Here is a 68,914-nt window from a genome sequence, read left to right as displayed (position 1 = left end):
AGTGCGCAGTAAACGCACGTCTAAGACGAGCGAAGAAGAGTGATGACAGGCAAATCCAAAACCTAAAGGAGAAAAGAGAGCTTGGCGTGTTGAGCAGCAGCACTGGATGCTGCCCATTAGGGACTGGGATCTTTCAGGACTAGTGGAGACCTGCGCGTGTTACTCTAACTGCGTTTGGCCTCCGCCGACAGCTTTCAAAACGCTCCAAGTCCGTGGAGCCTTCTCTCTCGCTCGTCTAGCACCCGCCGCGCAGCTGCAGCACCATGTGGATGGTGCCGCCGGCAGCCACGTTGTAGTCCTGCAGCGTCTTGTCATCGGCTCTGCATTGCAGCAACAGTCAGTCAGTCCGTGCGTGTCAAGGCCCTGGGTGACGGGAGGAAGGTCGACGTACAGCTGCTTGCCGCTGTAGATGAGGCGGATCTGGTCCACCTGGATGCCCTCCTTCTCCTGCAGCGCCTGCTTCACGTGCAGGATCTGCACACACACACAGGGGGGACACGCAGCGTCAGCCCCGAGGATATCCCACTCAATCCATCCTCGCGCTGTACCGTGTTGTCCGGCTCAAAGTTGAACGTCTGCTTCCGGCCCGTGAGCGTCTACGCCAACAGCATTGGAGTTAGTGGTTACAATGGGGCCTGGGGCTCTGCTCTGCTCCTCGGCGCGTGTGCGCACCTTGATCTGGATCTGCATGGCGCTATATCGTCTGAGGCTTCCGACTCGAGTGTTTCGCTGCAAAAGTGGCAGTGAGGTCCTGGTCTTCTTTTCGCTAGTGGTCATAAGTCTATGAACGTTAATGTTGTGAAAAACAACTACGTAAATGTAAATATACTTTCTGGAAGCATAATATGGACTGTTCTGGAGCGTGTATTTACAAAAATGGCACTGGATTATGCCAAGTACGGTATTTATCGCTGCCACACAATCTTTACACAAACGCCTAAAGTCGCTTTTTCGTTTATCTCCACTTTAGCGCCGTCGTGACCGCTGCGCCGCCATGTTCTCGCTCTTCTGGGGGCTGTGGAACTATTTATTCTCCAAGGCGGAGCTGCACCTGCTGATCGTGGGGCTGGACGACGCGGGCAAAACGGTAGGTAAGTTGCGGCGCGTGCGGGTGCGGGCAGGCGGCGCGGAGCCAGCGGGCCTGAGTTCGGGATACTTACCGCCCTATCGCTGCGCAGACGCTGCTGGAGCAGCTTAAAGGCATCTTCGGCAAGAAGCCAGGCATCCCGCTGGACAAGATCCCGCCCACTGTGGGGCTCAACAGTACGTGGATCGAGCGCAGAAGGTGGGGGAGGGGATATTGCACCTCACGTCGTGCTGCTGATCAGTCGCTCGCGTGGACATCAAGCGGTCGAAGGTCATTTTCTGGGACCTCGGAGGGCAGGTGGGGGCTGCTGGATCCGGTGGATATCGGGCGGCAAAGGATCTGACGGAGCTGCTGTCTCTGGGTGCAGGAGCGTCTGCGAGCTATCTGGAACAAATACTACAGCGAGAGCCATGGCATCGTGTTCGTGATCGACTCGGCCAATGAAGGACGGTTCCAGGAAGCCAAGGAAACGCTGCGTACGTGTTGGCATTGTTTTTTATAATTATTTTTTCTGCTGCATTGTTGGGGTTGCAATTGGTTGACTCTGTGGCGGTGGGTTGTTTGCTTCTGCAGACGCTATGCTGTCGAACTCGGAGCTCTCCGGGGTGCCATTGCTGGTGTTGTCTAACAAGATGGACTTGGAGAACGCGCGGACGGTGAACCACATTTCTGGGATGCTAGAGTTGGAGGGTCATCAAGGCGCAGTGGCGAGCTACCCGATCTGTGCACTGACAAGGTGCGTCGAGGTCTCTCGGATCTTCAGCTCATGCAGGCCGAACGCTGCTAACATGAGTATTGTTCGTTCAGGGAGGGCATTGAAGGCGCGATGAACTGGCTGGTGGACGCTGTAAAAGCAAGCGACCGATATTACGAGAAGACAGCCACCGGCACGACGTGAGCACGATGGCCTGGATGACCTTCAACTGCGCTGTTTGCTGAAGCCTCAGTCGGCACGCAGAACGCAGCTTAATAGATGAAGCACCGCACGCGGACCCACACGAGCTTTAACTCTGGAAGCAATGCGCGTTCGTTCTAACCAAAGCACACAACACAACCCACAACGCCCACCGCTCGCTTTGTATCGTATCGTTTGCCTCGTTCATCCACCGCCTAACAACCACAAACGTTTGGCCTCAGCCACTCTCTATGCAACGGGCAATGCCCACCCTTTCGTTCCCTTAAATCCAGCATTCTCCTGTAGCGCTATGCAGCTTTCGGCGCCTACAGGTTGCGCTTGCGCGCCAGGGTGCTGAGCTCCACGAGCGAGTGGCCGGTTCGGAGAGCCATCTCCTCGGCCGTCTCGTGCTTGGCCAGCGCGTCGAACGTGGCCTTGACGACGGTGAAAGGGTTGCGCTGGCCGTGGGTCTTGGACACGATGTCCGTGATGCCGAAGCAGTCCAGTACACAGGCCACGGTGTCGCTGACCGTGAGGCCCTTGTCCTTGGGCGCCGGGCGCAGGAACAGCGTGCAGCTGTTCCACTTGCCGCGCACCTCGTGGTACAGCGTGCGGTCGTCGAAGCGGTCGATGTACGTGAAGCGCTTCATGGCGAGCTTGGTGCCGCGCTGGATGGCGATGGGCGGGGACGAGCCCTTGCCCACGGCGTAGCCGGCCACGCCGCGCATGTTGCCCACCACCACGAGCGCGCGGAAGTTGACGATCCGCTCCTGGGTCGTGACCTTCTGCACTTGGTCCACGTGCACGATCTGGCGCAGCAGACCCATGCGGCCGAGGTTGAGCTCGCCCTCGTCGTCGTCGTCGGCGAACTCCATCTCCTCGCCCTCCTTGTTCATGGCGCGCATGTCGCGCAGCACGCCGGCGTCGGGCGTCAGGTACTGGCCGGGCTGGTCCGGGTCCGCCAGCGTGAGCCCGTCCTTCTTGAACTCGTCCAGCAGGCGGCGGCGTAGCTTGCCGCGGTTCTCGGGCGCCACGGCCATGAAGCGGCTCTTCCTGGCGGCCTCGGGCATGATCTGGCGGCGCGGCTGCGAGTCCCTGCGGTCCTTGTCGATGATCTTGTCCACGCCCTCGTCGAAGTCCTCGTCCGAGAGGCGCCAGTCGTCCTCGGACGAGAAGCAGCGCGCCGCCTGTAGCTTGGCGGCGGCCTGGCGGCCCTGCTGGCGGGCGGCGGCGGCGCCCGAGCGGGCGGCGAAGCGCTGCAGCATCCTAGTCACGTCCACGAAGCTGCGCGCGCGTCAGTCGTCAGCGAGCGGGTGGGCTGCCTAGCCAGCACCAGGAGCATCACGAGCACCAGGAGCCTTACCTGGAAGAAACCCCGACGAATGAGTGGCCGAACCTGCGGCTCCCAGCTATTGCTCTTCAAGTGTAAGCTGCGCCCCCCGCAGCGGCACTAAGCTGTCCTGCTGTCAGGTGAAATCGTACTTCAAGAGGTGTATCGTAAAGATAGCGCCATATTTGAGGTACGAGTTTTCCAGGAGGGTACCGTTGTACTGGTACATCTCCTATTCCGATTCCTTTAGATTGCATGCAATACACATGTATCGACAGTCCCCAACTTGAGCAAGGCTCAACACCGTACCAAATACCAGTACCATGGTATATCAAATATATACCGAATATATGGTAATAGACATCCCAGCAGCCCCAGCTGGAAGTTGATCTGACAAGTACACATCAGAAGCATACAAAATCTAACACCAGACAGAAAACTCTATGTAATATCACAAACTTGCTTCCGTTTAGCGGACAAAACTTGAATTACCGAACTGCTATCAGACATTTTACGAGTCCAAAAATCCCTTCCAAACCAAATCGACTGGACCACATAGGAAAAATGTTCTCTGTAGGAGGCGACGCCTTTTAAAAGTCCTTCCGTAAAAAGGTGCTACTACCTATGCAGTCCATGACGGAGCCGATTCCGGAATACTGATATTGCCAGTATTTGTTGCAAGACGAATGCAACGCGAATTGCTACTGTATTGATTCACAGAAGTGTATCTATTGGTCGAACTAAGAGCGACTACCTTGTTGGTAGTGAAGGCTGTTGTCCTGCGCTGTTTCTCTTGAGGAACACGTTGTAGTGATTCATAACCAGTTTAACCTCAGGGTTAGCTTTGGCATAGTCGTCCACACCAAACAGATTGCGGAGTATCTGGGGCGGCTGTGGGTGTTCTCTCTTCGACCAGTTCGTGAACAACTCCTTCTGGTACTTTCTGGCGTTTTCAAACATAATATTTGACGTGGGAATTGACTTGGCGCCCGCAAGCACAATAGCAAAAGCCGTCTCGCCGAAACCGTCCCTTAATACCGTGAACGAGTCCTTTGCCGCACGACGAAAGCGGACATTGAATTGCTCGAGATACTCGTTCAGCGTCACCAACGCTCGGCTGTCCATAGATTTGATCCCCATGCCACCGATTTTCAGAAGCTCGAAAACGTCGTCGCCGGATTTTCTGTTGTTCAGCCAACCATCAAATTGTTGCCTCTGTAACGACGTCGCGATATGCGCAGTGCTACCTGACTCCCTCGCCATTGCGAGAGCTTTCGCCACCACGTCTTCTCCGTAGTGCGCCGCGAGCGTCCTGACCAATGACACTTCGATGTTTGGGTACTTCTTGCTGAACATGTCCAAATACCTGACCAGAGTGTCCCAGTGTTTATTAACAAGAGCGTCGCCCACTCCCCCGTTGAGCCCGAGTTTAACCAAGACGGCACTCGGAAATTCGCCCTTGCCAAGCCAACGATTCAATTTCCAAGTCAATATCAGATCGGAGAGCACTCCTCTCTCCTCGTTTCTCTCGTCTGGTACTTCCCTCAGCATCCTCTTGACACCAGGGATATCTTTGTCGTTGTCAGCATTCGACAAGGTGGTAGCTTGAAAGTCGTTCGCGATAGTCTTAGAGACTGTAGACGTCGAGGCGCTATTGGCGCATGTCAAGAAAGCAACAGCAACCAAGACTGCAATACAGTTGAGTCCCATCGTTGGCAGGGACTTGCTGGGGCTTGGACGCGCTGGGGACCAGCAAGCAAATTGCGAAATTACGATTCTTCGGGATACAGTGCCACCAGCCGCCCCCCTCCCCCCCATGTGGTTGTTGTAGTAATGCAGTACAGCACCTGTGCGACACACTTCAACAGAAGGTTAGCACAAGTTGTGTAATACAGTATTAATAGGTGTATATACAATATGAGCTGTACGGTGTACGCTCACACTGTGACATGTACAGTACTGGTACATGTACTCAATTGCAGTATTGTAGGTACACTGTACAGTTCGATGATGCAACTTTTGGCGCAATCGAGATCGATTTTGTGATGTGCTGAACTACATACATGTACAGTTCACCCTCGGTGAATAGTACATGTATTCACTACTAGCCGATCGCCGCCGCTTCGCGGCGGTGTGTGTGTGGTTAGTCATAGGCGGTTACGCTCGCTGTTCCAGCTCGCTCCACAATTTGTCATAGCCCCCTCCGCTTCGCTCCAGCGGGTGTACAGTTCGGCTTAACCCGTTACGCTCGCTGTGCCAGCTCGCTCCACTACTCGTCATACCGTTCGTTGCAACCCGTGACGCTCGCTGTTCCAGCTCGCTCCACTATTTGGCCCCAACCCGTTACGCTCGCTGTGCCAGCTCGCTCCACTATTGAATATACCCTTCGACCTAACCCGTTCCGCTCGCTGTGCCAGCTCGCTTCACTACTGAGCACATCGTTCGTTGCAACCCGTTACGCTCGCCGTTCCAGCTCGCTTCACTACTTGCCATACCATTCATCGTAATCCGTTACGCTCGCTGTGCCAGCTCGCTCCACTACTCGCCATACCGTTCGTCACAACCCGTTACGCTCGCTGTGCCAGCTCGCTCCTCTACTTGCGATACCGTTCGTCCCAACCCGTTACGCTCGCTGTTCCAGCTCGCTTCACTACTTGCCATACCGTTCGTCCCAACTCCGTTACTCTCGCTGTACCAGCTCGCTCCACTACTTGGTCTACTGGTCGTCTTAACCTGTTCCGCTCGCTGTTCCAGCTCGCTCCACTACTTGGCATACCGTTTGTCACAGCCCGTTACGCTCGCTGTGCCAGCTCGCTCCACTACTTCACTTCCTGTTGGTCACAACCCGTTACACTCGTTGTTCCAGCTCGCTCCACTTCTTGACCTACCGTTCGTCGTACCCCGTTACTCTCGCTGTGCCAGCTCGCTCCACTACTGAATATACCGTTCATCCCAACCCGTTCCGCTCACTGTTCCAGCTCGCTTCACTACTTAGCCTACTGTTTGCCTCAACTCGTTACGCTCGCTGTGCCAGCTCCCTCCACTACTCAACATACAGTTCGTTGCAACCCGTTACGCTCGCTGTTCCAGTTCGCTCCATTACTTGCCATACCGTTGCTCGCAACCCGTTACGCACTCTGTGACCGCTCGCTCCTCTGCTGAACATACCGTTCGTTGCAACCCGTTGCCTACTGTTCGTCCCAACCCGTTACGCTCGCTGTGCCAGCTCGCTCCACTACTTGATTTCCTGTTGGTCACAACCCGTTACGCTCGCTGTGCCAGCTCGCATCACCACGTTGCCTACTTTTCGTCCCAGCCCGTTCCGCTCGCTGTGCCAGCTCACTTCACTACTTGCCATACCGTTCGTCCTAACCCGTCACGTTCGCTTTGACAGCTCGCTCTACTACTGAACATACCGTTCGTCTCAACCCGTTCCGCTCGCTGTGCCAGCTCGCTCCACTACTTGACTTCCTGTTCGTCCCAACCCGTTACGCTCGCTGTGCCAGCTCACTCCACTTCTTGGCCTACTTTTCGTCACAACCCGTTACGCTCGCTGTTCCAGCTCGCTCCACTACTACGCGGTCGCGCTCGGTGCTTGAAGGTCCGGTGTACTTGAAGGTTCGGCGTGCTTGAAGGTCCTGCAAGTCGCGTTTGAAGGTCCTGACTCACCCCTGTCCAGCGCACGTCTTGTATTTCGCGCGCTGTATCGCGAAATGTGTGTGGCACCCCGAATAGAAATATATTCTAACAGAGAGGGTTTCGGCCAATCACAGAGCAGTAATAATATATTATGTATTTAGCTCACGCCCAGAAGGTCGTCCTCTATTTACTTTATAGCGCTATCGCGCACATGTACAGGTTGCTATGTCGCGCACGCAGCGCACCGTCGTCGCTGTGCGGCGCTCGCGTCCTGTGGGGCTTGCTGTAGCGCCCGACGTCCGAGCGCTTCCTCGCTCCGCCGCGCGCGGAATTCAAAAAAGGAAATGTGAGCGCTGAGGCAAAATCGGCCAATCACAGCGCGTTATAATTATCACGCATGGCTATGCGTTGTAATTTCGGGCAAAGATAAGCCAGTCGGGATGATGGTGAGATGCCATAGGGCAGGCTACTAATGCGCTAATGCAGGGCGGTAGGACGATGCTCTATGGCAGGCTGATGCCCCAAGGGCGGAATACGACGGACACCAGACAAACACACCGGAGACTCGGTTAGTTGTAGTAGATTAATACCTGTACTGCACAAAAATATGGCAAAGATAGATCCTTTGAGAAGGCGACATGCTGGACGCGATGATGAACACTGTATTAACAGGCGATCCAGTTAAGAAGAGGGAAGAAGGGCCCAAAATGGGGAAAATCGTCGAGCCAAGTAATTGCGGTCTTTATTTTCAGGTCGTGAAACTAGCATCATCAGATAGATCGATATTTCAAACCTATAAGTATGCTGTCTTTATTCACGTGAACGCAGCCCACATCCTAGCATGAGCGCTCGAAAACAGCGCCTCCACCTGGTTGCCCTTGGTTCGGAAAACGAGGAGGTAGAGTGGTCTGCATTGCCCCATCTCTCCACAATGTGTCCCCATCTCTCCACAATGTGTAGCTTCGTCTCCACAAGGACGGCAAGACGGCGGTGGGTTCGTGGCAGGGTGAGAACAATTTGTCCATCGCGCAGTACCACTATCAAATGTCTCATACCTCCAAATCCCTACAAATGCTTCAAACAGCGCTAGTATCGGCATGCTGTTTGCATGCCTTGCCATGGCACAAGCAGCTACGAAAGCCGGGCTTGATTCATTCGTCATTAGAAACTCTAGTTATGTTCCGACTAAAATTTCATTGAAATAGGACAATTTCCGCATTTAATGTTTTGTTTAGTTTCCCCCAATAAAGTCCCCCTCTTAACTGGATCGCCTGTTAATAATACTCTACAGTAGCTGAACCTCGGAGTGAAGTGCAATGGCAGAGCCAGAGCAGCGCGAGTGAACCGTGCACGAGAAAATATCGTAAACACCATATGATCTCTAATAAACACAATATGTATCAGATATGGCTACTGTACCAGTTTAGTGGTACAACTACTTAGCAAGGGTATTGATAAATAAAGGGGCTCCCTCAGCCACTTGTTGGGGTGCAGGACAGTTGGTCGGGGAATGACCAGCACTTCGTGATTTCCCCGCCAGCCCCAAGCATCTCCTCCTCTCCCTCCGCCCACCGCAGGGTCAGTTTTGTAACACTGGTAGCACTTGTTGGTCAAGAACCGACGACCATGGCCCCTGCGACGCGCAAGAACGACCACGACGCACCAGCCGTGGAAGGGGAAAGACAAGCGGAACTAGAGGCACAGCTCGCACTGCTGCGAGCCGAAATTGTGACCCTACAGGCCAAGAAGCACGGGCCGCGCCCGCCGATGACCGAGTCGAAGCCTCGAGTCCCAAGCGGTCTGCCCAAGTTCAAGGGGAAGCGCGACGAGGACGTACGCCAGTGGCTCTTCCAAGTGGAGACGCTGTACCGCATCACGGCCACGACCCGACGGACAGCAACGACACGCTGCGGGCAATCGCTGGTACCGCGATGGAAGAACCTGCATTGGGATGGTTCCTGTTTTGGGCCTCTCGAACGCCAGCGGAGGAGCAGACATGGGGACGGTTTACCCACGATGCCCTCGCGCACTTTGAAGTGTCAACCTACCAAGCAGTGCTCCGGCAGAAGCTTCGTCAACTCCGTTAGACCGGCGACATTGAAGAGTACAACAGGAAGTACTCGGCGCTGATCTTCAGCGTTGAGAATATGAGCGAAGTGTGTGGCGAAGCGGGTGAGCGCCTTTTGCCGCCCAGGTGTATAGCACGATGCCACGGGGCCGCCCGTCCGGAGAATTACTCCTCCTTCCGGATTTCCCAATGGGGTCAGACTCCGAAAGCAGCACTAGGTGCTCCAAACGGAGGTGGTGTGTGACCTTGTGAATCCCTGTAGGTGTCGTTTATCTTCGATAGAACGAACTTCACCTGGTGAGTTGTCTTCACAATGATAAGGTTTTGGGTGTAGAGCGCTTACGTTACTTCAAACGTAGGTCTCCACGACTGGGGTTGAGATCACAAGCAGATCCTTCCAGCCAAACCTTCAAAATCAGAGAGTTAATATGCAAATATACTAATATACAGCCGCTACTTATTCTTTGGGGAGCCCTTGAGCGGGGGGCCCGTACACCGGTCTACTGGAGTTTCTTCCGGACCACCGGTCGAGTCCGAAAGCACCCTTCACTCACGCGCACTAGCTCCCGCAAGGAGATATGTCGTGTAGGAACACGCGCTAAATTATATATGGCACACTTTCCCCACCACCAACACCCACCGAGTCACCGAAGACTCAATGGGCTTGTTAGGGTTAGAACCTGAAGGCCCAGGAACTTTCCCTTGCACCGGGTTGATGTTTCCCCTGTGTACCGAGCTTCCGCTAGTCGATCGACGGAAGACTCAGCGTCACTAGCCACGAGCAAAGGCTAGCACGCTCTCACACACAAAATATACCTCGCAGGCCCTCAGAAGGAAGGGTCCCGGCCTGTTACGGCGTGATACGAGGGTGCCGGAGCTATACTCCGGCGGGAAGAAATCAATGGAGTGCGCTCTCGCTCCTCCAGTTCCTGGCGACGACTCGTCGCTACCAATACACCGGCCACTACTCTCTTGGCCCTGCCAGGGATGAACACACGCTACACTAGTAGATGTGCCCACCGACAGTCATAATCCTACCTACCAGGTTTACCTTGAGCTGCAGGTCGTTCACTGCAGGCACCGGTGTCGCCCTTGCGTGGTTGGGAGGAAAAACTGTTCTGTTATTGTTGCCCGAAGGCTTATCTGGTCTTCTCTTAAGTTTCCTATCGATCAATACAAATATCAAGTGTAAACGCGTCCGTTTTTGGATCGCCAGCTGTAACTCACGACTCTTCGGCGCTTTCTCTGCGACGTGGCGGCGTTACCGACGACTCAAACGGCCGTTGAAACGCCACCGACGACTCGGGACAGGCGCCGATGACTCATAGGTTCGGGTCTTGCCAGTAGGTTCGCACCGTACTTAGCGGGCTGCAACCGCACGCGCTTGACTTGGGACCGTCGACGAGTCATCGTCACCGGCCTATTTAGGCCAATCAGCGATCAGGGCGTTTGGTCCAATGACTGGCGATGGGTTATGACTTGCCAGTTGGCGCTGACGCCTCGAGTCTTCTTCGCCCCTTGTCTCGGCTTTGGGTTTTGGCTTCGGCTTCATTTCCCAATACCACAACTGCCCCCACCGCGACTCGAGCCGCGTGCTGGTGAGCGTCGGGGTGCTCCTGTGCCATGGTTGGTTCTTCGCGCGCTGCCCAGTCCGCCGTGAACTCGGCCCTCAGGGCTCTCGGTGTATCTCGGTCTTCGCTCCAGGTAAGCCGTCTTCTTCTTGTTCTCTTGCCGTCTTCACTCCTAACCCGGATCTTGGTATCTTGGTCAGTCTTCGCCAGGTCGAGGAAGCTCGCTTGGTGCTGGTAGTTCGCCTGCTGCTCCTGCTCCCTCGCAGTCGGCGGTGTCTAAGGATGAGAGCGCTGCTGAGTCGACGGCCAGTTCGGCCACGGTGAGTTTCCTGCCGTCTTCTCGCTTTCTGTCAATTTCACGCGAGGTGCTGATGCTTGGCGGCTTTGTGCGTCTGCTTCCCAGATTGTCCTGTCATCACCGGAGTTGGGCGCACTCGCTGTTGGCGATGCGCCGAGCCAAGCTTCGCTGGACGCTTCCGCTGAGTCGTCCGCGTCTCTGGCCACCTCTCCGGCTGCTCCTTCGGTACGTCTCGTTGACTGGCACCTTGATCTTGAGCTGCTCTCGCTTACCTTCACGGTTACTGCCTTCGTTTCTTGTCATTCAAGATATTTCCCTGGTTGATGTGCCTGTTGGTAGTGCTGCCGGCGACTCAGTTGCGATCCAGTCGTCGGAGCTAGCTGCTCGGTGCTCTACTTCGAGCGCTGAGGCCAGTCGTTCCACCACCGACGCCTCGCTGATCACGGTGTCGCGTGAGGCCCTTGAGCAAATCGTCATGGAAGCCAGTGCTGAGGCGTCGGAGCGCGTGATCGTGGTGTTGGGTCCTCGGCTGGATCTCATCGGTCGTCTCAATGTCACTCTGCACCAGGGTCCCAACATTCGTGGGGACCGCCACGTGGGCTCTCGCTTGACCGCTGCTCGCTCGCTAGAAGACGTGGTGGCGGCGGCTCAGCCCAACTTGGGAGTCCACGATGACATCAATCTGGATTTGGCCGTGATGCGAGGCCAGTTGCACTCTGCTGAAGCTGCGCGTGCTGCCGCCGAAAACTCGGCGATGAAGGAGTCGTTCAAGCACGAGAACACCATGGTGTTCCTCAAGCAAGCGCGCGCGGAACTCGAGCACTCCAGGAAAGACGTCAAGCGTCTGCGGGTCCTGGAGGCTCACTACCTCCAGGAGATGGAGGGTCTTCGTGGAGCCGTGGATGCGCACACCGAGACGGCCGCCCGCTTGGAGAACCGCGTTAGAGTTGCTGACGACGAGTGCAAGCGCATGGCTCTCCAGCTCACTCGCGAGCAGACGGTGTTCAAGGCTGCCGTGGCGTCGTCGACTGCACAGAGCAAGCGTCTTCACGATCTTCTGGCTCGCTTGGATGCCGGCGATGACTCGTCGTCGACTCGCCTCCAGCGCCGAAATGAAGACCTTCAAGAGCAGGTGAAGCGGCTCACGCGCGCCAACAGGACTCTTCGGGCGCATGTCAAGTTTGAAGACATGGATCCAGACGTCCTCGTGCTGATCTCTGAAGGTTCGTACTGGTCGTTGTGTTGCTGGATGTGCTGGCTTGTGTTCTGATTCTGGCGATGACTCATGCTTTACAGGTTTGTCGACTGGCGAGTTGAACTGGGACCTGCTGGACATTAGCCACGAGACTCGGCGGGTCCTCAAGGACATGCTGGCCAATGCGGATCCGTCTCGAACCGAGGATGCCATTGCCGTTGACTTGGCCCACGCTGCTTTCCTGGAATCGGACTCTCATGTTGAGTTGTCGTCGGAGGAGCGGTCGGCTGAGGCGAACAAGACAACGCCGGGAACTCGTGCTGCCGATATCGAAGCGGACCGGGCTGTACGCGCTGCGCAGATTGGTTGCTCACGCAAGCGTTACTCGCAAAGGGAAGCCGGTTCTCATCATGTTCGGGGTCGGGCAAGCTCTGTTTCTCGTTCGGCGTTGCAAAAGCGGGTCCGTTCCTCGTCACTCCGTCGCAGTCCGTCCGCCAGTCGCCCGGGCAAGAGACCTCGCCGCCCCGCCGAAGACTCAGCTTCCGCTGTCCGTGGCTCTCGTACGTCTTCTCCCCGTCGAGGTGGTAGCCATGAGTCTTCGGTGACAGCTCCTGGTGATTCTCGGGCTCCTTCTCAAGATGGTGAGCGCTTGGAATTGGAGGTGGAGGTTGTTGTCGAGTCTTCCGGAAGTGTTCCTCCGGCCGCAGAGTCTCCGCCCGCGTTGGCAGTGCAAGCCCCGAGTGCTTCCGGGGCTTCGTCGTCCAAGGGCAAGTCGAGGCGGAAACCCAAGGGGCGATGGGCTCGTTCTCAGCGATCTACTGGTCCGCCCGCTCGTGTCGCCTTCTCCGGGGCCGCTGCCAAGTCTTCGTCGGACAGCTCACCCGTTGTTCCTTCCCGCAAGCCATCTCGTGTGTGCTGGAGTCATCGGATGAAGATGCTGTTTCGTCGAGCACTATTTCTCCTCCTTCCGAGCAAATTAACGTTGATTCTGGCGCTTCTCTCGAGTGGTTTCCGGACACTGGTTCGGAGGCGGAGAATTTGGTCGTTGGATCAGTGATTGAGTTATCGGTGGGCGTCCCTCAATCCTCTTCTCTCTTGGAGCTCCCAGGTTCCGAGTCGTCGGGAGCTATCTCAGGTGCTGGTGTGGAGCCTAAGAAAACACTCACACGAGTCACCGTCGACAACCCCATCGTTCTTCCGTTCTACGCCAGTCTGCGTTTTCCGGAAGCAGCCGAGTCGTCGCCACTTCGTCGTCCACCCCTGGGTCAGATTCCAGCCCCCGGCGTCATCCGGTGGTACCGTCGCCGGCGCGGGGTCAGTTACCCCTCGTCTGATTTTCCAAAGCAAGTGGCCAAGTGGGCTGTGCCGTACATCGAGCCGCCTTTTACGCGTCCTGGGGCTCTCAAGTGCTGGACCCAGATGCTGAATGCTCGGTTGCCTGCACCGGTGCCCCGGGATCTCCGAATTATTTCCAGTCCTGAAGGCATCGCGGCATTCGCGGACTACAAAAACTCTTATCATCCGTGGCAGAAGCTTCGCCGGCGACTCCCGTCTCAAGCGTGTCTTTTTGACACTTCAGAGTTTGATCCCGACCCCAAGGTATCCCAGCGGGCTTCGCCGATGACTCGAGTGATGGGGTACTGGAGCAATTTTCGTGGGAGCAGCGACTCGGACAACGTCGACCTTGGTTTCTCGCTTTGGGAGCGTGATCACTGGATCCTTCCGAACGCAGTGGAGACTACGTTCTCCGCAGTTGTCGCTGACTTGGACATGATGGACTGGACTGCCGCGCGGAAGACTCGGACGAGGAAGGACTTGGATACTTTGAAAGCCGCCTGGTCGAGGTACGTGGTCGAGCGCAACAAACGCAGTGACCGTCTCCGCGCCAAGGTGGTCCCGTACATCTGGAAGTGGGGCAGCAGCCAAGATCCGGGTTTCTCGGAGGTGAAGCCCGAGTTCATGCTTGAGCCGACCATGCCCGGGTATTCTCTGGAGTATTTGCCTTGGGAGCCCAAGACTGTCGACTGGTTGAGCGAGGTCGCTGCCCTGGATGCTGCGGAGCCTTGGCGGAACGGCTGGATCGATGTGCCGGAGCAGCACCCCTACAACACCACGTTCGTCCCATGCAACCCGTCGGCTCTGTGGTGAAGCAGACCGCGAGATGAGAAGTGATGAGCAAGGCGCGCCAGAGGACCGTTGCCCAGAGTGAAAGAACGCGACCTGTACAGAATCTTCTGCGGAAAGGGTGAACGACACCTCATATGTCAAGGCTGAGTCGGAGCTGTCATTCAGGTCTTTCGGACTACATCACTTTAGTGACACCCCGCTTGAGTGACACCGTCTCAGGTCTAGGACTACCCCGTCCTAGGAATCCCTGAGACGCGGTCTGGAGGACCCCGTCTCAGAGATCAAGCGTCATAAATCAGGGCATGGGTCATCGAAGTAGGGTTAGGCATGGAACCGTAGCTTAGCAATCTTCAAGTAGTCAGTCGGTAGCATAGGATAGGTGTAAGGCTCAGTCCCGAATCTTCTTTGTGCCGCTCAAGTGGATTTCTCCCTTGCGGTCCAAGGCTTCCGAGTGCCGGTAAGCAGAGCCGCCTCGATAACGCGGCCCCCCGTCCCTCGGTCGTCGGTGTACTCACCCTCAGACCCGTGCCCAACAGGAGGGACACGTTAAACGATACCGCTCAAGCACGCCCGATAACGCGTCGCTGAAGGCGAAGACCCGTGCCGGCCCCGATAACGCCGCACAAAAACCGCGTCGGCCCCGATAATGCCACGCACCCCAAGGACGCGACACATCGATAACTGCACGCGTTCAAGGGCAAGAAAGGAGAAAAGACGGATCAAGGACAAGACCGTCCCAGTAAGGGAGACTTCACGCTCCAAGCTCGAGCTACTCGTTACCCTATCCTGAGATACGCTACTCAAGTCCCGGGGAAATACCCGACGCGCCCACCGACAGCGGACGCGACGGGTTTGTGCGAGGACGACTTTGCAGATTTCTGCGAGGGCGCTACTCCACAGCTCCGCTCTTTGTCCCGGCTGGTTCTTCGCGCGTCGATGTTGGTCGTCGAGTTGTTCCAAGTTCGTCGCTGCAGCCGGGTGAATTGAGCTCAGAATGGGTGCGCCGAGTTTGGTGATGCTCGCGTTCCTGCTGCGTCTGAGTCTTCGCCGACTGCTGCGTCTGTTCCGGGAGGACCAGCTCTGGATGCTGCTGGTGGCTCCGATGACTCGAGCTTGCTTGGTGTCTTGGCTCGGGCAGCTGTTGCCTCCGATCCTGATTGAGTTGAAGTCGGGTTCAAGCGAGTCGTCGGCAGCGTCTTCTATCCATTTGGTTTTCGTTTCCAATTCCGCTTCTGAGTTGCCGTTGAGTTTAGCTGTCCGTCTTGGTAGCGTTTAATTTTCAAATGCAAAAAGGTAGTACTGCAGTAGCTGTTTTCGTCTGTGGTCTTGGGCTGCGTTGCCCCAAGTACAGGTCTTCATGGCGGTGACTCATAGCCATCTAGTCTTCGTCGGCGACTTGAACCATCTGCAGGCGCTGTTCACTTCGTTTTCGCCGTAGGTAATCATAGAGGAGCCCTCCACAAGAAAGGTTAGCGGCTGGCTCCCACGTTGGTTCATCGTAGCCGACCCATTTGACTCTAAACTCGCGCACTGCTCTTTCAGTTCCCGTTGACAACGGCACACGGTCGTCGAGGATGTCTTCAACTTCATACTCTCCTGCCACGTGATCTGGCTCCCAACTATCTTCGGGGAGCAGTTCTTCGTCAAAGTCTAGTCGCGTGTCGTCGACGAGTCCGGGCGCGAGGCGAGTCTTCGGTCGATCTCCAAACTCATCAACCAGCTTTAGTCGGGAGATATGGACGACTGGGTAAAATCGGTATCCACTGCGGTCCTGCAACTCGAGTTCGAAGGCATAGTCTTCGATCTTCTTTTTTTTCCGGAAGGGTCCATGCCACTGGTGTGCCAGTTTCTTGGTAAGGCCGGGCTTGACTCTCTCCATGTACAACCAGACCCTGCTGCCGACATCGATCGGGACCGGCAGCATTGATTTTTGGCCTGCAATCGGCTCAATTCCGCCAGTCTTCGGTGGACCCACCCTGTCCCGAGAGACATGTCCCCCCTGTCCCACAAACGGGTGGTGTGGGGCACCCGCCGACGTCTCGCGAGTCGTCGGTGGCAAATGCGTACTTGGTTTGGGCGACAGGTGATTTGGGACGGGGGTGTCTTGTCCCGTAGACGGTTGGTCTTGTGCCGCCGCCGACGACTCGTGATCCCGAGTCTTCGCCAGTATTGTCTTCTCCTTCCTACTGAGTTTGGCGTTGTGTTCCCGGGCTCTGCGAGTCTTCTCGGTGGCCTGGTATTCCTTGCCATTTCCATAGCAATCTGCTGTTGTCTGTTGACTTCGCGGCGCCACGCCAGTGCGTCTGACTGCTTTGGCGTGCCGTGTCGGAGCGAGGATGACATGGCTTTCAGCGTTGACTGGGCATCCCACCCGTGCACCAAGTAGAATGGTGTTTCCTTCCGAGTCGTGTCTTGTGAGTTGTTGATGGCGAAGACTAAGCGCTCCACGATCTCGTCCCAGTCTTGTTGGAGCGGGTCTTCGGCGTATCCCTTGACGGATTGCATTACAGTCTTGACTGACCGTTCTTGCTGTCCGTTGGCTTGCGGCCGGTAGCTCAGCGTTGCTCGGGACCTTGACTGCATCATTTCTGCAAACGCTTGGAACACTTCGCTCATGAACCGTGGGTCGCGGTCATGACGGATGAGTGATGGCGCACCGAATCGTCGGTATATGCATTCTTCGAATGATTGTGCCACCTTGAGTACGCTCGTATCCGCCATGGCTTTCGCAATGATGAAACCCGTAAAGGAACATTGGAAGAGTAGCAGGGCTATGTTGCCCCTCCGAGTCTTCGGCAGTGGTATCACAAAGTCCATAGACACTATCTGGAAAGGCCGTTCCGCCAGCACGTTGCCAGGAGAGTATCCCTTCAGTTGGGGGCGGCTCTTGCTGGTGCTGCAATCGGGGCACGATCTCGCGTGCTTCTCCACGTCGGTGTAGAGTCCCAACCAATAGTAATCTCGCTTGAATCGCGGGTAGGTTCTCACCACACCCTGATGGCCGCCTTCCAGCGAGTCATGGCAATTCTGGAGCACTTCTTGAATCATCGTGGTGGGTACCACCAGACGCAACGAGATCTCCTCTTGCGACTCAGCGTCATGCCGACGACTCGTTCCCATGTAGTGTAGCAAATTGTCCTCCGACAACACGAACTTATCTGCGATTTTCCATGCATCTCTGGCGGCTCGGTATCCAAGTTTCTCCACATCTCCGCGTAACAGGGTCTTCAGGTTAGCCCATGGCAATTCTTCGTCCTGAGCGGCAGCTATTCGTCGTCGTCTTTCTTCTTGGACTTCCACAGGATCAATGTCTTGTCGTTAGGAGCTGCTGGTGGATCTTGGGTCGTTTCCGGGGGTTGAATTTCAGGAGGTTTCCGGTTAGGTCGAGTCTTCGGCGGTGGCTTCGGCTTATCGTGTGTGAATCGGACATGTTTTTTCTTGCTCTTGGTCTGCGCCCGAGTCATCGCCAGTAGCATTCCAGGTTCTGGACGTACGAAATCAGCAAATGTCTTGCGTTTCACGGTCGAGACGCCGCTCAGAGTTTGAATAGAGCCTCCTGGAACCAGGTTTTGTGCTTCTGCTCCTTGCAGCGGCGACTCGTAGATCACTTCTTGTATCCGATTGAGTCCGGCCAACTCTGCTTTCCGGGTTTCACTCAGAATGACCTTGGAAACTTTTGACTCCAAGGCTTCTGTTGCCAACGAGTCCGCGGCAGCATTGTATTCGCGTACCACGTGCAGGTATTTGACTGACCGCAACCGTGCTGTGATCTCCTTGTGATGATTCAGCTGTGCCATCAGTGATTCCTTCCGGCAAGCTATCACCCCTAGGGATTGCTGGATCGCGAGTCTCGAGTCTCCCACGACCACTAAGTCTTCGGCGCCGTGTTCGCTCGCGGCGAGAACGCCGTTGTTCATGCCGGTGTACTCGGCGATATTGACCGTGGTTTTCTCGAGGTAAGCGTTCGCTGCAATAACTATTTTCCACTCCGGAAGGCTCCACACGATCCATGAACAACTGCCGTAACCACCGTACTTCTCAGTCTTCGCTGACACATCGAACGAGACCACAAAGCCTGTATGAGTCGTCGGTAGGCGTGCATAAAGCACATTTGGGTCCATGCGAGTCGTCGGTGAGCCCTTAGTCGGCGGGGCAACCAGTTCCAGTGAGTCATCGAGATCCACGAAGTTGGTTACCGTCGACTGGAGCAACTGGGTGAAGGCACAGTCCTTCTCCTTGACTCGTTGGACGATCAGGTGCCACAGGGAGAGCAATACCGCGAATTGTACAGCTCTCCCAAAGAGTGACTTCGACTTGGTAATCCACTCCAAGGTGGAGAAGCGAGTGTAAACTCGTATTGTCCGTCCCGCCAACTGAGTGTAGCAAGTCTTCAGCAGTAGCAACAGTGCTAGCACCTCTTTCTCCGCCGCATGATAGTTCATCTCGGCCTCCTTCAATACACGTCCGCAGAAGCGAACAGGGTGCAACTTGTCATCATGCAGCTGTAGCAGCGTGGAGCTTAATGCCCACTCGTTTGCGAACAGCATGATGTGCACGTCCTTGGTGCGGACGAAGTGGCGGAGTATCGGTGCTGCCGCAACCTTGTCTTGGAGAGCTTGGAAACTCCGGCGGGCAACTGTAAGGTCACCCTCCGGCGCGAAATCGTCTTCCTTCAGCTGGTACAGCGCCGCGCCGTAGACAGCGAAGTCTTGGATGAAGCGGTTGTAATAATTCAGCGCACCTACGAAAGACTGCATTCCCTTCTTCGTTCGTGGGAAAGACAGCTTAGTGATCGCGTCCAGCTTCTTCGGATCGGGCCGAATGCCGTCTTTTGACACTTCATGGGACAGAAAGTCAACGCGTCCTTGCACGAAAGTACTCTTGGTAAAGCTGACGCTGATCCGGCACTCTTCAAAACGACTGAGGAGCCGATCCAGCGTCGCCAAACAACTGTCGAAGTCTTCGCCACCGAAACAGATATCGTCCACGAAGGATCGCCGGTCGAACACAGGTACCAGCGACGACTCGTCGGCTTCGTTGGTCGTAAACATATCGGCTTCGGGGCTGTTAATGAGTCGAGTAATGGGTTCAGCTGTCTTCGAGTCATCGCGGGCAGCTGCAAACTTGGTTCGAGTCGTCGCTGTAGTGCCTGGTAGGCGAGGCGACGACTCGAGTCGTCGGCAGTGTTCTGCCGAGTCTTCGGCGGCCTTCATTTTTGCTGCAAAGGCGTTCCAGCCGCCCTTCGGTTGCACAAATCCCCACAATGCGTTGTCTATCATCCGTTGGTAGATCATCGGCGCGTTCTTGAGGCCGAAAGGCATTCGTAGCCACTCGAAGTGCCCCAGAGGACACACAAATGCCGAAATCTTGCGCGCACGTAGAGTCATCAGGATGGCCCAGAATTCGCTGGCCGCGTCGAGCGAGCAGAACCAAAGATAAGTCTCCAAGTCTGTGAGCAAGTCGTCGACGAGCGGCATGACGTACTCCAGGATTGCCGTTACCGCGTTGACCATCTTGTAGTCGATGCAGAGGCGGATGTCTTGGGCATTCTTCTTGAGGACAATGACGATTGGCGAGGCCCACGGGCTGTCCGAGAACGCGATGAGCCCTGCCTTGAGCAGTCCTTTGAGGGGTTCGTACAATTTCTTGAGATGCTTGAATGGGATCCGTCGGGCCCGCTGTTTGATCGGCGCGTGCCCCTGCACATCTATGTCGCAGACAACGCCATATGCCGGCGGTAGGAGTGCATTCCCGCTTGCAATCATGATACTTTCATGGCGTCGGAGTACTTCGATCAGGCTCCCTTGTTGGTCTGCTGACAACTCGGGATTCTTGACGTTCGCCGCCGAGTAGTCGAGTGTAGTCGGCTCCGGCTCCGATAAATCGGGGAGGAATGATAATTCATGCGCATAGTCCTCCAGTTCGATGTCCGCTGCCGGGTGTTCCGCCGTCTCGTCGCTTCTGTCGACGGTACCTTCCGTGGCCAGTACACGCATTACTGCTATGAACGTCTGGTCGAGAGTCGTTGAGATGTCTCCGGCTTCTCGGCTGGGTGCAATCTGAGTCATCGGTGGATGCCTCTTCGGACTGCACTCTAGTCCTTGGTCTTCGTCGCGGCACACCGTCGACTCAGCAGTCTCCAGTCCTGATCCAGCTGCTTCTGGAGTCATGGCTTCATCGTCAGTCGTCGTCACCCCCCTCAAGTCGCCGGCAGTAGCGTCGAGTCGTCGGTGATGTTCTTCCGCTATCCTTTCTGAGGCATCCGTCACCGACGAGTCGTCGGCACTGTCATGTTCACTGTTGACGGGTGGTTTCTCGGCCGAGGCTTCGTCAGGTCGCTGCAAGATACCTTTGGGTGTCGGGTAACGCACTTGTTCCACCGCTGGAGGCTGCTTGGCCAACCATTGTTGGTAGAGTTCAGCTTCCCACTTGAGTAGTGTCTTGTCTCGTGCGGCAGCGTATGCGAGTACCTGCCACTCCTTGTACTTTGCGGAATCTAGCCGCACGTAGCCTTCAGTCTTCGGCAGCGACCCAATCGGAACCCAGACTATCACCGGGAAGTGTACCGGACAACTCGCCAGCCTATCCGTGGCGTTGGTAAGTCGAATCCTGACCGGACGTCCCTTGTAGAACCTGGTGACAGTCGGGATGAACGTCTCAGTTCGGCGGATCCACGGCACGTGAGTCGTCGGCTCGGGTTGTCGCCGCTGTAGTTTGAACTCGTCCCATTCATGGCCCAGTATTTGCATTGGTTCCGTCGGACCGTACGCGACGTGGCTTCCTTCGGCCTCGTCCATCATGTTTTGAGTCTTGATCAGCGGGATCATTACCTCGTCGGGGAGCTTGGCCGTTGCGTTTAGGAGGTCCAGTCGGATACCGACCGGGATCATAAAGTCGGTGCCAAGCACCACTTCTACCCCGGCGCAGTGATCCATTATCCAGACCTCGAAGACATAAACGCGCTCCCATCCAAGGTTGACTTTCACCTTCGCTTGGCGAGTCGTTATCATCTTGCCCTTGGTGATTCCTTGTACATCCATGCAACGTCCATGCCCCACTACTTCGCGGAGTTTCAGTCGCTTGGCAAGTTTCTCCGAGATGACACTGACGTTTGCCCCGGTGTCCAGCAATATCCTCGTGCGCGAGTCGTTCACGGCTCCGTTCACCAGTGTCCGCATCCTTACGCGCTTGTCAAATTTCTGCGCCGACCACCATCCCATCCGTTCTCCAGCTAAGAGTCGCACTTCTGGAACGAGTCGTCGGCGCGAGTCTTCTTGTATTGCGCTTGTCAGCCAGTCTTCGGCGTTATCTCCCACATGTAACGGGGTTACACGTACAAGTGGCTGCAAGCCACTTGTGAATTTAACAGATAGGCTATCTGTTAAACGTTTTGGATACTTCCTCACATTGGTGTAAGACACACCGATGGATACATTGAAGTGGACCACCACAGTGAGTGGTCCACACATACCCAAAAGATCTTATTGGTAGAAAGCAGCATCTTTCTACCAATCAGAGACATGCATATTAGCGGGGCTCTGACAGCCAGCCGCTGTCAACCCTTTCATAGATGATAAACAGTTTTTAGCGGATTTTAGAGGAAGATCAATTTACAAGCAATACAGTTCTCATTTTACCTAATCAAAGTCACTTGGAATCCTTTTGTTACTTAACTTATATTTGTGTATTCAAATATAATTAACCTAAGTAATTACTAAGTACTTACGCTTCCTCATACACGTTGCGCAACGTGTAAGCTAAAGTAGTGAGTCAAGTTAGACCCACTACACCTGGTAGCACTTTGTAGTCCGTCCAACGACCGACTGCTTGACGTTCGTACGCGGTGTACGAACGCGGAGCCGAGAACCACATGAGCACGGAGGTGCCCATGGAGAGCTCCAACACGCCTGCAACGCATGTTGCACGCGCTGACTGCCCCCACCTGTCTGACCCAGAGTGGGAGGCCCTCCAACGACTGTCAACAGTCATTGGAGAAGCGGCGATAGCTACAATGCTGCGCACGCTATCGCCGACGGAGCAACATGGTGTTGCTCTGGGATTCATCATGAAGGAGCAGCGCGATGCTGCTTCCTCAACAACGGCGTCGTCGGGGACGACACCGCGTGCTCAACCATTAAAGTTGAGCGTAAGCAATTACGTGGGAAGAGAGGGCGAGCCTCTCCTCCGATGGCTTGTCGAACTCGACACAGCCATAGCGGCTCGACGCATCGTCGACCCGCTGTCGAAGGTCGCGTTCGCCATGTCCTGCCTTGGCGGACGCGCAAGGAGTTGGGCGTATGGACGCCGACTCTCCGATCCTACGTGCTTCAGCACGTACGAAGTGTTCAAAGAGGAGCTCAAACAAGCGTTTGAGCCCCCGCAAAACGAGTTCCGGTCGAGGGCGGAGTTCCTCGACCTTCAGCAGGGTAAGCATGACGTCCATGCTTACGCGCAGCGCGCACGATATTTGGTATCAAATATCGTGACTAACCCAATTGACGAGGCGACCAAGGTCGTCACGTTCATGAAGGGGCTTAGAGATGGGCCTGTGAAGACCTATCTCTTCCGAGAGTACCCGAGTACTCTCGAAGCTGCAATCACTCTTGCCATGCAAGAAGAGTTTAGCCTGCGGCAGGCTAAACTCCATGTAAACGTACCGAGGCCGCAACCGCGCCCGGTAGCGAGGACGGGAGGTCCGGAGCCAATGGACCTCTCGAGCGCAACAACTGCTGGTTACCAGCAGCAGGGAGGTAACGTGCGATGCTTCCGCTGCGGAAGGATCGGTCACTTTGCACGGGAGTGTACAGCTCCCATGCCCCCTGGAGGTAGCCGTCGTGGCGATGCTAGGCATCGCCGCGGACCAACAAAAACGCGAACATCCAGTAGGCGCGGGGCGCCCTACTGGTAATGCAGTCGCGCGTGCCGACATCGGGCACGCGACACTGAGGACTGCAGCCCCAGTGAGACCAGCTCTCACTGTAAGAAACAAGATGACAGGCCGAACCTAGTCATCTTGAGGTTTACTCAAAGAGAGCGAGTGACTCTTCGAGCTTTGGTAGACTCAGGCGCGTCGAACAACTTTGTTCGACTACGAAGCCTGTCGAGACTTGACTTCGAGGAGGTAGATACACCTCGAAGTCTTCTGGAGGTACGACTGGCAACAGGTGACCGAGAAGCGCGTCGTGAACGTGCGCTTCTCGTACAAACAACGAGTGTTTGTCGAACACTTTATCGTCCTGGACCTGGACGATAAGTTCGACGTAGTAATGGGCATGCCGTGGCTTGCACGGCATGATCCGGTGATAGACTGGAAGAAGCGCACGCTCGTGCGCTTCGGACGCAACAGCGGAACAGAGAGCGATGGCCCTGTTACCGCAGCGCGCGCACCAGCAGGTGCGCGCGGCTCACCAGTCGAGACAGCGCTTTATGCTGCTGTCCCGGAGTGCCAAGAAGTGCGCGAGGGCGCGCACAGTGAGACCCACGTCGGCAATGCTGCCGACGTCGGAAGAAAAGATGTGTTGGTTCCGGGAACCAACACCCACGTTCAAGCGTGTAGGGACAGTCCCTGACCCGAAGCGGTCAGGTCGACAACGACGCGTCGGCTCCGGGAGCCGACGCACCCTCGGTCATGAGGGGCTCCGCCAATCGAATGGCGTCGAGGTGACGAAGGCGTGTCAACTCCGGGAGTTGACGCTGCAAACAGTGCGGACGGTTGCAAACGTACCGCACTGACGCAATTTACATGCTGTCGTGCAGCCGGGCTGCACGACGAAGCGCCATGCGATCAAGCCGAGCTTGATATCGCGCGCCCGCAGACAGGGTCTGCCGGCGAAGGGACATTACCGTGCAGCCGGGCTGCACAAGGAAAATGCGGTCAAGCCGGGCTTGATACCGCGCGCCCGCGGACAGGGTCCGCCGGCGAACGACTGTCCACGGCCGGGCCTGGACAAGAAGAACAACTGTGCGGAGCCGGGCTCCGCACAACAAGAAGACGGCGCAAGCGGAAAACGCTGCGCAAGTCTCGGTCCGGGACCGAGACGCAACAAGAGCAGTCTGCTGGGCAGACTGCGGCGGTGACGCCGAATGTCAAGACGCTAGGCGTCTTGACGCGCACCGATACTGGATTCCAGTATCGTGACATGGAACTCGCTAGTCCTCCGACGACGGCGTCGGAGTTGACTTCGCTTCCAGCCATGAGCTGGAAGCGCTTTCACGCGCGACTTGCACGATGGACGCATCGAGCAAGTCTGCGTTCTTCGAACAGCGAAAGAACGGCGAGGCGAGAGCGAAGAGCTGAGGCAGCTCTTCATGGAAGTACCACTGAGAGTGAAGACACTCTCAGTGCGAAGACGAAGCGAGAGCGCTTCGAGGAATAAGGTTGGGACCTGCCGAAGTCGAGTCCCTATTACGAATTGTTGAGGGAGTACAAAGACGTACTCCCGGAAGAGATTTCTGCGGAGCTTCCGCAGGATAAGGGCATTCAGCACGAGATTGATCTCGTGCCGGGCACGAAGTACTGTGTCACGCGGCAGTGGCCACTGCCGCGAGAGCAAGTGAAAGCGATCGACGACTTCTTTGAAAGTCGTCGTAAGTAGGACAAGTGCGGGAATCAAAGTCCCCGCACAGTGCTCCGACGTTCTGTGTCAAGAAGCCACAGGGCGGATGGCGCATCGTTCATGCCTACAACAAGCTGAACGATGCGACGGTACCGGCGCAGACGCCGATACCGCGAAAAGATGTTATCATCGATTCGATGGCCGGGAGCACCGTTTACAGTGCTCTCGACTTGCGAGATGGATTTTATCAAATCCTAATGCGTGAGAGCGATATCCCTCTCACGGCAGTGAGCACGCCAAGCGGCATGCTCTGGGAATGGCTAGTAATGCCACAGGGGCTTAAGAATGCCCCTGCGACTTTCAACAGGTGCGTGACGCACTTGTTGCGCTCGGTGCGCGACTTCGCACCGAGCTACTTCGATGATGTATTCATCCACAGCCGGGCTGTGGACGGAAGACGACGTAGAGATGCACAGGGTGCATCTCCGGAAGTTACTTGAGCTTATGCGAAAGCATAAGCTCTACGCGAACCTGAAGAAGTGTATCTTCGGGGCGAGCGAGATACCCGTCCTCGGGTGTCTCGTAGGGAAGAATGGTGTCCGCCCTGACCCAGAAAAGGTCAGAGTGATTAACGAATGGCCAACGCCTTCAAGTGTCAAGGAACTGAGGCAGTTCCTTGCTTGGCCACGTACTTGTGCAAGTACGTGGAGGACTATGCGGGCAAGATCCGCCCGCTGTCACAGCTTCTTAAGAAAGAAGCTGTGTGGAAGTGGACACCCGATTGCCAAAAGGTATTGATGCAGTCAAGCGGGGCTTGACTGAGGCGCCGATCTTGGCAGTGGCTGACCAAGATCGCCCATTTCACGTAGTGTGACGCATCCGATTTCGCGATCGGATGCGCGATGCAGCACGATCACGAGGGCCGTGATCGTGTCGTTCACTACCAATCGCGTCAGCTGAAGCCAGCTGAGCGCAACTATCCGGTGCATGACAAGGAACTCCTTGCCATGAAGTATGCACTCGCAAAGTTCCGAGTGTATTTGCTTGGGAGTAGACCATTTGTGGTCTACACCGACCATGCTTCACTGCGCACCGCAGTGAAGTCGCCACATATCACAAAGAATGGCGAGATGGCTCTCATTCTTTGCGGAGTATAACTTCCGGGTCGAATACAAACCCGGAAGATTGAACGTGGTGGCCGACGCGTTATCACGTCGGCCGGACTATGCAGAAGCTGTTGACGTCAATGCCATTGACGCCATGCGATCGAGCAAAGCCACATCATCTCTGTTGGATGATGTGAAGGCCGCGTACGCGCACGACGCGGACGCGAAGTTTGCTGGCCTATGGCACAGCGCCTTCTGACAAGTCCCGTCAGAAGCTGCCCAAGCACTCGAGCGCGTGCACACCGCTTTCGTGTGCACGACGGACTGCTACTTTATTAACGTAGTCGACGACAACGCGGATCGCGTTGTCGTGCCAAATGACCATGACCTGCGACTCAGGATCATGTACGAGTATCATGATGCCCCGACTGCGGGACATCTCGGACGTGAGAAGACTTACGTCCTTCTCACGCGCGACTTCTACTGGCACCACCAGTATAGTGGGTGCGCAAGTACATCCGTGCTTGCGAGGTATGCTAACGCGTAAAGCCTGCGCCATTCGCGCAGGCTCCACTGTAATCACTACCGACTCCGTCGGAGTGTTGGAAGTCCATGTCTTTGGATCTCATCTTTGGTCTTCCCCGGATAGCGGAGGGAACACCGGTGTTGTGGTCTTTGTAGACCGTTTCAGCAAGATGGTACATCTTGCTGCGGTGCCAGCAGAGGTGACCGCGAAGCAGACGGCCCGTCTGCTCGTCGACATGGTGTTCAAACACCATGGCATGCCGTCCGACATCGTGTCGGACAGAGACCCGCGCTTCACAGCGCACCTGTGGCAAGAAGTGTTTACACTTCTTGGGAGCCAGCTTTCCATGTCGACTGCGGATCATCCGCAGACGGACGGTCAAACCGAGCGCGTGAATCGCGTGCTCGTCGATATGTTGAAGAGCTACGCTCACTCGTTCCAATACTGGAGCGAGTGCTTATCGATGGCAGAGTTTGCCATCAATAACTCAGTGCATGCCTCGACCGGGCATACACCGTTCTACGTGAATGCCATGCGGCATCCACGTCTACCGAGTTTACTCGGAGTGATGGCTCCCACTTTAAGTATGGGAGGATCTACGACTGCAATACAGCAGCCGTAGAAAACCGCTGACACTTGCACAGTGTCAGCTGCAACAATGGACAAACACATGAGTCTGCGCAGGGCGCAGACTCCCCAACAACATGGCTTAACGATCACGGTTCGCGCAGGGCGCAGACACCGCAAGAACCACGCAGAGGCCGGGCCTCTAGCGGAGAGCGAGCCGAATGACTTCAGCTCGGATGCAATCAGTTTCATCACCAAAAGACAAGCCGTGATTCGGTTTGTCCAAGACAATAGCAGCTTCTGTTGATCAACAGAAGCTGAACGCAGACAATGCGGGCAGAGGCAACACAAATGAATTTAAAGTTGGTTCATTAGTTTTGTTAGCTACACAAAACCTGCCTAGACACGCAGTTTCGGATTTCGGAGCAAGCAAGCTTGCTCCGCGCTTCATCGGGCCGTTCACTGTGTTGGCGCGGCACGGCAACGCTTACACGCTAGACATACCGTCTAGCATGCGCCTCCATCCGACCTTTTACGTCGGACGGCTGAAGCCATACCGGCAGCACGAGCCATCTAGCTCGGCTGACCCGAAGCCTCGGCAGGAGCCGAGGCAGAAGCGGAGGACTTGGCCTCGGCGACGAGCAACCTCTCCTCCAGCGCGGACGTGCTGGAGCAACCCCTTCATCTGGGTCCCCAACTAGACCTGGATATTCGAGGCGGTCTGCGAGACCGCCGCGACTTGGGCCTTCTGGTTCGCCAGCTCCTGTTTCAGGGCGGCGAACTCAGCGCCCTGCAGACGCTCCACGACGGTCACCCGGTCGTGGAGAGGCGCATACCGATCAGCCCGGGGCTGATCATACCCGGGCGTGTTCCCACCCCCGCCACCGCCGATCCGTGACGCCCGCGGCTCAACCCGCTGGATTGTTGAGCGGATTGTTGACCATAGTATCCCGAAAACGAACCCTCAAGGGCTCTTGTTTTCGTATTCGTTGGAGAGGATTTCCTCCCCATCGAGATACATAGAGCCGCGGAACGTCTTGCTGGAGGACGTTCCGGAAATGGTGAGGGCGTACGAGGAGCAGTACGCGCTGGCACAGCGGAGGCACGAGCGCTGCGATCATCGCCAGCGCCCGAACCCTCACGTGCTAAGAACTTAGCACGGAGCTCTTGAGACTCTCGGGCACACGGAACGACGTGTACCCGTTCAGGTCGCGGTCGCTCAAGCGGACCGCGCCTGGAAGCACTTCGTGCACTGAAAGCCCTCGGGCACAGCGCACGGCACATTTGCTCTCCTCAGCAGCAACATGAAGTTGCTCCAGCTTTCCACGCTTCGAGTACGTCTCGAAGCGATCACGCGCTTGCTTAATCCGATCACGGTAAGCACTCGGCCTCTTGTTGAAGTTCTCAACAAAGGCGTTCCAGCTTGACAAAGTGCCTGCCATTCGGGCACTTTGCTGCGAGAAGAGGTCTTCTTGCTTTGAAACCATCGGAGCTCATGAAAGAGTCCGATGTAGTATCGCGCCTTTGATGCGTTTCCGCATCAAAGTGCAGCTTCGGCAGCCACAGCGTCATCTTTGATGGCGCTGCATACGTACAGCGGCTCCTCATTCGGAGGTACCGAGTTCCCACATCGTTCCGTGATCTCGGACGCGGACGGCATCCAGGGATCGCGAGCGCGCTGCAGGCGCAGCGCGCGGAGAGCCTTGAGCTTTAACATCACGCGCTGCAGCAGCAGCGCGCGGAGTACTGAGAGCCCCAGCGGAAGCGAGTGGGGTATCGCTCACAGTTCGCGAACGCTTCGAGCTCGAAGCGTCCGATTCGTCCCCTTCACGCGGGCGAATGTTCTTGGCATGAGGGTCGAGCGATTCGCTCGACACTGAGTCTTTGCGCTTAGAGGGCGAGTCCTCCTCACCCTCCATGTCTTCATCGTCGTCGTCGAAGTCGACGACGTCGCCGTACTTCGCCTTCTGGCGTTCGAAGTAGTCGTCGATGGAGAGATGACTCCCCACCGACTTTGAAGTCTTCTTCTGAGGCGCGCTCATCGTTGAATGAGCGCGGATTTCTTCTCCAAACGCAGAGAATTGACAAATGGTCAATTCCGAAGATTGACGTGCGGAGCCCCGCGCGTCTAACCTGAAGGGGGGGGATGGTGTAACGGGGTTACACGTACAAGTGGCTGCAAGTCACTTGTGAATTTAACAGATAGGATATCTGTTAAAAGTTTTAGATACTTTCTCACCTTGGTGTAAGACACACCAATGGATACATTGAAGTGGACCACCACAGTAAGTGGTCCACACCTACCCAAAGATCCTATTGGTAGAAAGCAGCATCTTTCTACCAATTAGAGACGTGCATATTAGCGGAGCTCTGACAGCCAGCCACTGCCAACCCTTTCATAGATGATAAACAGTTTTTAGCAGATTTTAGAAGAAGATCAATTTACAAACAATACAGTTCTCATTTTACCTTAAACTAGCTACTTGGAGTCTTGTCTAAGTTAACTTATATTTGTGTATTCAAATATAATTAACCTAAGTAATTACTAAGTACTTACGCTTCCTCATACACGTTGCGCAACGTGTAAGCTAAAGTAGTGAGTCAAGTTAGACCCACTACAGTTCCAGTCGATCTCTGGTTGTACATCCACGAAAAATGGCATCCCGAGGACACAGTCAAACTCATCGGGAATGTCGAACACGACAGCGACACACTGGTAGTTGGGGGTGTCATGGAGGCAAACGGTTATCTTCGCTAACTCCAGGACCGCTTCTCCAATGGTGTTGTCTCCCAGTTTCACCTTGATCGTTCGGTCCGTGTACACGTGCGTCTTCAGTTCATGCTTCTTCGTAAACACTCGTGGCACGTAGACCGTCGTAGCACCACAGTCTAACAAGAATTTGGTGCCAATCTTGTTCTCGCGCTGCTCCATGTTCCCTTTAACAGCAAACAATGGTGCGCGGTTGTAGACGAGAGGGTCTTCGCAAAGTAGATTCAACGTAGCTTCGTTTACGGTTAAACCTTCTTCGCTAGCGTTCGCCACGTCAGGTCCCTCTTCTACTGGCGTGGCTGGCCGTTTCCCTGCTCGCTCTCCAGCTTGCTGCAGTCACGCTTGAAGTGTCCAGGCTTGTTGCAGTGGTAACACACAGGACCATTCTTGGTTTGCTCCGCAGGCGCGTAGTGACCAGGCTTGTACGAATGCTTGCTGAACGGCCTCATGTTTCGGAACGCGTTCGAGCTCGGCGGCCCATGCAACCGTTGCACACGCTCTGGTTTCTCGCGATCCGGCCTGCGATCGCCACCGAAGTGGGGCATTTCGTACTTGGAGGCTTGATCCATTGCTTCGCTCAACGTTGTCGCGTTCTGGAGCTTGACGTAGGCCTGTGTGGCGCGCTTGAGGCCGTCGCAGTGGTAGCTGACTTGGTCCACTTCGCTCATATTCTCAACGCGGAAGATCAGCGACGAGAACTTCCCGTTGTACTCTTCAATGTCGTCGGTCTGGCGGAGTTGACGAAGCTTCTGCCGGAGCACCGCTTGGTAGTTTGACGCTTCAAAGTGCGCAAGGGCGTCGTGGGTAAACCGTCCCCATGTCTGCTTCTCCGCTGGCGTTCGAGAGGCCCAGAACAGGAACCATCCCGATGCAGGTTCTTCCATCGCGGTACCAGCGATTGCCGGCAGCGTGTCGTGGCTGTCCGTCGTGTCGTGGCCGTTGATGCGGCACATCGTCTCCACTGGGAAGAGCCACTGGCGTACGTCCTCGTCGCGCTTCCCTTGAACTTGGGCAGACCGCTTGGGACTCGAGGCTTCGACTCGGTCATCGGCCGGCGCGGCCATTGGTTCTTGGCCTGTAGGGTCACAATTTCGGCTCGCAGCAGTGCAATCTATGCCTCTAGTTCCGATTGTCTTTCCCCTTCCGTGGCTGGCGCGTCGTGGTCGTTCTTGCGCGTCGCAGGGACCATGGTCGTCGGTTCTTGACCAACAAGTGCTACCAGTGTTACAAAACTGACCCTGCGGTGGGCGGAGGGAGAGGAGGAGATGCTTGGAGCTGGCGGGGAAATCACGAAGTGCTGGTCATTTCCCGACCAACTGTCCTGCAGCCCAACACGTGGCTGAGGGAGCCCCTTTATTTATCAATACCCTTGCTAAGTAGTGTACCACTAAACTGGTACAGTAGCCATATCTGATACACCCGGCGAGCAGAGATGCCGGAGCGTCCCCACGGACACGGACTCGTCGCAGCTCTCCACCCTCCCGCGCCCGATGAGCGGCCGGATGCGTGCACGGATGAGCCGTCGTCGTCCGCCATGGCGCAGCCCTAGGGAGCGAGAGACGCAGGGGGTGCAGAGAGAAAGTCAGACGGAGTGCGCGCTCGCCTCGCCGCAAGAAGCAACGCACGTCCTTCTCAGCAAGCGATAAGCTGACTGTTGCCCGAGCTGTAGAGGGGTTCAAAGACGTTAGAGCATTCCCACAGGTTGGGTCAAAACACCGACCAAAAGTCATTCTTAACCATCAAATAGCTTTTGGATAGTTTTTCGCGCTCGCACCGGTTCGACTAAAACCAAACCAAATTTCATCAGCGGCCATCTTCCAGCGATCCTTCTGTCAACTATTGCAAGAAGATAGCTGGGGGATGGTCACTTTTCAAGCGACGCTTCAGGTAGCGGGGCAGATTCGAAATGGCACAGGAAAAAATCCGTTGGGGGAAAAGCTGTCAGGACCTGGAGAACCTGGAGCTGGCTAAAGCGTATGTTCACGTGTCCACAGATGCATCAGTTGGAATTACTCAGTCGGCAGAAACCTTCTGGACGCACATCAAAGACGAGATGGAGAGCTCAGGCATTGCCAATGCGATCGCAAAGGGAGACCTGAAGCCACGAGCTTGGACGAGCCTTCAAGCGCGGTTCGGCGTGATGCAGAGGTCTATCGGGAAGTACATCAGCTGCGTGACCTTAGTCGACGCTCTGCGAGAGTCAGGATCATCTGAAAGAGACATGATGAAGAAGGCGCTGTCCATGTATCAGGAGCGCCACAACAAAGCTTTCACCTTCCTCGAACCCTACGAAGTGCTGGCGAAGTACCCCAAGTTTCAAGCCTCGATTAAAAATAGGAAGAAAAGCCCCCGCAACAAGAATCGGACGGCGACAGAGGGTACGCTGGAAACACGTTCATCCGATTCCATCCCGGTGGTCCCAGCGCAAATCGACACAACTGAAGAAAAGCGGCCACCAAAAGGTGTCAAAGACGCCAAACGTGCTAAGTTGGAGCTATCCATGGAACACCGCACCGTTGTCGCTCAAGAAACATTTTCAAGATTAATGACATTGAAAGTTGAGGTCCTGAAGGAGCAGATTCGCGTCAACCAAGCACAGCAGCGCTTGGCTTAAGAGGAGGCGCTTCACCGAATGCTGAACGACCTTTCAAAGTCGAACCCACTGGCCCAACACATGCCGCCTACATTGAAAAGCGTCAACAGAGTTTATTGCGCCGCCTGGATGCGCTGGTGAACGAATCCTTTCAGGGGAAGGCGGCAACGCCTCGTGTTATGCAGTCTGATCGAATGAAAATGTAGCATCAGCCTCAAATCGCTGTGATGCGACTGACTCGCAGTCCACAGCGCCAACTTCCGACATGTCGTTTTCTCCATCATTTGAACCTTTACCAGCTGCCATGCCGGTGGTGCTGGGCCCTATCACGAGCCTTACGCTTTCAGGGACGCAAGACCCATCGATAACTCCGGGCTTTCCTCCCCTAGCGCAATCATCACCTGAAAGCGCCTCGATTCCTGATGTGCAAAATGACGAAGATGCCGTCGACTTGTGATGCTGACATGCCACACCAAGACTATCGAGCACAAGCAAAAGAAAAAAGTGCAAGAAAAGCAATACATTCCAAGTCGTGGACATTTGTTCGTAGTATGCATACTTTGAGATTAACAGTTTATTCCTCTTCCCCAAAAACTCTCCAAATGTGTTCCATTACGTCGTGCTGCAGCTTGAAGTATTGCTCCTCAATTTCAATTGAATGAATAGTTACCCCAAGCTCACTAATTGATCGTGGACGAAGTCCACTTGGCCGTGAGACGCGTAGCTTGTACAAGTGTTTAGTTGTTTTGTCCTTGAACAAATAACCGTGCTCATCAACGTTCGAATATCGGTTCTCTTCACAAATCATATTATGCAAGATAATACAAGCCCGCGTCATCTTATTCACGTCCAACCGGGAAGGTAGTTTGCATGGAATGGCTAATATCCTCCATCGAGCTTGAAGAACACCAAACGTTCGCTGAACATCCTTTCGCACGCTTTCTTGTCTTTCAGCAAATTTCTTTTGCTTGTTTCCGAGAGGTTGAGGTAATGACTTAATGAATACAGGCCATTCAGGATATATTCCATCAGCTGAACAGTAAGCCATGTTGTAGACATGTCCATTGACCTCAAACCCAACGCGCAGAGCAGTCCCGTTCATTAATCTGTCAAAAATAGGAGAGCAGTCAAGAATGTTGAGATCATTTAAAGACCCCGGCCACCCGAAACTTGCATGCCAAATCCAGAGGTCCCGATCGGCACAAGCCTCCAGCACAAGAGTAGGTTTCTTCTCTTTGCCCTTGAACTGTCCAGCCCATCCATATGGACAATTCTTCCACTCCCAGTGCATGCAGTTAATACTGCACCAAATGCCCACAAAACCTCGACTAGCATTCATTTCTAGGAGTCGCAGCATGTCTTCATCAGTCGGGGAACGAAGATATTCAGACCCAAACCGCTTATCAACCGCCTCTACAAAGTGCATGATGCTGTCGTACTCAACAGTACTCGATATCTCCAGATTCTCATCAATACAAACTGCTGGTACACCGTACGCAAGTACCCGCAGAGCAGCATATATCTTCATGATGGGGTGTATTCCTAGCCGCCCTGCTGCGTCTCGGCGCTGCTCAAAGTATTCAGAAGCAACCTCCAGCACTCCTTCCAGAACGCGCATGAACATTGGCTTGCTCATTCGATTCCGCTTCGTTGTAAACTGGGGTTTCATCAAAATACTGCTTCATAAAGCGCCTATAGCGCGTCTCAAAGTCCCGCTCTTTGTTTTTACTCTTACCTGGCCGAGAACCGTCGCGTTTCACTGTCGTGTCACGAGAGCTAGATCGAGACGCTGGGAACAGAAGTTGCTGGGCGATAAGCTCATGGTCGTCATCTTCACAATCCAAAATGAGGATGTCAAGGAAGTCACCCTGCGCGCTCACCTGCGCAAGAGCGCTTACTGGTACGTCTTCCATCTCCACTACCGACTACCCTCCCCCTCGCTGAAAAAGATTTGACTGACTTATCGCCGTGACGGGTGCGAATTTTTCTCTCGATCAAATTTGCCGGATCTTTTGTATCCTCAGTTTGACCTAACTTTGACTTTGGTTTTGACACGACCGGTGGGAATGCCCTTAGCAAGGTTATTCGTCTTGACCTTAGCGAGTTTGCTTAGGAGTTTAGATGTAAACTAGTGCCGAAGTGGATACGAATCAAGACCACACTGCGAAAACGGTGTGCTGCCAAGAATAACAAAAGCAAGAAGAAAGCTCGCCCCGCCTGAATCGGCGCGAAGCTACCACAGGTGGCAGACTGGAGCTCGTAAAGTGGGTAATGCCCATTTCGAGTCTAATGCTGACGCTAGAGGCCAAGGCCGTACATGTAGTAGCAGGGGAGTATGGTGTGGAGGGTTATGAAAGGTCGTGGTGCTGGTGGCACGCCTTCAAAGCCCGACACAAAGTGTCCATGAGAGCTAGAACCCGTGCTAGATCGACTCGGACGACGACATTGGAGACGTCGAGTACGCTAGCTGCTAATAATATTTCAAATCGAATCTCATTCGGTATGCCTACCGGTAACCGAAAAAGGCAAAGGCTTTTTTTTTGCCTGGTACACTGTGCCGGTAAGTGGGGTGTCCACTACAAACCAGGGAAGTCGGTACAGGTGTCCCCGCTGAATCTGCAACTGCCATCGGCTACATCTACCGCGAACACAGAGTGTGCGGGAGTCTGCCAGTGCGCAAGATTTGCCACAGCTGTCAGGTGAGACGTACTTAATTAGTAAGATCATTGCGGGAAAATGAAACGTCTCTGCGGAAAACATCGAGTTGCTAGATCGGTAGAAAATGAAAGGCCCACAATGAACATTGTATCTTAGACCAGGGAATCATTGCGTGAATCAAGAGTCATTTCACGCGCATTAAGGTCGAGGATAGCATTGATCGGTATATAGTAGGGCTGCCGCAGGAGAAGATCTCAATCTACACAGCCTTAAGTTGGGCGTCACAGGCTTGGAATGCTGTAACTCCGGCCACTATCAGGAACTGCTGGATGCATTCTGGCATCGTATCTAGCGCAACTCAGCTTATGTCGATCCGTAACATTAAAATGCAGTACATTAGCGTCTATAAAAGCAGTACATTAACGTCTATGCGCAACCTGTGCAGATATTGTAACCTCGCAGTTTTTTTTGGTCCCACCTTTGCAGATTCAGCGGGGACACCTGTATAGGATATCTACTTGATCGCACAATGCTGCCTGGCAAATGCACGCAACAGCACCAATCAAGCATAGAACGTACATTTCTGTCAGCACTGCTGCAGCAGCTTGAAATCTCACTATCAAGTTTAGCGCCCTACTGTACCCGCACGGAATTTCCGCTTCAGATGACCTCGTGAAAGCTGTGGACGGAAAAACGCTTGGACAGACTCACTTGCGACAACACCACGATGGTCGGAAGCCATGATGTGGACATCTGTGTCGGCGCGAAACTACGGGTACATCGTTCAGAGTCTATGCAAGGTATTCACTGTGCAAGACGAGTCGAAACCTGTACAAGGAAGGTTTCGGCTGCACTTGGTAGTTGCGATGGGTCCACAGACATATAAGCACACCCGAGCTCTGTGATCAAGGCCGCGTTTATATCCGAGAACTCTATCCGAATGGTTCCGGCGACCACTCATTGAAGCAGCGTGGCGTCAGCAAGAGAGCGTCCTCCGCTATCCAAACGGCCTCCTCTTCTTCTGTGCGTACGGAAGCGTATGCACTTCCAGTTCGGACAAAACCACTCCGAACAAGAAACATGTCAGCCTTCGCGTCGCACCGTTCGCCCTGGCGCCAACCACAGCGACGTCCCCGTATGCCAGCCGTCATCGTTTAGTCGAGTCTTGCTTCCGAGATGCTGACGTCTGTCACTTTAGCTACCACATCCTTGTTCAGCAGGATGATTTTAGGTCGCGGTTCGGTGACGAAATCGTTCACGTGCTTTGTAGTGGATGCCGAGGTTTGACAACCCTGGTTCCACCGCAGCTGACTCAATAGGTGACCCACGTGTCTGTCTTTATTGACAAGAATGGGTTCACTACTCAACAGGCCGGACAGACTTGTTCGCACGTGGCCCTCTGCCGGGCCGCCGTGCACTGAAGTCCCTTGCTCACTGCAGAGCAAATCTTAAACTGAATTCGGTTAGCGGTCTCTCTGGCTAGGCTAGGCTGCGTATTTGTTTCGTCAACGTCCTTCTGGTTGAACTACCGTTGAACTACAGCCGGGAGGTGGATCCCGGCGGATCATTTCCCCCTCCACTGTGGAGTGATTTAGTTAGTCGTATCGCGTTGATGTTGGCGACGACCAGCAGTCCTGCGGCGCGGCAGTCGTGGCACATCAGTTGAGCTGGAGGTGGGCCTGGCAAGCGCGGTCGCCATATCAGAGCGCAGCTTATCGTGGGGCGCAGCGTCGAGGAATGCTTGGAAAAGCTGGGGGACGTCCTGCTTGATACTGTCCGCGGGCTCCCATGAACTCTCGACGTCGTCCAGCCCATACCATTTCACAAAGATCTCATAGCGGTGTGAGTCAGGACTCAACCGACATTCACGGAGCGCTTCAACAAGGTGACCACCTTCACCATATATCGCCTGCTCTTGTAATTCGTCGACCTGTCCACGACGCGCGTCGCGATACAGTTGTAGCCGGGAGGCGTGACGAACGGACATTTCGAACGGCTGTACAATATCCTGAACCTCGAACGTGAAGTCATTTAGCGCGCGAACGATTCGTTTGGGGCCTCGCCACACAAGCGCCAGCTTATTGCCGCTTCGACCAGTGGCTGTCGCAGCGAGGACAAAATCACCCTCGCTGAACTTCTGCAACTTGACACCTTGTCTACGCGCGTGCCGCTCGCGTGCTGCACGGCGTCTCTTCTCACTCGCATTCACCATCTCCGCGTGGAGTCCGTCCAACGCCACGCGTACACTGTCCAAATGTTCTTGGATCTCCTGTGCAACCCAGTGGATAGTGGCCTCCTCCGGATCGCGGGGTGCAGGATGCTTGTCAACTGCGTACCCCCGGGCAGTGCAGTAAATGCGGTGAGCGGGGATTTTCCTCCCAGTCGGTCAGCTGGCATGGTGTTGAGTGCTGCTTGCACGACCGGCAGCAGAGCGGGCCAGTCGCGAATGGCCAGTCTGCGTTCACTGAGGAGTGCCTTCATACACTTCAGAACCTCCCGATTGACGACCTCGACGGTCCCATTAGCCCAAGGCGTGTAGGCCGTCACGAAGTGGTGTTGTGCGCCAAGAGCGCGCTGCAATCGTTCCACAATCTGATTTCTGAAGTGCGCCCCTTGATCCGACACCCATTGGTGAACCACGCCAAACCGTTTAAACCAGTCAATCAGAGCCTGGTAGGCGGTGTCGGCCGTGGCTTGGAGACAGGCAACTAGCTCCACGTAACCGCTCATCCCATCTTTAAGCACCAGCACATACTTTACTCCACCGTCACCCTCCACCATACTGAGGTAATCGAAGTGAAGTATTTCATTGGGCTTCGTAGCCACCAGAGTTTCACCAAACGGGCGAGGGATACGGCCGCTCGCAGTCGCCATACAATGTAGACATTCACCAACAAACGCGGCAACGTCGACCGCAAGCGTCTTCCAATAGAATACAGCCTCGAGAGCGCGCTGAGTGGTCTGTGCACCCCGATGTCCGCTTGCTCCGGCATGTGCGATCACGCACAGGCGCTGCCGCAAATCTTCTGCGTCGGCTGGGATCCAGACTTGTCCAGACGGCATGACCATGAGCTCGCGTTCGCCAGTCTGCTGGGCCCCTTCGAGGTCTTGACCAGCTTCACGTGCCGCGTCCTGGACTGCTTTAATTTCCGTCTCCGACGGCCAGACAAACTCGGGGTCCTCGAGAGGGGATACGCGTTCTACGACAGCTAGCCGGGCGACTCTAGTCGCTTCGTGTTCATCTTCGCGTACTTGGCCCGCACCCCAACGACTCAGCAAGTCGCCCCAGACGTTGACTTCGCCAGGGACATGCTCAATAATGTACTGGAAGGACATTAATGAGAGCGCCCAGCGCTGTAATTTGTCGGCTTGATATCGGGCCATGGTTCCATCAGTGGCGTATGGGTTGAAAATGTAGACGAGATTCCGGTGGTCGGTATATAGTCGGAAACCCCGAGGTCGAAGCAGCAGGTATTCCAGACGTCTAGTGGCCTCGACAATTGCGTAGGCTTCTTTCTCAATCGTCGACCAGCGACTTGCCGCACCAACAAACCGTCCGCTTAGAAACGCTAAAGGACGATGGTCCTGCTCGGCCAACGGTCGTTGGGCTTCACCAGCAGGGAGTTGAGTGACAGCGGCGCCCCAGAAGTCCTGGCTCGCGTCGGTGTAAAGACACACGTCCATTGTCGGATTGGGATGTGCTAGAGGCACCATTTTCAGCAGTGCTGTGCGAGCAGCTTCAAAGCTGGCGACCTCTGCGTCGCCCCAATTCACGTCTTCTAGTCGCACCTTCGACAACTGATTTTTCTTACGAGAGCCAACAACTTGAGCGGCACGGTCCAATGCTTCATACAGAGCCGCAGAAATGCGCGAATACTCGGGAAGGCTTTGCCGCATCCAGTTGGCGGCGCAGACAAATTGCTGCAGTTCTCCAGCAGTACGTGGCCGCTGCATATCAACCAGACCTTGGACACGCTCCGGACAATGCGTGACCCCATCGGCGGATATGATCCGGCCACACCACTTCACTTTCGTAGAGAAAAATGTGCACTTCTTCGCATGTAACTTCAACCCGTACTGCTCACATCGCGCAAGCACTTGGTCGAGCACATCCAACAAGGCTTCTTCGGTCTCAGCAAAGCCGAGTATATCATCTAACCAGGCTAGCATACAATGCCCCAGTAAATCTCCGAAAATCTCTTCGACGACACCCTGGCAGTACGCGACGGCGTCCGTGGCACCCATCGGCACCCGTGTCGGGGTATAAATTCCACGATGGGTCACAAAGAGTACAGTTCCTGGGAGTCCGGGTGCAGGGGCAACTGCCAGTAGCCCCTGAACCAGTCGAGCACGAAGAAGAATCTTGCTCCCTCGAGTTCGCCGATAACTACATCGAGCACAGGCATCGGCCAGGGCATCGGCTCCGTCTTCTCGTTCACACTTCTCGTGTCGATGGTCATGCGCGGATCAGCAGTTGGGTCACTGTCTTGTTCTTTCTTTCGCACGATCCTAGGCGCTGAGGCCCACCGGCTTCGATGGTTTTTGTACACTAGGCCATGATCGAGCAAGGCACGCGTGTGCCGGTCGAGAAACTCTCGATCCGTGGGCGAATAGCGACGAGGCTGAGCTCGGACTGGCTTCGCACCAGCTTTTAGATGGACTTGCATCGGTGCAACTCGCACTGGCGGGTCATTGCCGAAATCCACACGAAACGAGTCGGCCCGTACGTGTAAAATCGTGGTTAGTCTTGCTTGACCGTCGAGCGTCAAGCCCATTTCATAGCGATCTCGACTTTCTTCTCAAGATATTGGATGACCTCGGTCAAATTCGTGGGATGCATCGTTGGCGTAGCTGTCCGCGTCTCATGTCGCTCCACCGCGTCCTCTTCGTCGGGGGCATCGGCGGCTCTGCGTACAGGCGACGCATCCCTGGCGTCTCGGCTGGCGCCGCTCCAGGCTCGAGGTTATCCGACTGGGCTACACCGAGCTCCCAATCTGGGCGTACCTTCCTAGCCTCCACTAATAGCTTGTCGGTGGAGTACCCGAGGAGTCTCACGATGGGTCGGCCGACAATAACCTCCATGCTGCCGTTGTCTTCTTCCACATAGAAAGATAGGTTCCGGAGCATCAACGGCCCAGCTGACGTTGTCAAAACAACCTCGTCGAAAGTGACAATGCGGGTCACGTTGATCTTCTCCTTGCCCACAGGCGATAATGTGATGCCCGCGACCGGGTTTACGCGCAGCACTTTTCCCATCTGCGTCAGCGCTTCCAGAACACCCCGCGCTACCAGCGAAGTGTCCGCTCCTGTGTCCAGCATTAGCGCTGTAACCGCGATTCCGTCAATTGCCGCCGCGACTGATCCGTGATCGTCCGACTTGAGACGTTTACTGGTATCCACAATATCAAACTTGCGAACACTCTCCGATCGTCGAGCTTCACGACGCTCGCGCAGTTCTCTTAGCAGGCGGGTGGCTTCTTCGGGTGTGCAGCGCGGACACTCGCGAACTTGGTGATCAGTCGACTGGCATTTCAGGCAAGAACCTCTCGCTGGTCGCCGGTCACCCGACGATGTCGAGGGCGTCCCGCTAGTGTCGCCAGTCGCCGCAGCTGGAGCCATGGCGCCTCCCTGTCCGCCACGGCCACCTCCGTATCCACGCCCTCGTCCACCGCGTCCTCGACGACCAGACTGCTGACCTCGGCCACCAGCTCCTCCGCGGTCGCCACCGCTGTCACGCCCCGTCGAAGGGTCTGAGTTGTAGCCCCAGACGGTGCAATATGCTCCCACGTCATAAACTCGCGCAGCAGCTGGGTCACCCACGAGCAAAATGGCACTACCTCGTTCTTATACTTCTTGTTCTGATGTAGCGTGAGCTTCGTTGCGACCACGGCTTTGAAGCGCGGAGGAGCCAGTGCATCAGCGAGGTACTTGACCAGCCGACGCTGCTCATGTTCAAAGGCGGTGTCGGTCAGATTAAACTTGTCCAGTATGCCTTCTAAGTCAGCTTGAAGGTTCATCATCCTGCTCTCCGGCTCCGGCCAGATTATCTTCATCTCCAACTTTTTCATTGCGACATCCACCGCCGCATAGTCAACAAGAGAGGGGACCTTGGCTTGCATGAAATAGTCCACCCACAGCTGCTCCGAGATCAGGTTCGGCGCCGTGTTGAACTCGTAGCGTGCTATCATTCTCTTGGTCTTCGACTCAATACAAGCCGCCACAGGCATAGCGAATGCTCCGCTGTAGGGCGTCTGCAGGGCGTTCACCGCCGCTAAGTAGGTCTCGTACTTCTGCATGAAGTCCCGTCGATCCTGCATCGTGCGACCAGCAAACCTTGGGGGCTGCGGTAGCGCAGGCGCAGCAGCCACGCGCTGCGATGTCGGTCTCGTCTCGGCCTGGGGACTCGCTGTCGGCATCTCCACGTCCTCGTCTCCGCCACCAACCGTGTCGAAAGGGTTTGGGATCTGGATAATCAGTCCCGGGGACCCAGGGACTGGTGACGCCGCACTCTCAAGTTGCATCGCGGCCGTACGTGCCGCGAGCTCCTCAACGGTATCATCGCCGTTCTCGTGTGCGCCAGGGCGTTCTGCTGGCGCGGCTGCGTCGCCGGCGCGGTCTCCAGCGCCGTCGCCGCCGTGATTGTCGTCGTCGTACTCCATCGTATCACGCGCTAGAGCTTGCGCGGAGTCGGATTTTCTTGGAACTCTAGTCGGTACTAAAGTTAACTTTGTTCGCACGTGGCCCTCTGCCGGGCCGCCGTGCACTGAAGTCCCTTGCTCACTGCAGAGCAAATCTTAAACTGAATTCGGTTAGCGGTCTCTCTGGCTAGGCTAGGCTGCGTATTTGTTTCGTCAACGTCCTTCTGGTTGAACTACCGTTGAACTACAGCCGGGAGGTGGATCCCGGCGGATCAAGACTGTAAGTGTCTCCTCCGGTATGCTTCCTGCATATCTTAGAACTTGTATGCCCAACTGCACATTTATCTGGACAGAGTCCAACGGAGACGTCGAGCTGGTTACCATCAGACTCCGATCTCACTCCTCAATTTTCTATCTATCGATCAATACGCGCGGCATCAGTTCTCTGCGGGTTAGCCACCCGCATCGCCCTGTGTTGATTGAGTTTGAGGCCTTCAGACCCGGGACCCACTACAAGCAGACAGTAACACTTTCATAGCGACTTGGTTGCAATACTATCGTCCAGCGTAGACCTCCCCGAAGGCTCCTCGAGTGATGAGCTTCTTGGTCTTGACTCTGTCTCGTGGGGTTATCTTAGCGACGATAACTTAGTCGTTCCAGAGTCCGCATCCGTCACGAGTACTAGCTTCGAGTGAATCTGCGTAGTCTATCTCCTCAGTTGTCGCCCATTGTTGCTTATGCTGCACCTCATCTTGACGTGTCGATAGTAGCAAATGGTCGCGATTGCGACAAAGGGGATAGCAGCGATGACGCTACCGCAAATGAATCCGGTGATTGGTGTAGTGGTCGTTGCTGCCAAACCATTTGTATAAGCCGACAGCGTCCCACCGGCATACACATACGTATAGATGCTATTGCGCATCGGGTAGTCTACCGATAAGCACGTGTGGTTCTTGAGCTGGGTCTGTCTACCGTTTCGGACGTCACGTTGCCAGGTGAGCAAATCGGATCCTCCTCCAGCAAGTGACCATAATCAAAAGCAAAATTGTCGATCCATTCCAACTCAAAGTGCTCTTGTAGTACAGCCCCTCTATTATCGGCCCTCCCGTGCATGAATTTGTCCCGAGAAACCCGAGCGCATACTCAAATGTGGCGCAGCTTCCACCCGAGTCAAACTCGCGAATGATATACGTCGAGTTGCTAAAAAAAGTTTCGCATGATGGGTTGGTAGTTCTCAGAGGAGTTAGTCGAGATGAATCCGTCCTCATAGGCAGCATTAAGACAGGTGCCTGCATCGCTGGAGCAATCGTCTTTCGGTTTTGCGGTTACCACGTAAGGTGAGCTGGTACAATCAGCGATGTTGTGACCAGCCCTAATTTCAAACAGTGACGCAGCTGCTATTCGAGCCCAACAAAGGCTGATGAGTGCCAGCAGGGCAGGTCATCTTCTCAACGCCGCAATTGAAATGAGAAAAAAAACGAAAGTCCAAGATCCACGGCCACTCGCACTGGGTTCCCGTTTGAACGACTCACATCTACACTGGTTTTCTGGTTCAAAATGGACATCTCTACTTTCTTAGGTGCGGTAGCAGCGTGCATACACCGACACTGGCGGTTTGTCATGACACTGCTGCAATCGGCCCCGCAATTATTTCTCGTTCGCTCTCTTTCTGTATGACTGCACGCGTGTGTATGTACTAGTATAATCGATCCGTTGTATCCGGATCCACGCTACTTAGCATCGCTTCGGTTGAGTCGGCGACTGCGCACATATCCGCCGTGACCCGGAACCATCGGAATTTCTCAGAGTCGGTCTCAATGGTTACTCGATAGGGTTACAACATGTTTGTACGAAACCTCACAGATAGAAAGAGCTGTGCAAGCTATATCCACACTTCTGTTCAATTGACAGCCGGGCCTTCCGGTAAAGCATCACGTGCTTATAAATTAAAAGTTGCAGCTAGAGAGCTCACGCCATCTTTTGGCAAATAACATGAAGCTTATACAGCGCTTCCGCTGCATTCGGCCGCTGGGTCGGATCCACTACCATGCAAGCACGACCAAGTTCTACAACAGATTCCGGACTAGCATCGGAAAACTCCACCTGCAACATTCCCAGCGCCACTTTCTGGAGAAGAACCGAGTCGACCATCTCACGCCCACTTGACTCCAGGTTCTCCTTTTTCGCTCGAGCATACGGCATCGTGTGGACGTCCAACTCGGACAACACGACACCGAAGGAAAAAATGTCTGCCTTGTCATCATATTTCTCGCCTATCATCACCTCCGGCGCCATCCACAACGACGTACCCACCCCGCAGTCATCGTTTGGTCCAGACGTTCACGAGAGACTCCAAAATCCGAGAGCTTCGCCTCCATGTCGCTGGTAAATAAAATATTGCGTGACTTGAGATCCCGGTGGATCACAGGCGGGTCTAGCGAGTGGAGATATGTCAAGGCGTGGCAGACTTGCAGCGCAATGGTGGCTTTCTGCTTATCGAATCCAACTGGGTGATTCGACTTCAGGTACGAGTCGAGCAAAGAGCGCAGCTCGCCTCCGTGCATGAATTCCAGCACGACACAAAGATCCGAGAGCGAGTCCCATGCCACACCAACAAAGGACACGATGTGCGGGTGGTCCATGGTGGCGTTCATCTTGGCTTCAGCGAGGAACCCGTTGACCTGTTTCATGTTGGTCCGTGTGGCCGGCAGCAGCATCTTGACAGCGACTTGCTGGCCGTTGAACAGCCCAGCGTGTACCTCGCCATATGCTCCGCGACTGATAAGCTTCTGAATCTGCACCTTGTCACGCGGAATACGCTTGGCCGTGATAACATCGTCGTTCCACAGTCCAGTCTGTCCGAGAACGCCTCGTCCAAGTCCAGCCTGTCCAGTCTTGGGTGTTCCTAGCAGCGCAATACTGCTCCTATCCGAGTGCAGCGTCGCGTTCGTGTCCTTCAAAGTCTGCGCCTTCATCCGGCGCTTGTACACAAACAACGTCACCGCCACGATGGCCGCTACAAAGAGGAAAAGAGCTACGGCGATGCCGACGATGCCAACGGTGCTGAGTCCTCGGGGCCCTCCTTCAACGTTATTCAGTTTGGAGGTGGTGCCACTGGACCCTTCGACGTCGTTGCTGCTGTACCACGAGTAGCCCTTGCTGCTGCACGAATGCTTCTCCAGTGCAGCCTGGTCGGCACTATCCGTCTGGTACAAGTTCTTCGATAGGCACGAGCGTTCGTTGTAGTATTGGACAGAAGCCGATCCGTTCTGGCTGAGAGTGGCGATGACGTAGTAGCTCTTGTCGTAGGCACCGACGCACGCACCCGAAGCCGGGTACCCGAAGGCCATGGAAAGTTTGGCGCAGGTCGTGTCCGTGTTCATGAGCTCGATCAGGTAGGGCGAGTCGCCGAACTTCTCGCGCATAGTGGCGATGAAGTTCGAGGAGCAATCGACAGTCTGCACGTCCGCGTCGATGTTGCTCGAGCTCGGGGAGCACTGCGAGGGGGTGCAGCTGTCCACCGCCGTGGCGTACACGGCGTACGGAGTCCCGCCGCATTGGTCACCAAGGTAGGACGCCGAGATCTCGTACATGGTCGCCGCGTTGATCGACCGACCGACCGACGCGAATGCAGCGACTAGGAGAGCTCGCCGAAGCATTTGCTCGCGTCCGACAGTCACCGTTTGAGACGGGTTGGGTTGGCGGGGGACTAGCACGCAGATCGGAGAGTGAGAGGCACTGGCGCTTTTCGCTGTTGGAACATACGGGCCCTGGTGCACTGGTCTTGCACGAGTGGAGCGTGAGAGGCTCATCGACGAGGCAGGGGCTCAACACCAGCAGGCCACGCCGCAGTCTGGCGGTGGATATTTACCCAAGCAGTCGGCAGTGGCATGGGGTCGTGATGGCCTCGGGGCTGCGGAACGGACGCCTTGGAAAGGCGACGGAGGAGCTGGTGGTGCACTGGAATGGAGACTTTCGTTCAAAGGAATCAAGGTACCGCGCGGTCTCCGTCCATACATGTTCATGTACTTCTGCTTTGGCTGAGCGGGGCGTGAGGTGCTGGCGGGTGGCGATTGGGGTCGATCATGCTGGTAGGAGAACCTCCAAACAATCCTCCAGGTGACACGGCCCAGCTGCTAATGCATCCTGCAACCACGGCAGCCTGGCATACAGCAAACCACGCGTTACAAGGCGTACCCCTTTCACGAACATCAGCCGGTGTACGTGCATTATCTACGCAGGTGGTGCTTGTGCAAGTAGCTCCTTCGACAAGACGACTTGAAGTCTGTGCAGCGTCTCCCCTGCGGTCGGTCGGTCTTTAGGATCTATCTACACGCAGTCGTGCCCGAGCTTCACGATGGGGCTGAAGTACGAAAACTCCGCGCAAACTGCCCCCATCGCCATCCGCTGGAACAGCGTAGCGTCCATCAGCCTCGTCCTTCCTCCTCACGACTGCGTTTCCGCACCTGAGCGTACGGCAGCGTGTGTACACCCAGCTCCGACAACAACACCACTCCGAAAGAAAACATGTCGGCCTTTTTCGTCGTACCTCTACCCGAACATGACCTCCGGCGCCATCCATAGCGACGTCCCGACCCCAGCAGTCATCGTTTGATCTGGCATTTCACGCGAAATGCCGAAGTCCGTGAGCTTCCAATTTTCTGGTGAGGAGGATGTTTCGCGACTTGAGGTCCTGGTGTATCATGGGCGGCGACAGCCAGTGCAAATATGCTAAAGCGTGAAGCGCGATGATGGCCTTTTGCCTGTCGAAACCAACTGGGTGGTTGAAGGCTTCGTACTTGGTCAACAGAGCTCGGAGATCCCCGGCGCCCATGAACTCGAGCGCGACGCACAAGTCCGAGTGCGAGTCCCACGCATTACCGACGAAGTTGACGATGTGGGGGTGATCCGTGGTAGCAGTGGTCTTAGCCTCAGCGTGGAACGCGTTGACGTGCTGGAGGTTGGTACGTGAGGAAGGGAGCAGCATTTTTCTGTAGGTTGAAGACCCGGGTAGACCTCCCCGAAGGCTCGACGGCAGATCAGCTTCTTCACTTTGACCTTGTCTCGCGGAATTCACTTTGCAGTGATGATTTCGCCGTTCCAGTTCCCTCTCTGGCCTTCCATTACGATGCCGTTTCTGTCGTCAGGGTCAGCGCTGCTCGTGTTTGACCTGGTTTCGGTATGTTTCCTGTGACTCGCCTACTGATGAGAAAAAGAGGATTCCCGCAGCGACGGTGACAGCAGTGACGACAATTCCTGTCACTGTAGCAGTGCTGTCGCTCGTACTGCTGCTTTCTGTCGTGACGGAGCCACTCGAGCTGGCATTCGTGAAGGGATCTCCTGAACTTCCCCGTCTTCGCTGGAGCTGACACTGGAGCTGACACTATCGACGTCGTTGCTGGTATACCTATTGTAAGATTCACCGAGTCCGTCGTGAAGAAATCGTACACTGCGCTGACGTTGCCCAAGAGCACACAAGAATGATTGCTGACTTCGTCTCTGTCAGCCGCTCCTACCGCCACGATTGTCGATGAGCACGAGGCGTCCCCCGCCACGGACCCCTTCGACCCAACTTACACGTAATACGGTATCTCCATGGCCGATCCATCCGCGTTCATGCTGCCCTGGTGGAATAGCAATGCCGTCACGTTGCCGCCCAGGCAGGAGTTTGTCGCGAGGAAGCCAACCGCGTATTCAAATGTGTAGCAATCGTCGTCCGAGTACAAGCTGTGGATAATATACGGGGCATCGCCTAAGAAGTCGCCCATGACCTGCAGGTCGTTTTCCTTGGAGCAGTCGGTCGATGCGCGTTCCCCGACGTCAAAGTCGTAGCAAACGCCGTCTTCGCAGTCGCCGATTTGCCTCGCGTACACGATGTAGGGATCTGTTCGCCACCGAGATAGTTCGCCATGGCGTCGTATTTCACCGCAGTGACATCAATCCGCGGTACGGTGACAACGACCACCAGGGAGAAAGCTGATCTTAACTGTGGTACGAGCCCTTGGCTGTACACAATTTGACTTAGGGTTCTTCTAGAGAAAAAGGTGTCGTGATTACCAAAGAAACGTTGTTCAATTACTCCGATTAGTGGTAGTTCTAAACCAACTTTAATTTTCAAGTACCTCCGTGAGTAAAAAAGAACAGAATGGTGACCACCTCGAGTCTCTCACATGTGACTCCACTGCTAGATTACAGCGAAGTTTTCATGATTTAGACAGACAGTTCCCAATGAGCTTCTTGAAAAGTATGCTATACGAAAGCTCGAAACAAACACTGGCACCGCGAACACGACCTTTTAAAGTCCAGAGTATAACGTATTTCGAAGTGTGATAAATTTAAGCTCAGTTCGTGGCTCTAGTCTCCATTGAACTAAATGAAAATTGCAGCTAACGCCACCACTACCGTCCTGAACAAAGATAGTGCGGAGCCTCCGGGCGCAAGAGATGTTTTCGTGGTCACCGTGGTCGGAGTCGGCGTAGGTGACGCTGTCACCGTTGAGGAATTGGAGCCAACCGACGAGCTTGTTGGTATCGCAGACGAGGAGTATGTTGGTGTTGGTGTGTTAGTCGTAGAGCTCGGTAGTGTGCCAGCTGAAGGCTTCACGGAAGCTTCAACGTAATAGAAAATGGCGCCGTGGGTGACGTTGCCGAGTGGCGTCGCATCCCTCGCTAAGCAGGTATTTCTGAGATCAGCCTTAGCAATAGATAGAGTGTCACGGATTTGTGATGAACTGCAGTCGCCTTCTTTCAGCACCACCGAAATCGATCCGTCCTCTTCCACTGTCGCTGTTACAGATTGATCGATCCCGTCGAAGTGGAAGCCGTGACAGCATTGATCGACTCTGAATGCCTCGTAGTAGACGGGCAACTTGCACTGAGAGTCGTCATAGTATTCGACGACCACGTGCGCAGCCCCGTTAAAGGCAGTTTCGAGGTACGCCTCAGCATCCGAGATGCAAGATGTCGTAACGCCAACCATGTTGCCGGCAGCGCAGCCATTATCAGGATAGTTGCAATCCCCGCGTACATGTTGACAAACAGCGTGTTTGTGGCACAGTCCATGTCTTCGTAGTACGCCAGCAATGCCACGTTGCCCTCGCCAGCGCTGGTTAAAGTGGAAGTAGTTGACAGGATGGCCAAGTTGAAAACGGTGGGGACGATCTTCATTTCGCTTGTTGTGTATCACGATGTGCGCTTGGCGGGTGAAGTGTGCTTGCTTGGTGGTGAGTTGTCGAATGAGCCGAGATACCCCAAGATGAACGACACTATCGTCCCTCGATCCCATGTAAGAATATGGTGCGATTATACGGGGACTACTATACGTACACATCACCAGTTTCACCCCAGCTCGCTGTTTCTACCCAGAGAATGTGGTGCGAAGCGGTGTGAATATTGCCCCTCCCACCCCACCCCTCGGACGAGACGAACCCGAGACACTTATTCCCAAAACCTGGAGAGTCCGTCTCCGAGGTTTTACGTCTCCTTTTCTCGTGCAATTTCAGGTATAAAACGGTCAGGAGACGGCATTTGAGGAGTTTGCCGTCTCCCCACTCGCAGAGCGGCGCAGAAGACTATTTCCGGGTCTTACCGTCTCCACACATCCCAAACCTGTCAATGGAGACGGTAAATCGCAGTTATGGCTCCCCTCTGAAAGTCTCGTCCGAGGGGTGGTAACAGGTCAACCACCCTCAGCGATCACAGTAACGTTGAAGAACTGGGCGTTATCCTGCGGAGAGCAACGTAAATATAGTAATGTAGAGTTATTTGAGGAGCCCAGGCTCAACTCTGTTAGAACCTATTTTTAATCGAATCGCAGGAATTGGACGTCATTTTCCGCCAACTCAGAAATCGGAAAGGATTACGACAGTTCGAGGGTATCCTTACTACATATTAACATGTTCTGTACGTCTTGGTTGGTGTTACATCCCAGATTATTGTAGTAATTGAGTATTGAGCCAAGAAAACTGGGCTTATGGGGAGCCCAGCAGCGATACTCCTGTCGTATCGTGTCCTATTCAGCACTTCTTAAAGCTCACGGCGCCATGTCGAGTTCTAAGCCTGCATATTGCTGTAAGTATATGGGCCCATTCAGTCTGACAAAGTGAACCGAGTTGGGGCTGCCCTTAAGGGAGCGGTTGTGATGAGTGTCGAGGAGTCGAAGAGTCCACACGAGCTGCGGGCTCGTGGTTGAGCCCCGTGATGGATGCTGGACGCCAGGGTTGCGGGATGGGTTTTCGAATTGAGAATAAACCATTTATTCCACCCACCCACCCCGGACTTGTTGACGACAAATAGGATCTGTATGATCAACATAGTACTGGGATTATGCTTCCTTCTTCCTATAAATGTCTGTCTGAGGGCCGTTCTTAACGGAGCGGTAGGCTGGGTGTGCGGTGTGCGTAGAGAGTACCACTCTGCGCGTCGTCGTTAAGAATGACGGAGTGCAGGCGGTAGGCCGCTGTACCAGACTGTACCTGTGTCCGAGAAATTGTCGCATTCACAAAACGCCCCGAACTCCCTGTGGGCCACAGTGTGGCAGATACTATGTATGTTCCCTCAGCTAGTCGATTCGGACGACGAGGAATGGAGCAGTTCGTCCAGTGATGAAGAGATGAATGACATTGCCGTGTGTGTCGCTGCAGCGACGCAGGCACTTGCCCTTAGAGAAGATTATTCAGAGGAGCTCGCGCTGGGCTAGACAATGGTGCGCAGCAACTCTCGAGGGCGATCCATTTGGATGGGGAGTCAGAATCTGGGCAGCCTACCACGGACAGCGCACACACACCCCTCGTGGTGTGCGTAGGGAGCCTACCGATCCGTGATCGAAAATTCCCTCGAGGTAGTCCCGACTGCTGCACAGAGCCGGTGCGCAGTCTACCGGGCCTACCGAGCCTACCGCACACCCGCTCCGTTAAGAACGGCCCTGAATCTGCTCAGGAAAACTCGACGCCAACTGCTGTTTACTGTGGACATTCAGCAACACCTTTACGTTTCCATTTGTGCAGACAACTTCATTGATGAGACGATACAATTGACGACGACCCGAGTCTCAGCCAACAACTCTGCAAACAAGAAGATCCCAAAGTGATCTGATTATTCTATGTGCTGGTGTATGATGCGAGAAACAGCACAAAAACGGGTCGTCGTCGTTTCGTAGGCAGTATCTACGTCTTTGTATTGGATCGTAGGATTTTTGGCCTACGTTTTTGCGGAAATTATAAATGAGGAGAAGGCGAATGACTTGAAGTTTGTATTGCTGCTGTATGATGCTTGACTGGCGTGTGTTTCGTCGGAGAAAAATCCGACGGGAAATAGTCGACAGTGATTCGCATAAACGCGAGCACCAAACGCCAAGCCAACTTCTCGCACGATCCGCACGATCCGCACTCGCAGCATGCAGAGATTTAAGCCACCAGAACCCACACACCAGGCTTGAGGCTTGCTCTGGTGGGGATGCCTGTGGCTATCCGACCCATTTCGGGACCGGGTTCTGATACCCCTCATTACACTATGGGGCATTTTTCGGCACTTGGGGCCTCCAGCCCACCAACTATCCTACACCGGGGTGCGGGTTGGCAGGGCGGACCACACCACGGAGTGGCTGCTCGTCCAAGACATTGCCTATCTCCGGCCTCCGTGGAAAGTCCCGCACTCAGCGGGGATCGATCCCGGTACCTCCCGGTCTCCGCGTCAGGGTTTGACCACTGGCCCACGGGGATCGGTACTCGCGGCATGCAGAACGGCCTCTCTATCGACTCATCAGTCACCACCCACTCTGGCAGCACTCCCAAGCCCTTCCCGACCGCGGCAACGGCCTCAAAAGACGCCTCAGTGGCCGAAGCGGTCACCCGTCACTCACCCGACCAGTACGTGCTCCTCCAACACCGCCAGATCTGCCACTTTGTCTGGTGTAGCTGCCGCCTTGACTACTGCTAAGCACGTCAATGCCATCGCCATTCCGAGCTCGAAACCCACGATTTGCACCCCCGTGCTCCATGATGCCAGTGATGTGTCTCAAACGACGGACAAACCGAGGCCCTGTGGCAAAGGGACGAAGTGCACCTCGGGTGTGGACAGCATTCCCCCTCCAGCGGTTGCTCCAGGAGCTAAGGAGACTGCGACAGACTGCATTTTGGTGCTCGCTGCGGAAGAGCAGAGCGGAGTCCTAGCTGTTGATGAGACGATTGCTACCTATGCACTTAGAGACATTACCGCCCAAGATGTACGCGATCCATGCATTTCAATGAGAACTCAGCACGCATAAGAAAGGAAGTCTGCGAACCATATCGCGCTGGATCATCAGCACCAAAAACAGTGAAGCACACCATGTTTTAGACAGAAGCGGCCAGATCGACCTTAGCCGCTTCACATCGCAAGAGTTTGAAGAGTTTCTAGTGGAGAAGCGGAAGGCAGTGAGTGTTAGCACGCTGAACAGCTACCGAAGCGCTGTCAAAGATCTTTACCGTCGGAAGCAGATCCTTCGTCCTCCTTCTTACGAGAAGAGCATGTCAACCTTTTTTTCGGGGTTGAAGCGGCTACAGGCATCAAAGTATCAGTCGGGATCCCCATTACCGTTTTCACTTTACCAGGAGTTGTGCAAGGCAACTATTAAGCGTCAGGACGCCGGATTTGCGCATTTGTTTTTCCTTACTACGCAATGGAATCTCATGTGCCGTTTTGAATCGGTACAGACCATTTGCACCGAGCACTGATGTAACGGTTATACGTACAAGTGGCTGCAAGCCACTTGTGAATTTAACAGATAGGTTATCTGTTAAACGTTTTGATACTTCCTCACATTGGTGCAAGACACACCGATGGATACATTGAAGTGGTCCACCACAATGAGTGGTCCACACATACCAAAGATCCTATTGGTAGAAAGCAGCATCTTTCTACCAATCAGAGACATGCATATTAGCGGGGCTCTGACAGCCAGCCGCTGCCAACCCTTTCATAGATGATAAACAGTTTTAGCAGATTTTAGAGGAAGATCAATTTACAAACAATACAGTTCTCATTTTACCTTAAACTAGCTACTTGGAATCTCTTTCTTACTTAACTTATATTTGTGTATTCAATATAATTAACCTAAGTAATTACTAAGCACTTACGCTTCCTCATACACGTAGCGCAACGTGCAGAGTGGCCCGCGCACTTCCAGCAGCGGCAACCGTGCGGCCCTCGCCCTGGCCGGAGCGCAGTGGCTCGAGCGACCGAGCGGAAGATAGTGTATAGCACTCCCCTAAGCGCGGGGTCACTTTGAACGTTTTGACTGGGGTGGGTCAGGTCAAAGAGCGGGTGCTGCTACGCGTAGGGGAGGGAGGGCTATCCGTTGCAGGGCATTTCGACTGGATCGGCTGCGCGGGTGTGTGGTGGTGTCGACCGCAACGACGGTTGGGTGTTGACCACCTCTGTGACTTGCGTTTTTGCATGGATGCCTCGGTACTCTTCGGGCTCATCGGCGAAATCGACAGAAACCAACCTACCTATCTACCAAACAGCTCGTGCCGAGCTGTACCGCAGCTGGTCGGCGATTTGCCTGTACATCGGCATCACCGCCGTTACGGTTCAACAAGCAGCGTTAACGTGAAATCTATCCAGCGTTCGTCATGTGTCTTGGTGGCGGTGAGTCAGGCTGGCGTCGCTGCCGCTGTCTTGCTGCAGGAAATGCGATGCAAACAAACGCCGGGCAGCACCGCAGTGCAACGCGTGACCAAACCGAGTTGACGCGCAAATCGTGTTTTCCAGCGGTGCCGGCCACTATCTATGGGAAAGCATGGACGCGCCCAGCCCGGTCAACCTATAATAATGCGAGAAGTCGCACAAGTCCTCAGGCGTCTTCCGCACGAAAGAACTTCCGCCGCTTCGTTGGCGGGGACGGATTGTGCGTGTTCGAGAGAATGATCGCGTCTCTGTGTTCCAGCCGAAGAAAACACGACGCCCGTCCGCTGGAAACACATATCCCTCTTGCAGGCATGTCTTTGCTGAATCGGCTCGACTAGCGTTAACTCTAAATAGGCATCGACGCCGAGTTCTTTCACCAGAAGAGACGCGACCACCGAAGCGGGTGGTGCAATATGACTTGTACCACCAGCATCCGCTACTCGAATCGGGGTCTGCGAGTGCTGCCTGCGGCGAGATAGCCTCAGCTAGCTAGTTACCACCAGCACAGGCTTGGCTCCACTAAAACCGGTATGACATCGATCTGGCCAGTACCAGCTCGGTTCGTCGAGGCAATTCTTGTTACTTCACAAATCACCCACCCGCTCCGCCTTAGTTAGAAACGCAGCGAGCGACTCGCGTATCTATAGCGAAAAACACAATGGCAATGAGCCGCAGCAGCGTTGAACATCGTCGGAAAGAAGTCGGATCACCAAAGCCGACTGCTCAAAGTCCATTGCACATTTTGCACCGCCTTGAGCACTTCCGGTCTCTCTGAACACCTACCACCACCACCTCCACCCGTCCACCATGTCCGCCAAGGCAGCGCTCCAGCATGGGCCTCTTCAAGCTCTGGACCACGGACAGCGGCACCTTCCGGTCGTCATCATCTGCAGCTTCGCTGCCGTGGCCGCCGGCTCGGCCAGCCGCTATCTGCTGCACAACCCGGACGTGTTGCTTCGAGAGCAAGCGCAACAGCTCCATCACTACCAGAGCGAGGACGGCGCGGACTGGCGCGCGCGTCTTCCGCTTCGCCAACATCCACCGCAACGCCATCAAGATCGCGTCAGTTCGCCCGGCCTTCGCCAAGGAGGAGAACAAGAGCGTCAGCAGATAAGCGGCTTCGTTTCATGACGAGGCTTCGAGCCTGCCAGATTGCTGATAATCGAGCGGGCGCTGTTTGGCGCTCGCTTCTCTAAACATGTACTATTTGCTTTCAGTCTCCGTTGCTTCAGGTTTTACAGTTACGCAAGTAGCAATCTCCTTTACTTTGACCTTACGCTCCATGAAGTGTTGTTTTGGACCAAGAAGTTGCCGCATACCGCCGAGCACATTCGGCGCATGTAGCGCGTAGTAGTTTCGGTTTGTACTATTATCGCGTTGTAGCGGATAGTAGGAGACTTATCAAGTATAGTGACGGCTTGAGGTAGTGATGGCTTGAGGTAGTGATGGCAGCACAAAGTTCACTGGGGCATGTGGTGGCAAGTGAGAAAAAGAGTTGGAAAGAAACGGCGTATTTGATGGAGGTGAAAGTTGTTTATTGATGATGATTGTTTATTTTGCATGAATCGGGTGATATATGTTGGTGAGCTAGTTGAGCCCGATACAGAACATAGCGAACTGATCCTCTTCGATTTCCTGCTGCTCTTCTGAGGTCTCAGCCCATTGAGAGGCAGTAGAATCGACGGAGCAGTGAGCCGAGCACCTGTTGGCGGAACCGACAGTACCACATGACCTTGAGCATCAGAGGCTTGATCGCTGGGGATTGAAGACGAGCAGTGCGGGTGACAAACACAATGCGGCACTCGTCAAGAAGCTTACAGTGGAAGCGGCGTCGGCGCCAAACTAAAGCTCGAAGTGATTCCCTGAAAGTTGGTGCAATCGTATCACGAACTTATCGCAGCTCAAGCTCGGCACTCGTGATCAACTTGCGGAATCGCCTCTTCCAGACGAACTGGCGCAGTGTTTCGCGGAAGGCCGGGAAAGAATTGTTAACACTGTGCAGCATCGCGGACTGGCGGAGCTCCCAACAATCTTCACCTGCGGCACTCGGAGTGCTCGTGCCACGACTTCCAGCTGTCGTACATGGTCATGTCAAAGGGTCCACCGGAAGCAGTTTTCGCTGGTTGAACTTCTTGATTCGTAGCTCGTCGGTCCAGCTCATGCCGAGACCGCACACACACCGACCTGCTGCACCGTCCACTTTCACGAGCATCACGCGACAGGAGCGGCACTCGACGATGTCGTCGTCGCTGATCTGTTCCTGGTCTTCCATCTCGCACGGGCACGGCGCATTCCGTCACCCAGGACCGCTTGCAGTTGAAGCAGGCGAATACGCCACAGCAGCGAGTCACAACCGGCGGTGGACGCTGTGGTAGGCAGTAGCAGCGTCGCTCGTCGCTCCTCGTCCTGGATTAGCGGGAGAACCTTGTGGACAATGCAGTCCATCTTGGACGCTGGGAAGTTGTCGGTGATGTGGCGAATCACGTCTCGTGCATGTGGCCTGTCGGTGTCGACAGAATCGACGAACGACTCGCCGAAGCTCGGGGATGCGAGCCGCCTCACTCGGTAGAAGTGTAAGAGCTACAGCGTTGGCGAGGTCCGGGCGTCGTCTGATGGAAGTCGGGCAGCTGGGTACTGTGGTTGTGCAGCCAGGGCAGGTGAAGCTGCACGCGGCCTCGCATCGCTGTTTGTACTGCTGGAGCAGGGCTCCGTCGTCACGGCGTCGCGGCTCAGCGAGTCCACTGCTGCCTGTTCACCGGACGAACACTGGGCAGCAACGCGGACAACGCCCTGCGTACGTGACCTGCATAGCCATTTGCAGGTGCTTTCGAGGCACTGCGGCAGAAGACGGCGGGACAGTTGGCGAGCAGAAGTGCGTGACAGGTTTGATGGTCGTGTGGTGCTTCAACATGAACTCCTCGAGCAGATCTGGCGGTCACGGACGAGAGCGGCACGGACTGCTTCACGGGTGTCCAAATGCGCGTTGGCGACATGGTAGCGCGGTTGGACGCGGCGCAACAAAATGTGAAGTGGTCTAGCAAAGCAGAACGCGATCCGTGTAGCCATCTTGAATTCAGCCGACCTTCACTCGTGAATACCAGATGTATCAGATATGGCTACTGTACCAGGTTGGTGGTATAACTCTTAGCAAGGGTATTGATAAATAAAGGGCTCTCTCAGCCACGTGTTTGGCTGCAGGGCAGTTGGTCGGGGAATGACCAACCCGTGATTTCCCGCCAGCCCCAAGCAGCTCCTCCTCTCCCCACCGCAGGACGGTTTTTAACACTGGTAGCACTTGTTGGTCAAGAACGGACGCCATGGCCCCGCGACGCGCAAGAACGACCACGACGCGCCAGCCGCGGAAGGGAAAGACAAGCGGAACTAGAGGCACAGCTCGCACTGCTGCGAGCCGAAATTGTGACCCTACAGGCCAGAACCAGGGCCGCGCCGCCATGACCGAGTCGAAGCCTCGAGTCCCAAGCGTCTGCCCAAGTTCAAGGGAAGCGCGACGAGGACGTACGCCAGTGGCTCTTCCAAGTGAGACGCTGTATCGCATCAACGGCCACGACGCGACGGACAGCAACGACACGCTGCGGGCAATCGCTGGTACCGCGATGGAAGAACCTGCATCGGATGGTTCCTGTTCTTGTCCTCTCGAACGCCAGCGGAGAGCAGGCATGGGACGGTTTACCCACGACGCCCTCGCGCACTTTGAAGCGTCAAACTACCAAGCGGTGCTCCGGCAGAAGCTTCGTCAACTCCGTCAGACCGGCGACATTGAAGAGTACAACGGGAAGTACTCGTCGTCGATCTTCCGCATTGAGAATATGAGCGAAGTGGACCAAGTCAGCTACTCCTGCGACGGCCTCAAGCGCGCCACACAGGCCTGCGTCAAGCTACAGAACGCGACAGCGTTGAGCGAAGCAATGAATCAAGCCGCCAAGTACGAGATGTACCACTTCGGCGGCGATCGCAGGCCGGATTGCGAGAAACCAGAGCGTGTGCAACAGTTCCATGGGCCGCCGAGCTCTAACGCGTTCCGAAACAAGAGCCCGTTCAGCAAGCGTTCGTACAAGGCTGGTCACTACGCGCCTGCGGAGCAAACCAAGAATGGTCCTGTTACCACTCCAACAAGCCTGGACACTTCAAGCGTGACTACAGCAAGCTGCAGCGCGAGCAGGGAAACGACCAGCCATGCCAGTAGAAGAGGGACCTGACGTGGCGAGCGCTAGCGAAGAGAGTTTAACCGTAAACGAAGCTACGTTGAATCTACTTTGCGAAGACCCTCTCGTCTACAACCGCGCACCATTGCCTGCTGTTAAAGGGAACATGGAGCAGCGCGAGAACAAGATTGGCGCCAAGTTCTTGTTGGACTGTGGTGCTACGACGGTCTACATGTCACGAGTGTTTGCGAAGAAGCATGAGCTGAAGACGCACGTGTACACGGACCGAACGATCAAGGTGAAACTGGGAGACAGCAACATTGGGGAAGCGGTCCTGGAGTTAGCAGAATTAACCGTTTGCCTCCTGACACCACTACCAGTGTGTCGCTGTCGTGTTCGACATTCCGGATGAGTTTGACTGTGTCCTTGGTATGCCATTTTTCGTGGATGTACAACCAGAGATCGACTGGAAACGTCGATGCTTCAGGAATAGCGTACCAGTTGGAGCGTCAGGAGCGGAAACTTCGACTCCCAGCGGGAAGAGCAGTCAGACTATAGGTTCCAGGCGCTACCGAGCTGTGACCAGCGAAAGCTCGTCTACTATACGCCGTGATTCCTGTCGAGCCGTCGTGCCAGAAACGCTGTTGGAGGGCGAAGTCGAAGCTGCTGAAAGACCAGCTGGTGATGGGGGGAACCTCTCTAGGCGAGAGAAGAAGAATGCTAAGGTTGAGGCAATGTTACTCTTGGAGTGTTGACTCGGAAGGAGTCCAAACGAAGTACATCACACGAAAGAAGCTGCGGACGTTTCTACGGCTACCTGCGAAGGACCAGCCCGAACACGATTTCATGATTGTGCTGGCAAACGACACGATCAAGGAGATTCAGCGTGACATCCGACGAAGTGACGAACCTGACATCGTCGGAACAGAAAGAAACAAAACGATTCCTGTAAATCGGGTGGTCGTTCAAGAAGAATCCCGCGCACCCTGTCATCCTCGAGTACAGGGCAGTGTGTTTACACCCGAGCTGCCTGACGGATTGCCGATGGAACGTGATATTTAATACCGTATCGACGTGAAGGACCTCAACATTTTAATGTACTGACAGCAGTGGAGACTCTAACCGGAGCAGAAGGCTGAGATCGACAAGTGGGTGCGAGAAATGGCCACTAAAGGATTGATTCGGCCGAGCATCAGCCCTCATGCAGCTCCAACATTCTGCATTCGTAAACCAGTGGGATGGCCCATCGTACACGACTATCGGTATCTGAACAGCAACACGATCCGACAGAGACGCGTAAGGAGGACGTTTTTGACAGTATGGCAGGTGCCTATTACTTCTCCTGCATGGACCTGATGTCAGCATACTTCCAAGTACGGATGAAGATAGACCACGTCAAGTACACAGCGTTCCAAGCACCACGTTGATTGTACGAGTATCTGGTGTTACCGATGGGAGTAAGCAACGCACCAGCGACGATGCATCGATTGACTTCTTCATTATTCAAGGGCCTTTCACACACACGCTCATTCTACAATGATAGGTACGTGTTCAGGAAATCGAAGGACATCAACGAGCACCTACGAGCCCTTCGTGATGTGTTGGAGATTTTGAAGAAGAACAAGCTGTACGTGAAGCTCTCCAAGTGTGTTTTCTGTGCTGACGAGATTCCGTGTCTGGGTGATTTCATCGGTCGGAATGGAGTTCGCATTGATCCGGACAAGGTGCAGACTATCCGTGATTGGCCTGTACCACGAACCCAAGAGCAGCTATACAGCTTTCTCGGCTTGACTGGATACGTACAGCGGGTTTGTGAGCAGTACGCTGAGCTTACAGCTCCATTGTTCACGTTTTTTGCAGAAGAAGCATCAGCGGTATTCGAATATCACTTTCAACTCGGTGCAGCTCCAGAACTTCAAGGAATGGAAATACCAGTTTTCGGACACTCCTGTTCTGCACTTACCTGACTTCACCCAACAGATGCATCTGCGAACTGACGCAACTCAGTATGCTGTTGGTGGTGTACTCTTTCAAGTCATCGATGGAGTTGAGCGACCAATCGCATACACAAGCAGGAAGATGAAATCAGCTGAGCGCAAGTACCCAACGCAGCAACAGGAGTTACTCGCGATTGTCAACGCATTAGCTACGTTTCGGATTTACTGTTTGGATCGACCAGTAATGGTGAAGACGGATCACAAGTCGCTTGAAGGCATCTTCCAGCAGAAGATGGCGAACCGGCGCCTCGCTCGTTGGTATTATATTCTGGCTGAGTACCAACCCGTGTTTGCGTATCTTCCGGGCGCTAAGAACGGAATCGCTGACGCTCTGAGCCGGCGACCTGACCTCAAACCGGAGACGAAGGATTTCACGATTTGCTCGTCCCCAGCTTTAACTAGACAAGCTACCATCTTCGTATTGCGGAGATCAAACCTACCGACGAATTGATCAAAACTATAATCGCTGGATACGCAAAGGACAAGATTATTGATGACATTCGACGCGCAATCAAAAGACGTGGAACTACATCAGCGCCACGAGGGGTATCGGAAAAGCAGTACAATACTTACTGCGAAGAAAATAACCTGATCTGGTACCAAGGCTCCACAGACGAGCAGCCTCGTATCGTGGTCCCGAATATCGTGGCACTCAAGCATCGTATCATCACTGAAGTGCACGAGTCCAACTACGGTGGGCATCCCGGTGCGGACCGCACATACCTGAACTTCGCGCGGATTGGTATTGGCCACACATGGTGCGTACGATCAAGCAGTACATTGCAGACTGTGAAGATTGTCGGCGCAACAAACCGCGGTTGACGAAGTCACCGGGACTTCTGGAACCATTCCAAATTCCGGACGACCGATGGCGATCCATTTCAATGGACTTCATTACGGATCTTCCGGAAACCAAGCGAGGACGTTACTCGATTTGGGTGGTTGTTGATCGGCTCACCAAGCGGGCACATTTTATTGCGACAACAAAGAAAGTTTCTGCTCCAGAGGTCCCAACGCTGTTCATCGATAACATTTGGAAGTTACACGGCATGCCTCAAAACATCGTATCAGATAGCGACACAAAGCTGAAGATTACTGTTGCGTATCGTGCTCAAGGCGACGGGCAGACAGAGCGCACCAACCGCACGCTCGAAGAATATCTACGTTGCTTCGTGTCCGCACGTCAAGATGACTGGGATGTGCATCTCGTGAATGCTGAGTTTGCCATCAGCGCCGCGGTCAACACTAGCATCAAGATGTCGCCATTCGAAGCTGACATTGGATATATCCCTCGTAACCCGCTGGCCGCTGTCGCAGCAACAAGTCGACATGGTCTGCGCGGAGGTCGACGTTAAGGCGTCTAGTTTACCGATCACCAGGAAGCTGTCCTGCGTCAATGTCAAGAGGCATTAGAGGATTCTCAAGCGCGGATGGCGGATGTGTACGATCGCGGGCGAAAAAGAGCAAGTGTTCAAAGTCGGTGATCAAGGATACCTGAGTACCAAACACCTGGACACAGCACACACGGGCATTCCCAACTCGCGCAAGCTCGGACCCAAGTGGATTGGTCCGTACTCCATCGTACGCACGGGTCACAAACATGCGTACGAAATCAACTTGCCTCCTGGTCCCAAGCTGCACCCAATCTTCAACACCGGCTCACTCAAGCCATACGAGCTGGCAACCCGCCTCTCGAGGTTATTCTCCATGGTGGTAGTGTTGGTCAGATTGTTGAAGCAATTATTGACAAGCGCAAGAAGCTGGGAGCCGTACAATACCACATTAAGTGGGTGGGTGAAGCGGATGCTACATGGGAGCCTCTGGAGAACTTACATCAAGCTTCGGGGCTGATTCAGGCGTATGAAGATAAGCAGAAGCAACGACCACGACAGCGACGACGCAAGTAATCGCAGGATCGATGGCAAGGAGATTGGTTATGATTCAGTACACGGGAATAACACTGATTAGACCACATCAAAATCAAGCCAAAGCGGATATACAATTATCAAGGTAATCAAGAACCCGAATCTATAGAATCAGCACTCGGCGCACGAACTGAACCTCCGCCAACCAGGGCGCAGCATACTCAAGCAATGGGACTTGGACAGCCTCATCATCCGACGCGAAGCGCCCGGTGGTCGTCACGATCATCGCGAAGGCGTGAGACTTGCGCTGCGGGCCTGGCGAGGAGCCCGCGCAGAGGTAGACACCAGGGGCAAGAAGGAGATGGTCCAAGCCAAGGCACGACGAGACCCCGGTAAGCCGCTCCTGCACTTGGTTAACTCGCAGTGTATCCTCGCAGATTTCCGGCTTTCCCGCAGCACGCGCAGAGCGATTCTGTTACCGAACGAACGTCCACGATGTGGACCACACGACACTTGCGTCTGGAATGGGCTTACCCTTGGCAGCTTGGGCATCGTAAAATTCGTTGACGGCAGCCCCCGAAAACCTGTCGGCCACCCCAACGGCATCCGTTGCACGCGACAGTGCGTGGAAGGCACAGCGACCATCATTCGTGGCGCCAATGGCCTGCGAGAACTCGTCGGGACGGGAGAGCACAACTCAGCGACGGTCATGGGGCCACCAAGCGCTTTGTACGCGTCGACGAGGTCCAGATATTCACCGAAGTCATCATCTTCCAGCATCCAGCGCGGCTCGTAGGAGCTCTGGGTCTTGCCTGGAGCTACGATATACTGCACCAAGTATCGTGAGGCATCGGTTACATCCATACCTAGTCTGTCCGTGATCATCCAAACATGCCAGCGCTGTTCAGTAGCGGCGCCTCGACTCGCAACTTTACGGCAAGCAAGGCGAGCGAGGGAGAGACCGGCGAGGAGTACGGCTCCCAGTGGAGCGAGCAGCACTCTGCTTTGTGCGAACCATGCTGGGCTCTCGATGGAGAGAGGTGTTGCGCGCAGCAAGCACACTGTGGTGTAGGAAACATCAGTTTTGTGGAGCACCCAAGTGGAACAGTGTACCAAATCCGCCTAATAGCGGAATCGACGGTACTACTCGGCTGGATGTGTACACTGTGCCAGTCCGCCGAGCTCGCAGGCTTCACGGGCGCACTGCGGCCAACTGACTGGGAATCGAGAGCACCAGAGACCAAGGACGGGTGGCGCCACGCAAGGGGAAGCCGCACGTACGGCGGGCCGAGTGCGGGGGGGGGCGCTAGGAGACGCTAAGCCGAGTTCAAGGCAGTTTCCAGGCCCTGAGCTCGGCTAAACAGAGCCGCTGGCCGCCCAGACGACGCGGGGCACGGCCAGAAGGCGCACAAGAGGACCAAGCGCGAGCCCGGCGAGCCCGGCAGCGCTCAGCCGAGTCGGCGAGACCTTCCCGTCGAGCTCGCCGGGTTATCCGGACAACTTTTCCGGCTCCGCCGAGTTCGAGGCGTTGTAGTGAGGTGAAGGGTCGGCCGAGATCCGAAACCACTCCATTTCACTTGATATTTGTATAGGACCTTAGGAATAGTGGAGGCGCCCTTTCAGGGCGCCCAGGAGACTTAAGAACAAACAGAGCAGAATTTTCTAGGCCCACAACACGTGCACACTTTCCGGTAAGTCCCTGCACGGGGTCGGATTATGCCTGCCGTCGGTACCCGAGAGGTATAGCTTGTAGGGTACTCGACTGGCAGCGCCACGAGATTAGGTCGGCCCAGGATTGGGCGTTGGGTGCTCGCCAAGTGCGAAGGAAAAGTCTCGCTAACTCAGCGAGCCGGTACGCCGGACAGCCCGGGTGCCGTTTGTGGTGTTGCAGAACACACAAATATCGTCAGATGTGGATCTCCAGCACAAACCACAACAATCGCCGAGTTAGGTCGGCGCTTGTTGGCCTGCGCAGGGGTTGTCCCCTCGCGGTTCAGCCCAACCGGGACAGCGGGTGTCTCGCCTCTCGCCGACACCTGCCAACCAAGGTCCACTCTTCCGGAGATCCGCCGAGCTAGCGGACTCCGTTCACAAGCTCCTGTGCCCTCCACCAAAGGATGGACGGCGGCGCGCTAGCGCTTTTACAGGCCGCCGGGGCAGAAGCAACCCGACTTGAAGAGTAACGGCACCCGGGCTGTCCGGCGTACCGGCTCGCTGAGCTAGCGAGACTTTTCCTTCGCACTTGGCGAGCACCCAACGCCCAATCCCGGGCCGACCTAATCTCTTGGCGCTGCCAGTCGAGTACCCTACAAGCTATGCCTCTCGGGTACCGACGGCAGGCATAATCCGACCCCGTGCAGGGACTTACCGGAAAGTGTGCACGTGTTGTGGGCCTAGAAAATTCTGCTCTGTTTGTTCTTGTTCTGGCGCCCTGAAAGGGCGCCTCCACCATTCCTAAGGTCATACAAATATCAGAAAGCTGATCGACTCGGCTGGTTTGCGATCTCCGCCACCCTTCACCCTCTCGCGACGCTTCGAACTCGGCGGAGCCGGATAAGTTGTCCGGATAACCCGGCGAGCTCGACGGGAAGGTCTCGCCGAGCTCGGCCTGCAAAGTGCTGCCGGGCTCCGGCGCTCACGCTTGGTCCTTTGTGCGCCTTCTGGCCGTGCCCCGCGTCGTCTGGGCGGCCAGCGGTTTAGCCGAGCTCAGGGCCTGGAAACTGCCTTGAACTCGGCTCGGCGATCTCGGCGCCCCCCTGGCACCCCCGCCGTACCGTCGTGCGGCTTCCCCTGCGTGGCGCCACCCGTCCTTGGTCTCTGGTGCTCTCGATTCCCAGTCAGTTGGCCGCAGTGCGCCCGTGAAGCCTGCGAGCTCGGCGAACTCGGCGGACTGGCACAGTGTACCATCCAGCCGAGTAGTACCGTCGATTCCGCTATTAGGCGGATTTGGTACACTGTTCCACTTGGGTGCTCCACAAAACTGATGTTTCCTACACCACAACTGCCCCGGTCATGTTCCGAGCCGAGGTGGTGAGGGGCCTGACCCACTTGGTGTGTCCCACATAGAGTTCTTCAGTCCAGTTATCACATTCCCAAAATCGAAGCCGGCAGGAGCCGCCAGAGCGCGACCTTGACGACTTCGCCCCGACAAGGTGAGGCTTCCTCATGACTTGCGCGTTGGCACACACCTTGACTGACATGTGGTCTCTGCGTCCCGCAATGTCTGTGCGCGTGCAGATGCGTCAATCGCTGGAGCCAAGCCCCGCCGACCGGCCAAGTTAGCGCTCGGTCATCGACCCCCTTTGACCTGGACCGGGCAACCCGAAGTCGGCTGTGCCCCTCCCTCAGCATCCCGACCGCGGTGATGGCCGCGCAGAAGCCCCGCAATTCTGCGGGCCCCGCTGATCTCGACTGGGTGAGTACCAGCTCTCGATCCGTTAGCCCGCTGAGCTCGACTGGGTGAGCACCAGCTCGCGGTCCGTAAGCAGGGTAAGTCCGCGATACTTGTGTCGATCGAGTGGGTTGCGGCTAATCGCTGTGGTGTCATGCTGTGGCGTCTCCAGGAGATCGCGCTGAACTCGGCGGACCAGGCTAGCATTCTGATTCGAACCCCGCCGAACTCAACCTTCGCCGAGTTCGATCTCGACATGCAGCAACTTAGCTGGATTGGAGCTCGGCTGACCTGGACCCATGTTGAGGTCGGCGCCACGTGGCGTGGAGGCTGGCTCACACCCCGCCTGGTATACTGCGGTACAACTCGGCGCGAAGGGGTATCCTGCTGGAGGCAGGTGTCAGTCCAGCTCCAGTTCAAGTCAGTGGAAGATCTCGACTCGACGCCTGGGTCCCAGCTCAGCTCGCCGAAGTTGTGCGGGCCTTCGCCGACACACTCACTATTCGGTCCAGCTTTTCCGGACGACCCTTTCGACTCGGCGACGTCCAACTCGACTGGTACTTCTACTTCGGTCGTACCCGGCCCCGCTGCCCCCGCGAGCTCAGCTACGGTTACTAGGCGTCGGGCTCCGCAATTGCGTCGAGCTCGGCGGGGAGGCGCTGTTACTTTGCTGGCATTCGTGGCTTCGCTTGCGGACTCGGCGCCTTCGTCGAGACGCGACGGGCAGGGGTGATGTCGCAACTCGGCTTGGCACGGTTCATTATCTTCCACATCTCCATTTCGTAATTAATATAACGTATGCAGTTTGACGCAGTAGCTTTCTTCAGCTCGACTCGGCCTGCTGGTCTTCGCCGAGTCGGTGGATCATCACTTGGTGCAATAGCTTTTAATCTTCACCTGCAACTTGCACCATTTGCAGACAGTTTTCACTTTTGTTTTGTTGCAGATAGTCGACATGCCCCATACTCGATTGGGCTCAGCTGAGTTTGATCTCGGTATGCCTCAGCCAAACTTGAACTCGGCGAGGCGCAGCTATGGTCAACGCCGACATGCCCCAGTCGAAATTGGACTCGGCTGAGCTTGATCTCGGTATGCCCCAGCCGAACTTGAACTCGGCGAAGCACAGCTGCGGTCAACGCCGACATACCCCAGTCGAGACTGGACTCGACTGAGCTTAATCTCGGTATGCCCCAGCCGAACTTGAACTCGGCGAAGCATATCCGAGGTCAACGCCGACCACGGCTCGGAGACTTGGCGATTTGCATTCAGGTCTTACGAGGTAACTTAGCTCGGCAGTGCCATAGTCGTATGCAGCTTGTGTAACTCAGCGTAATCCGTAATCCATCATCTCATCAATACATTCCATGCCATTTCAGCAGTAGCAATTCCATTCCGCCGTGCCTGCTTATCGCTCGGCGGGTGGTCAACATGTGGTGCAGTAACTTAGCCCTCGTCTGCAACCTGCACCATTTGCAGACGGGTTTCACGTTTCTTCTTGAGCTCATAGACCTTCTTCTTCCCCACAAACGGTATACACCAGCAACGAACAAGCTTCATCTTCACGCGAGGCTTTACGTGTTCCATAATCAACCAAACTCGGCTTCCTTCCTTTAACGGGTGCCTTGCAGACTCGGCGACTGGACGTTTTACTGACGCGGCCATGTCAGCGGATTCAATCTGGGCTTCGCATTTCTTCCTGCCCAGCCGAGCTCTAGGTTTCTCGGCGTGCTGCGTTTTCTCAGCTGTCGGGCCGCTCTCCAACTCGACTTCTCTCTGGGCGCCGGCTTCTCGGTGAGGGCTGAAGTCGCCGAGTTTGTCTTGGGGTTGCGCCTTCGAGTTGACCTGCCTCAACTTCTCATCTTCGGACTCAGCTGTTCCTCGTCGTTGCTCAGCTTGTGTTGACACTGAGACGGTGTCAGCCGAGTCCGGAAAGCGATTATCACCGACTTCGACTTCGACTTGATGCTCTACTCGGCGAATTTGTGCTGTGACCTGTTGCGACTCGCAATTTTTGCACTTGTTAGAACTCGGCGGGATGCAGCTCGGCGAGGTTGACAAATCTTGACACTCAGTTGACGCGAACTTCTTTGTGGTGGAATTCGCTACGTCTTCGGTGTGCCCCTCTTGATAACTATCGCCAAAATGAACTCGGCGAACTTGGTTCTTCGGCCTTACGCTGACATGAGCTGTTGAGCCGTGGAAGTTGGATGCTCCGGGTCTGCCCCTGTAGATGACCTCCGGGATTCTGTTCAGCTTCCTCAACTCGGCTTTTCTCTCCCGACGAAGAATTACGCGACCTGCCTTGTTCTCCAGGGCTTCCGACGCAAGGGAGTCGGCGGCCGCGTTGTAGCAACGCCCCACATGAAGGTATTGAACCGAACTCAGCTGTACGACCAACCTCTTGTGGCGTGCCAACTGGACTTGCAGCACTCTCCCCTTACACTCGATCACCCCCATGGATTGCTGGATCGCAAGCCGCGAGTCGCTCACGATTATCAGGTCAGTGACCCCGTGTACCAAGGCGGCGATCACCCCGTTGCTCATGCCGGTATACTCGGCTAAGTTCGCCGTGGTCGACCGAAGGTGCGCGCTCGCAGCGATCTCAATGCGCCACTCGGGCAATCGCCACAGGATCCATGAACAGCTTCCATGCCCGCCGAGTTTCTCCGTCTTAGCCGCACCGTTGAATGACATCACATGCCCCTTGAAGTCGGTTGGTACTCGAGCATAGAGGAGGTCTGGATCCATCCTCATGGCAGCCGAGTTCTCCAAGTAGTCTTCGAGCGGATTGGCTACGACGAGAGCTCGGCGATCAGCTTCAAGCTCCGTAATCGAACTCGACTCGAGTTCGAACGCAGCTGAGGGCTCCTTCCAATGTTCGAACTCGGCGGACCGCTGATCTTCCTTAGCTTTCCATTCTTCGCCGAGTCGCGCGGCCGAGTGACAGCGTAGCTGGATGCCTCATTCGGGGTCCCCGTCCAAGGGTACACCGCTGACGTCGATCTCTTCACAGCCGAGTCGACCGGTAGGTGGTCCCGGTCCAGTCTCCTCCAGGATCAACTCGACTGACGTGGGGGGTGGTTCACCGTCAGAGCCAACAGGATCTCTGGCCAGTCGGCCACATGATCTCGGCTGAGCTGAGTCACTCGGTGAGCCGGGATCGCTCGGCTCGGCCGAATTTACATCCATATCCAGGCAGCGATTCGGGGTAGAGCGATTGGCTCCCTCAACGACATCCCTTCCATCAGGGCTCGACTCGGCTGAGTCATCCACGGGCTCCTATTGCTGTTAGCCGAGTTGATAACGTGGTCCCCACCCGTGGCCGGCGGCCCGGACAGATCCTTCCTGCCTGCAGACTCGGCTGACTCTTCCTCGCGCTTGGCGATTAGCTCCCATTGCTGGGCGCACGTGAGCTCTGGTTTCTCTCCTTCTTCTGGGGGGCGAGCAATCACTTCTTCAGACTTCGTGCACGGTCTACGTTCCACCGCCGGTGGCTGTCGTGCCAGCCACTCATCATACAGCTGTCGCTCCTCCTTCAACAAAACCTTGTCGATAGCCGCTTCATAGGCGAGAACCTGCCAATCTCTGTACTTCGCCGAGTTCAATCGGACGTATCCCACGGGGGGAAGCACGCCATATGGGGCCCAAGTAATCACTGAGAAGTGGGCAGGGCACCAGACGGCCACTGACCTCACGTTCGTGAGCACCACGCGCACGGCTTTGCCATTCTGGTTGACGATCACAGTGGGGGCCCAGTTTCGTGTGCGCCGCACCCACAAGTCATGCGTCGAGTCGTCCGGTTGCTGCTTACGCAACTTGAACTCGGCGGGGAGCCTACTCGGCAAGCTTATAGGCTCCGCAGGCCCGTCTGTGATGTATAGGCTGTCCCGCGGCATTTCCGCTGCATTCTTCGACCGGAGCAGCGGAACAGTCACCTCGTCGGGCAGTTTGGCCGTCGAGTTAAACAAGTCGAGTCGGATCCCCGCGGGGATCATGAAGTCGGTCCCCAGGATCAGGTCGACTCCTGCATGATGGTTCATAACCCACACATCGAACTCGTAGGCCACTTCCCAGCCGAGTGTCATCTTCACAGTCGCCTTGGTCTGAGTCTGGACCTTGTATTCCCCAATGCCTTGTACATCGATCTGCACACCTTGGCTCACGACTCGCTGCTTCAGCCGCAGCTTCCGGGCGAATGCTTCTGTTAT

General features: G+C 55.2%; 12 protein-coding genes across 12 annotated transcripts in view; 6 read left to right on the top strand and 6 right to left on the bottom strand.

The window, feature by feature from the left end:
• IUM83_15853 (putative ubiquitin carboxyl-terminal hydrolase) overlaps positions 1-12 on the top strand; it is a gene marked incomplete at both ends in the record, with an annotated part of 1,024 nt that extends 1,012 nt beyond the window's left edge. Inside the window, one exon of the mRNA XM_067940695.1 lies at positions 1-12. This exon is cut by the window's left edge and continues 908 nt beyond it. Within this exon, the coding sequence (XP_067790321.1) occupies positions 1-12 (12 nt within the window).
• A 223-nt stretch (positions 13-235) lies between these two features.
• Positions 236-690, bottom strand: IUM83_15852 (ubiquitin family protein; the record flags this gene model as incomplete). The annotated part of the gene is made up of 4 exons (XM_067940694.1): positions 236-320; positions 392-474; positions 549-596; positions 673-690. The coding sequence occupies 4 exons, from the start codon at positions 688-690 to the stop codon at positions 236-238; spliced, it is 234 nt and encodes a 77-aa protein (XP_067790322.1).
• Positions 691-994: 304 nt separating this feature from the next.
• Positions 995-1,985, top strand: IUM83_15851 (putative ADP-ribosylation factor-related protein; the record flags this gene model as incomplete). Its single annotated transcript, XM_067940693.1, has 6 exons — positions 995-1,087; positions 1,179-1,263; positions 1,329-1,384; positions 1,455-1,563; positions 1,661-1,823; positions 1,895-1,985. 6 exons carry the CDS (start codon positions 995-997, stop codon positions 1,983-1,985), a joined length of 597 nt encoding a protein of 198 aa, XP_067790323.1.
• A 323-nt stretch (positions 1,986-2,308) lies between these two features.
• Positions 2,309-4,668, bottom strand: IUM83_15850 (30S ribosomal protein S5; the record flags this gene model as incomplete). Its single annotated transcript, XM_067940692.1, has 3 exons — positions 2,309-3,266; positions 3,346-3,378; positions 4,067-4,668. 3 exons carry the CDS (start codon positions 4,666-4,668, stop codon positions 2,309-2,311), a joined length of 1,593 nt encoding a protein of 530 aa, XP_067790324.1.
• Positions 4,669-8,577: 3,909 nt separating this feature from the next.
• On the top strand, positions 8,578-9,038 carry IUM83_15849 (uncharacterized protein; the record flags this gene model as incomplete). Its single annotated transcript, XM_067940691.1, has 2 exons — positions 8,578-8,874; positions 8,946-9,038. The coding sequence occupies 2 exons, from the start codon at positions 8,578-8,580 to the stop codon at positions 9,036-9,038; spliced, it is 390 nt and encodes a 129-aa protein (XP_067790272.1).
• Positions 9,039-30,022: 20,984 nt separating this feature from the next.
• Positions 30,023-30,799, bottom strand: IUM83_15848 (uncharacterized protein; the record flags this gene model as incomplete). The annotated part of the gene is made up of 1 exon (XM_067940690.1): positions 30,023-30,799. The coding sequence occupies one exon, from the start codon at positions 30,797-30,799 to the stop codon at positions 30,023-30,025; it is 777 nt and encodes a 258-aa protein (XP_067790271.1).
• An 842-nt stretch (positions 30,800-31,641) lies between these two features.
• Positions 31,642-32,349, top strand: IUM83_15847 (uncharacterized protein; the record flags this gene model as incomplete). The annotated part of the gene is made up of 1 exon (XM_067940689.1): positions 31,642-32,349. The coding sequence occupies one exon, from the start codon at positions 31,642-31,644 to the stop codon at positions 32,347-32,349; it is 708 nt and encodes a 235-aa protein (XP_067790270.1).
• Positions 32,350-43,592: 11,243 nt separating this feature from the next.
• On the bottom strand, positions 43,593-45,217 carry IUM83_15846 (TKL protein kinase; the record flags this gene model as incomplete). Its single annotated transcript, XM_067940688.1, has 2 exons — positions 43,593-43,841; positions 43,934-45,217. The coding sequence occupies 2 exons, from the start codon at positions 45,215-45,217 to the stop codon at positions 43,593-43,595; spliced, it is 1,533 nt and encodes a 510-aa protein (XP_067790269.1).
• A 1,031-nt stretch (positions 45,218-46,248) lies between these two features.
• IUM83_15845 (TKL protein kinase) lies at positions 46,249-46,611 on the bottom strand (the record flags this gene model as incomplete). Its single annotated transcript, XM_067940687.1, has 1 exon — positions 46,249-46,611. The coding sequence occupies one exon, from the start codon at positions 46,609-46,611 to the stop codon at positions 46,249-46,251; it is 363 nt and encodes a 120-aa protein (XP_067790268.1).
• Positions 46,612-47,197: 586 nt separating this feature from the next.
• IUM83_15844 (TKL protein kinase) lies at positions 47,198-48,790 on the bottom strand (the record flags this gene model as incomplete). Its single annotated transcript, XM_067940686.1, has 2 exons — positions 47,198-47,508; positions 48,562-48,790. 2 exons carry the CDS (start codon positions 48,788-48,790, stop codon positions 47,198-47,200), a joined length of 540 nt encoding a protein of 179 aa, XP_067790267.1.
• A 5,332-nt stretch (positions 48,791-54,122) lies between these two features.
• IUM83_15843 (Phosphatidylinositol 3) lies at positions 54,123-54,404 on the top strand (the record flags this gene model as incomplete). The annotated part of the gene is made up of 1 exon (XM_067940685.1): positions 54,123-54,404. The coding sequence occupies one exon, from the start codon at positions 54,123-54,125 to the stop codon at positions 54,402-54,404; it is 282 nt and encodes a 93-aa protein (XP_067790266.1).
• Positions 54,405-56,967: 2,563 nt separating this feature from the next.
• On the top strand, positions 56,968-57,507 carry IUM83_15842 (uncharacterized protein; the record flags this gene model as incomplete). Its single annotated transcript, XM_067940684.1, has 1 exon — positions 56,968-57,507. The coding sequence occupies one exon, from the start codon at positions 56,968-56,970 to the stop codon at positions 57,505-57,507; it is 540 nt and encodes a 179-aa protein (XP_067790265.1).
• Between the last annotated feature and the right edge of the window lie 11,407 nt (positions 57,508-68,914).

Source organism: Phytophthora cinnamomi (assembly GCF_018691715.1).
Source record: "Phytophthora cinnamomi strain GKB4 chromosome Unknown Contig47, whole genome shotgun sequence".
In the NCBI taxonomy this organism is placed as follows: domain Eukaryota; phylum Oomycota; class Peronosporomycetes; order Peronosporales; family Peronosporaceae; genus Phytophthora; species Phytophthora cinnamomi.
The sequence above is the reverse complement of the archived record's forward strand: the minus strand, read 5'-3'. Positions and strand labels throughout refer to the sequence as shown.